General features: G+C 40.0%; 2 protein-coding genes across 3 annotated transcripts; one reads left to right on the forward strand and one right to left on the reverse strand.

The window, feature by feature from the left end:
* Positions 1–13,449: 13,449 nt before the first annotated feature.
* On the reverse strand, positions 13,450–39,955 carry LOC308403562 (DNA repair protein XRCC4-like; the record flags this gene model as incomplete). 2 transcript variants are annotated; one of them, XM_080893103.1, is made up of 8 exons in its annotated part: positions 13,450–15,281; positions 16,705–16,835; positions 18,965–19,062; positions 21,028–21,192; positions 21,662–21,828; positions 33,180–33,367; positions 34,158–34,316; positions 39,802–39,955. In XM_080893103.1, 7 exons carry the CDS (start codon positions 39,953–39,955, stop codon positions 16,708–16,710), a joined length of 1,059 nt encoding a protein of 352 aa, XP_080749229.1. In that variant the 3' UTR covers positions 13,450–15,281; positions 16,705–16,707. The 2 variants fall into 2 exon arrangements, with proteins under 2 accessions (XP_080749229.1, XP_080749230.1); XM_080893104.1 differs by lacking the exon at positions 13,450–15,281 and having other exon boundaries at positions 16,281–16,835.
* On the forward strand, positions 39,859–47,530 carry tmem167a (transmembrane protein 167A). Its single transcript, XM_080893105.1, has 4 exons — positions 39,859–39,966; positions 42,439–42,548; positions 46,900–46,934; positions 47,053–47,530. Exons 1-4 carry the CDS (start codon positions 39,964–39,966, stop codon positions 47,121–47,123), a joined length of 219 nt encoding a protein of 72 aa, XP_080749231.1. The 5' UTR covers positions 39,859–39,963; the 3' UTR covers positions 47,124–47,530.
* Positions 47,531–71,228: the final 23,698 nt, after the last annotated feature.

Genomic DNA, 71,228 nt, shown 5'->3' on the forward strand with positions numbered 1-71,228 from the left:
CACAGGACGAGCCCCCAAACTGGAAGACACTGGTAGCTGCAGCAATAAAATAAAGGCTAAAAGCTCCTTGGACAGAGGTTCTAGTCTGAGTACGTCTGAAGGGTATAAGGTAGCACCAAAATAAAGCTGTGGGAGAATTGGGTAGTGTCATCTGTACCTGCTATTGTTGTAATAATAGTTTTTCTTGCATCTGAACTGCGCAAACACAGAGGTCATCTCACATATGGTTCGCTCAACAGGGGGACAAAGGGCCTCAGGAGTGAGAAGAAATGAACCCGGCCACACTGGATTACAGGGTGTAGGTGAGCTCTTTATTCTAAAGAGCTCATCAGGGGGAGTGTTGGATTATAATATTATTTTATGCCATGTTAGACCCCTAATTAAAGATTGTGAATTATTATGTAGTTTTAGTTTGCATTATTCTCCTGAATTAGAAGGTGATAACTATTGCCTTTGTTAAACTGATTTGCATTACATTAGACTGCTGATTTATTGTGAATGAATGATATTGTTTTATGATGCATTATACTGCTGAGTTATAAGAAATACTGTTCGCAGAAAGTCATCGCCTTATTTGTCTGATTAGAAGAGAACAGAACATACTGGAGTTTTCTGCCCCATCTCAGCAGGAGCAGATAAACAGGGAGCCAAGGTCGTAGCTTAGGCGCCGTGTGAGAGAAAGCATGTGAATGTTCAGGCTTTTATGATTAGGTGGGGGCCACTAGAGGCTATAAGAGTTTGATCAATGCTCCACCATTTTGAGATCTGATGCTGTCTGCGTACGGTGTCCATCTCCCACGCGTGTGATCATTAAAATCATCGTTTGACTCAACCCGGCCGGACCAGTGTTGTTATTGTGGTTTTTCCTCTTGTATCCATCCCCAATATTTGAATCCGTAACACAACACAACATCATTTTCCTGTTTGTCTGTTTTTGTTTTGTTTTTGTTTTGTTTTGTTTTTTCTCTTTATGCTTGATTACAGGCTGCTTTGTCGGCCCTGAAAGCCGAGGCTGACCTGGACTCCTGCTCGCCCCTCTACCATCTTTGCTCACTCCTCTACCATCTTTGATGTGACCCTGACCAAATGCTACAGCAGCTGGACCCACAACAACAACCTACAAATGTCAACAGTGCTGCAGGAAAATGATCTCATGCAGCAGAGATGGAGAGCGTTAAATCCAAGGCCCGTTTCACTACACGGGGGAGATTTCCAGACAGCTTCAGCTGACAGAGCTGTGACGAGACGGCCATTAAGCCCGGATGAAAAGTGAGGCAGAGCAAAAGAATGCTGACCTTAACAACTCTGCATTAAAACTGTGCAGGACAGTGACGGACCAACACGGATGATCGGGCAGCAAAAAGGGCGTGCCAGAGACAGGAGGAGTAACTGAGGTCAGGAGGCACCTCAGAATGGACAAAAGCACAAGAAGAAAATAAGCTGAAGGCACAGGTGTCGGGGCTCGGCCAGGAGCTGACCTCTGAGAAGAGCCGAACAGCAGAGCCGCAGAAGGCCGTGGAGCAAAGCAAGGAAAACATCAACAAACTTCAATCTGACATGTACAGAAAAGACTCTGAGGTTTCTGCCCTCAGTAAGAGCTCAAGGCATCAGAGCAGAAGCTGAGCATGGCTCAGGAGGAGCTGGCTGATAATCGAACCCATCAGTCAGGCTTGGAGTCACAGACACAGGACTTGAAATCAGGCCGGAGCTTGCTGGAGCAGGAGGTCGCCAAACCTGACGAAAAAGCTCCAACAGCAGGAGCAAGCCCTGAAGGAGCTACAGAAGCAAAAGGGTCAAGTTAAGGAGGAGCTGGACAAGGAGAAGATGCAGGACACTGGAGAAAAGGACTGCCTCAATTGGGGCCACAACCAGTATGGACAGAACTTTGAGCAGCAGCACCAATGGATGCAAACAGGCTGAAATGGAGGAGGGCAGGACCCCAGGGCACGCTTCAGGCCGTGGTTTACCCAGAACACCAGAACAGGAAAGTGATGAACACAAACACACACAAACGCACACATCTACATACACTGATTCAGAATGAAGAGAAACACACATATGAACACATATGCACTCGTTGATTGAGTGAGAACTGACACACACACACGCGCTGAGTCAATTCACTGAGAAATGACACACACATGCACACGCTTGTGCAATGAAGAGTGATCCACACACACACACACATGCACACGCTTGTGCAATGAAGAGTGATACACACACATGCACATGCACACGCTTGTGCAATGAAGAGTGATACACACACACGCTGATGCAATGAAGAACGCTTTACTAACAAATGCCGCACACAAACATCCAAATACAGAATCTGTTACAACAGCAAGAACCCATTGATTGTTTATTGGTTAAATGCATTTCATGTCACCCAGAGGGCATTTGTGTAGATTTAGGGGACAAGGTCTAAGGCAGTTTGGTTATGAAAACAATGTCTGTGTGTGATGCCTGTTTATGGCTTAAGGCCTCCACTGAATTGTTTACTGTGCTTCACACAGCCTGATAAGGAGCAGTGGTACAGAGTGAAAATGATGAATTAACGGTGTGAGCCTTATTTCGGAGCGCCACATTTTTGTGATCGAGATTTAATTGAAGGAGGAACACACTGAAAAAAGAAAAAAAAGAAAAAAGGGGCCAGCCCTTGGGTTTACGTAAGCATCTCGCGTGTATTTAACACAATTGCCTCAGGCTTTAAAGATCTGTACGAAATCCAACAACTCAATTTGTTCTCATTGAGATGACACTATACAATCCAATAAGAGTGGTTAGTTGCTGAACTCACGGAATTCACAACACCGCATAAGATTTCAAACTACAGGAAAATCACTGGAGTTATAAGAGGCAGACAACGACACACACACCCCATGCATGCTATTGCTATTTATTGTGGATTAACCTGTCAAGGGCAAGAATAAAAGAATTCTGCCTCAAATACAGGAAATCATAGCTTTTCTGTATTTCCTACATTGTTGGCATGCTGGTTAGTGCTGTTGCTTGACAGTAAGAAGCTCCTGGGTGCAAGTCCACAGTCTGGCTAGTTTGCAGTGGTTTCTCTTTGGGTATTCTGGTTTCCTGCCACAGTGAAAAGTCATGCAGTTATTAGAGCTAGGTTAATTGATGATTCTAAATTATCCATGAATGTAAGTGTAAACGGCTGTTTCTTTCTATCTGATAGACCGGTCAGCTGTCCGGGGTGTACCCTGCCTGGCAACCTATCACTTCAGGGTTGTTTCCCAGCCCTGGTGCAACCAGGATAAAGATAGGAGGATGGTAGTTGTTGTAGACCCCTTCAATTTTTATGGTAACCAGAATCTAGACTTTGTTGAACCGCATGTAATATGAAGACAACATGTAGTATTTAAGTGACCAAGTAGTATTCGGATAAAAGTTATTGAATAGTGTTGAAATAAACTGACAGAATTGAAGGATTAAAATACTCCAGGAGCTCAACTTTCTCCATCTGAACATGTTTCAATCGTGTTTTATGAACACAAAATGCACAGGTTTACTGAATATGAAAAGGTTGTGTTGATTTAACTCAGTTGTTTAAGTTTCTGCCAAAGCAAAACATTTGTGTGCAACCAGTGTCCACTATTGAATTAAGTAAATCCAACATGTTTTTTGTCAGTGCAAAAAGGAGTTACGGTACCTGTATTCCTACACAATATTGTCCCGGGAGGGAGAAAAACTTTCTTGTGAAGTTTTGGTTGATTTTTGGGTTTTGCTTGACACTAGGTTGATTTTATCAGTGAGGTTTGGATTGTTTTCTTTCTCTAAGAGAGAGAAAGATGGTTTTATGCTTGGACATGTTTGCAATGGGCCTCAGTATTTGTTATTATATGAGTATTTTATTGGTTACGTTTGTTTTTGCTTTTGTTACAGTGCACTGAGATAAGAAAATCTGAGAGGTGTGATCCACCGGTGGTGATGTTTTGGTATTTTGTGAGTTCCTGATTTAACAAATCAGCTCTTTAATCCAGGCCTGAGAGATTGAACTTTAAAGCGCTATAAAATATTCTTACTGGAAACAGTTGCAAAGTATTTTTCTCCATGATTATAATGGGCTTGGGAGAAATTCACTTATATGGGACATTGATCACATGAGAAGTCCTGAGCCTAAAAGGATTGCAGCGAGTCAATCCAGTCCAAAAAACAAGGAACTGTTTTCCTTTAAAATGATGACGTCATCTTTTTAAAGGAAAACAGTTCCTTTTATATTATAAATATAATGTGCCAAACCACATGCGGATGGAGAGTTGGAATCGATAAGATGGTGAAATAACACGCAGTAAAATGTTGATCATGTTGATTATGTTTATTCCAGTGTGCAGAGCAAGGTTATTATTATTAACGAAAACAAATGAAATAACGAAAACTAGAAGTGAAAAAACATTTTCATAACAAGTGTCAATGTGTAACAGCTGTTAAAATGAACATGGAGTGCTCTGTGATAACATGAATGCTGTTTAAACATGCTAATTATCACTTTATTTATTGAGAAATTGGATATAAGCATCCTCTAACACCCAGAGATCACAGTCTGTAGAGTCAGTGTCCTTTCCGGAGAATTTTCTCTGAACCACTCAAACATTATCTGCCTTAAAACAAAATTATTAAAACTGCATTTAGGTGCCATCAGTACTGTAGTAATAGCATTCCTTGACATGATCCGAAAGAGAGAACTATATAAGGTGAGTTGATCTAGAGTGCGTTTGCTGAAGCTAGAGAGGTTCATTCATTGTTCAAAATGATGGTGATGTGTGTCTGAAACCAGCTGAAGAGAGAGCTAAGGTGAAAAACCTCTTGTGAAAAGTCAGCCCCTGAGGGACCTTGTAAAAAGCTGTAAAAAAGGTGTATGTTCCATACCTGAGTGGACTGGTATTATCTCAGGGGCATTCAAACAGTTCCCCATAGAACAAATCTCTCCTGCAAAGTAGCAAAAGAAGAACTGAGCGAGTTGTCGAAGGAAAGTTGGCGGTAATGTGTTTCAATTTTAACTGATTTCTCTATCACACATCGACAACCGTCTGTGGAATTCTAAACATGGGAAGTCTGATGTTTAAACAGACCTGTAAAATTAACAGTCTGATAGCATGAAGAGCAAACCAAAGCGAAATTGATATTCTGACAAAGACAAACTGAAATAACTTTGATAACTTTTTATAAACTTTGTTTAAAGAAAAACACTGAACAAAGGGGGGGAAATGCAACTTTATCTAAGCAGAATTAACATCTACTCAGTTGTAGCTGCAGGATTCATTTTACAGCTGAGTCAATGCTAAACTAAAATCTGCAAGTCACATAACATTCAACATTTCTCCTGCATGAGGTGCAGCTTTTCACTGTGTAAAAACCAGCGGGTTAAAGAGGCAATCAAAGAGTGTTTGATCCTGGTGATCTGTAGTGCAGGCTTCTGGGTGACCCACGTATCACATTGCCCGTAAAGGCAGTCGCCATCCGGCCCCATGCCACCTCAGACCGCATAAAAGCAGCTCCAGCCTAAAGAGATCTGTCTTACCTGAACTCAGAAATATGAAGGTTATAGTGACTTCATTTAATGTATATTTAATACTGTTTTCCATTTAAGTGTGTCTGTGTGTCACCAGAAAATGTGATTCCAGAGACATTTATAGAAGGAGGAATCACTACAAAGGCAATTTTGAGGACAAATCCTTTAGTTTTTAACTATGAAAGATGCAGTCGCAAAGCTTGTGAGTTTAATTACGATATAAATAAAAAGGCTCAGTTTGGAAATGGGTGTGAGCTGACCTATTAGTACTGAGTAAAGATCACCATTAGTGTCAGTCCTCATGTCCCATTTAGGGTGGACCCAGGCTCCATCCCATTTTACACTCCTGTCATACATTAATTGGGATTTTTAATGCAGTATGTAACTCCCTTTGTCAAGAGTGATTTCATATGCAAACACACACTATTGCAGTTGATGTGGTCTCTAGGATTGATCTCTTTCAATAGAGTAGCTATTTTTTTTCTGTTTCTGTGGATTTGACAAAAATCGTTCAGTATGTACACGCGTAAGCCGATAACAGAAAATCTGCATTTCTGCATGTTCTCCCTGTGAGTGTGCCTCCCACACAAGTACAGGGAGAACATGCGCTCTGTCTTAGCCCTGTGTTGGACAGGCCTGGGTGTACACATGTCCTGTGATAGCTTGTATTGGCTCCACAGTGTGACCATAACTTGGATAAGAAAATAGATGGATGGACGACTTCAACTGGCACACACAAAGGCAACCACATTATTCAAGAAAGCAAAAAAAAAAAGAATAAAAAATGGCATGAAACTGGTTGTAATTTAGGTGTCAGATAAAAGTTAAACCTGTGACCAGGAGTGGAAAATGACAGAGTGTTGGTTTTTTGGTTGTGAACCCACTATTTAATGCAGAATGTGGGGTAAATGGAGTTGGCTCTGGACAAAAGTGAACCTTGATCCCTTGAAGTCCAGACAACCAAACCTTATCCCCACAGCTTTAGAGGCCATGTGATGTAAGTGGCAGTGCAAACATTGATTACAATGGCATTTCTTCAAATCAAAATAGTGTGAATGTAAAACAAAGTGTAAGAAGTAAGAAGAAAGTAAAGAAATAGGCTTTATTTCTTCTCTTGGATATCATTTGTAATAATATATGATATATAACTTCAAATATACGATATATTTGTAGTTCGATACTTCCCATCCTCTTTCAGCTCCACCTTCACCTTCCTGGTCTTGAACTGGTGCATTCAAGTCCAGGATGGTGAAGGTGGTGAAAGCGCACCAGCTTTCACATGTGTTAACCACCACAATATTCATGCTAAAAGCGGTTTTGTGTAATAAGCTTAACTTTTGCAAAAACTTTGTTGTGGTCACCTATCTTTTCATACTGCTAAACCAGAAGTGTAATAATATATTGTCTGATCCGGCTCAGAAGAAAGAAAATAGTTCCTGTGGTGATGCAGTGTTTAGCTCTGTTGCATCACAGCCTAATGGTTTGGACCTGTTGGCTGGCTGTGGCCTGTCTGCTTGGGGGTTGTATGTTCTCGCTGTGCCTGTATGAGTTGTCCCTGGGTGCTCCAGCTTCCTACCGCAGCCCAAATACATGCATGTTAGGTTAAGTAGTAATTCTAAATATGTTGTTGTAGGTGTGAATATGAGCATGAATAACAGTCGGTCGCGCTGCGTTAGCCCTGTTGGACTAGCAACTACTTGTTGTGTGACAGCTGGGATAGGTTCCAGCTCTGCATGGTCCTGTAACCGAGTAGGTATGTAAAAGGAATAATGTTCCCTGCTAACCACAAGTACTTCTTTCTATGACTTCTTAACATCTTTAAAAAATATAAAGGCAAAAAAATAAATAAAAGAAAGAGCTGCACAGTAACAGTGAGAATGCCCGAATAATGACAGTTGTTTGGAGTAATCTGTTGTCACTCAGCAAGTAGGGTGTCAGTCACGTTGGGACAGCTGACCAGCTGTCAGTCACTCAGAGAGAAAACACAGATTTCCTCTTCTGTGTAACATTTGTTGCCTCTGGGGAAAACCACTGATCTACACTGAGTTTTGTGTTTTTTTGTCTTGGCTCCAGCTTCTAAAAGAATGTCTTTACCTCAAGTCTTTACATAAAGTTCTTGTGGTGATATTTTAAGAAGCCCAGCAGACTGGAACTTTATGAATGGCTGCATCTGGCACGCTTTTTCTTACACTGAATGGATGGCAGTGGAACAAAGACATAAGAAGCGAGTTAAAACCAGAGAGGGGGATGATAATCGAACACAAACCATCCCCGCATCACAGATATTTGCCAATTGCAGTTCACATAATGCAGCAATCTGGAAACCTTTTAATCCCCCAACCCCATTCTTTCCCAGCCTATGCATGACCTCTGGGCACTTGAGATTGCAGTGTTTCAAAAAAATGTTGGTGTCATGCTGGACAACTCAGATCCTAAGTGTTTTAAAACTGTGTGATCCTAAATATTTTCACTAACTGTGTGAACAGTCATTGACTCCTTATGGTAAACTTCCAAGTGGAGTTATGTTTCTTACTCTTACTTTAGCCACTACACAGATGGGCGTGTGAGACAGTCGGTTATTAAGCCAGGCAGAAATTAAGCCTACACAAGAGAAGGCAGTATGGGCAGCTCAGCAATTCTTTGGTCTCTGACCAAGAGGAAGTTAAGATAATAACATAATGCATTCCCTGTCATGAGAGAAAATCAAGTCAACTGTAGAAAGTCATTTTGGTTTCCTTGGTTCCAATTACCGTTTTAAAGAATGGTTTGGTAAAACTGGAAAACAAATCTTTTTTGGCCGCCCATTAAAATGTTTGGGTGGTATAGATGACTTTTAAGATCGCTTGGCAGTCACTGTATACTTCTAAGTAGAATCAGGTCAGGCGAGAACATGAAGAAACTACAAGACAGTGATAGAAAACACTTGCAAACATTATAAAACATTTGAAATGAAACAAATCTTTAAGTTTGCATATGAAATTGTGTTGAAACATCACTGTTGCTGCTTTCTCATCTGATTTTACCTATGCATGAGTAACAGCAAAAAAAGAAAAAGAAAATATATTTAGAGGACCTTATATGGCACCTTTTGAGCAAAGTTTAAATATCTACTGCACAACGTGGGGAAAAGAAAAAAGGCTTCCCCAAAGCACACTCTGCAGCAGGTAGCCATTATCACACTTAATGTTCAACCACAGTCCTCTTCAAACCTGAAGAACATTTGGTTTAATTCAAATAATGAGGCCAATCAGTTCACACCAGCATCTCAAAGAGAAGGCCCTCATTATTCGTGATTATCAAAAAGCTGTTTTAATGACTGTGTTGAAACAAAGCAAGTACTCTTTGCCACTGGCTATACTGCTCTACTGCCGAAAAAACATCACGAATGAGAGACAACTCAACTCTAAATGTTGTATGGAAATTTGTATTTCAATAAAGTTAATTAAGCAATAAAGTAAAATAAAATAAAATAAAAATTTAACATTCATGGGAATAACACAAGCAAACATGTAAGTAACTGCCAGGGTAAAATTGTACTGTGTATTTCTATTATAATGGTGAGAAAATGAGAAGGAGAAGACCAGCACTGCAAAGCATCTTACACGTGTGAAAGATTTGGTGGAACTTCTGCAAATGCAGGGCAAAACTTTCCAAACAACACTGTGTGTTCAGCTGCTGAATGATTTTAAAGTTTAAGCTTAGATTGAATATACCGTTTGTTTTTCATATTTATGCTTTTTTTTAAAGATTTACTTTCTATGTTTATTTTAGATGACACTGAGACATGTCACTATGTACATTTCAGTTATTACCTGGAAAAGTAGGTGTTCAAAAATGCTGGTAGTCTGCGTAAGTCTGTCTTAAGCCATCAAAGGTGCAACTGCCCTCAACACAGTGTTCACATATTTCAATCAAACTCTAGAAAACGGTCGCATGAGATGACAGTGTCGGTGCGTTTAGATCAGGACATCGCCTGATGTGATGTTGCCTTTTCTCACGATGCGTTACTTTCATTCGCAGTCCTGGAAATATTCTATTAAGTCAATGCAAAGGGGTTGCCTGGGAACATGCAGGAGCCCAGACACATGATGCCCCCTCACTATGAACTCACCCGTCAACTTCCTTTTCTTATTCTCACATTGACCCAAATCGGCACAACTGGACACACGCAGACAGCAGGTAAACTGCTTAATGTCGACTGTGTTGGACGTGTGGACCTCCTTCAGAGGGGTGGGGGGCAGGGCTGCAAGTTTAGGGCTGCAGTGCATGTGTGAAAGCAGGCTTTCAAAGAGCATGGCCTCTGCTTTACTTTCATATGCCCCACCCCCACAGAAACATCAGCACTTCCCGCTGTGAGCAAAAACAGCAGCAGGTAATTGAGTCTGACGTGTCTCCCCCAATAAAGCTGACTACACTTTTTATTCAGGAAAAAAGGGGGAAAAAACAGGAGAAATTATTTATTGCACTAGCAATTTAATTCACTGTAAAAAGTATATAGAAATTTATATTACAGCCCCCCCCCCCCCCAAAAAATACACTGTGTAAAATGCAAATAAAAAACAGAATGAAACGTCAGAAACTCATATTTATTCACAATAGAACACAAAAAACAAATCAAGGTCACTTAGAGTTTGATGGCTGCAACATGTCCCAATAAAGTTGGTACAGGACCATGTTTATCAATCTGTAGCATACTGTCTTCTTTAAACAGCAGTCTGTAAACATCTGGCAACTGAGGAAACCAGCTGCTACACTTCTGGGAGAGGAGCGTTATCCCAATATCGTCTAATATAGCATTCTAGCTGCACAACACTCCCGGGTCGTCTTTATTTAAGTTTTTCCATTTTATGATACTCCAAATGTTTCCAGTTGGTGAAAGAGTTCTTCTATTATGAAGTCATGTTGTTAGAGTAGATGCATGCAGCTCTAAAATCTTTGTACATCTTTTAGCATTGATGGTACGTTTCAATAGGCACTAACAGAGATGCAACTTTTTGCACTGAGCGCTGAAAACAAGTTGGATGGTCCCTCTTTAGCCTGGAGACTAAGAGGGCACTGTTTCTGGATTGTGTTCACACATGGCCCCATTTTTTGTTTAATAGAGCATCATCATCTTACATTTGTGTATATCACAGTGAACTGTGTTCACGATTACATCTGGATGTGTTTCTGAGCCCATCCAATGATTTCCATGACAGAATCCTGCCCGTTTTCAAAATTAGTAAATATTTTTCATGAAAAAATAAAATGCCTCAGTTTAAACATGTGATATGTTTTCTGTGATCTATTGTAAATAAAATGTGGGTTTATAGGGTTTACACATTGTTACATTTTTACACAGCATCCTTGCCTTTTCAGAAATGGGGTTGTGCAAGAATCAGCTGGTGCAGCATGTCTGTATCATAAATAAAGTGTAAGCATTATTTTTTTTAGTTTATTCAGGGATAACGTTTTGCAAATTAGATATAATAGTAAGTTTATGCTTATGTAGTGTGAAGTTGTTTCATATATTATAGTGTAGGATGGTGAATAGTGAGAGCCCAGCACAGGCAGATGACGGACAAAGACCACTCTGTCTCCCTGAAGCTTTGTGGCGGGAAACCAGGAAGACTCCTGTCACTTCCCTGGATAATGGGAACTCTACAGGTGCACTCTAAGTGAATAACGATGATAAGCAAGTGACTAAAGACATCATTTCAGACTTGCATGGCCATCGTTTCTATCTCACAAACAGTGTTAACCCTTTTAACACCAGTCCACTGATGTACATAGTGAGAATCTCGTGAAGTTGAAACAATTTAATTCAAAAGTTATTCCTTCAGTAACACAAAACGATGCATTGAACAAGAAGTCGGTTGATCTCAGCAAGCCCTAAAAATAATATAAAAGATAAAAGGTTCCTTAATAATATTTTGTTTTTCAAAATTGAATTGAAGAAATTAGCAAGTTAGCCTGCAGTAAAGCCTGCAGTAATCGTATGGTTGGTTATTCTATGAAAACTGATTGGTTTGTGAATCCATCTAAATTATTTGTTAAATATGAACTTCTGTTACACACTGAAGTTGATGTGTTTATGTGTTTACCACTGTTTAGCAACATCATAGATCAACCTTTTTGCTCTCATAATTAAACTAGTTTTAATGTCCCTGCTATATATGTGAGTTATACATATATACATGTACCACTACTACCACATGTATGACGTGTATTCTAATAGAGTTCTTCATTTTTCATTAGTGATTGTACATCACTTTTTCCATGTTTTTTTTTAATCTTTTCCCTGCCAACTTATTCAAGACCTCCCAGAATATTTTTGTTCTATGAATATATATACATGACCAACGACCAGGAAGTTATGTTTTCAACACTACCGCATGATGTGAAAACACTGATTGCTGGAAAAGTTCGTCACTGGCGGGGATAATGTTAAGCAGAAATTTTCTGTTTTGACTTGCCAGATTAAATTACAAGGAAAAAGCTGATAACATGTAATACTATGCATTTGCTAATGACTGTTGTCATTTTGAAGAAAAGGTTTCATTACTAATCAGTCAGGCGTCATTCTGAGGGTGTTAAATGCTGCCTTTTTTTTTTTAAAGTTTGTGTCATCTGTGTGATTTGAACAAAGTGTCATGATACCAGTCCTCACACCTAACACTGTGACAAATCACTTCTCATCAGACTTAAACACGCCAGGTAAACTTAAGCATATTTTTTTCTATGTAAAGTGTCCAAACCACAATCTTTACTTAACCAAGTAATTTGTGTCAGATGCCTTAATCAAATAAAAGTGCTTTAAGTGTCTAAACTGACCCATTGGTGGTGACTAAACCTAATCAGGTAGTTTTAGATGCCTAAATCTAAGAAAATCGTCTTCAGTACCTCAAACTAACCTGTTGGTGAAATGATGATTTAGACCACAGACACACCAGTGCAGACAACCCACCTGCCTGCTTATCCTCTCTTTAAACAAATAATACAATCATCAGTTTTAACTTTATAATAGCCTTATAGACCAAACCAAACCTATTATGAAACCAGCTAATGATAAATAACAAGCAGCATTTATTATTCTATTTGAATTATATCAATTTATTAAAGAAAGTTATAAAGCGGGAATGTGCAAATAATTTTCCCAAGGGGCAACATGAGAAGCTGGTCCGCGTTTTTGTTTCTCTCCCTTGTCTCCTGGCTCCTCCCCGCCTGGGCATTACTTGGTTCCAGGTTTCGACCTTGGCCAACACGCCTGGTTGCAAATTGACTCACCAGCTGCCCATCATCCTTGATTAACCTGCTACTACTTAAGGCGGCGCCTGGGTGATGTTCTTCGCTGGATCGTTTTACTTCAGTTAGTGTAGTCCCGGCTCTCTTTGTGGTTCCTGTTTTCTCTGAATGTGTTTCCCTGGTTTCCTAACGTGTGTTTGCTGTCTGTGTACAGACCTTCCTGGACCCCTTCCTGTTTTCCTTCGGACCCTGTCGAGAAACTGTGAGTGAGAGTCGACCACAGCGAGTTGTGAGCTTCGGATGAGTGAATCACTGATCGTGTGAAGAGGAGTGTTGGATGTGTTTCCCTTCGCCTGGACTTCCCTGGAGCCCCTCTAACTCTCTTCACTGTATATATGTATATATCTGACCTGGTGTCGACATGTAAATAAACTTCCCTTTCATCGTACGATTCAGTTCTGCACTTGGGTCCTGCCTGTTTGACCGTGACACTGGGACTGTTGTGGAGGGCTCAATTCACAACAACAGTCCCAGTTATTCATGTGGCTCACTGGGAAAATAAACTGTCTAACCCTGTTATAAAGTATTAACCACACAATCAAATAAAACATGCTTATTTGTGTCCTATTCAATGATATATAAGTCAGAAAATACAAAAAGACAATCACGTTGAAATGCAAAATTTTTAATAATGATGTTAACATACATTTTCTTCAGAGGTATTTTACATACATTTTTAACATTTGAAAAATAAATCTCCTTTATGTGTTTAAATTACAGTAAATATTTAAAATCAAATAAAAAAAACCACATATTTAGACATTAAATGTGCACATTTACAGCAGGTTTTACCAAATTAAAAACGAATTATCAGCTTTTATTCCAAAAACAGAACGAGATCTTGCTTTGGAGCATTTTGAATCAAACAACTACCGGTACGCATTGTAATAAAGGAAATCCCTTAAATATTCAGCACTGTCTCCTTTTCAGCGTAAGCTCATTGTCCATCGCACGTTGTCATGCATTCATCTGTAAATTAACCTTTGATACTCTTCTTTGTTTTGCTTTCAGAATACTTTATTGATGAGATGTAAACAGACAGTGTGACATTCCAGTGGGGATTACTAAAACCACCAAGAACATATAGCGGGATAATCCCGGTGGCCACCTGTGGTTTTCAACAGACATAAAGGTATCATCAAAAGCAGCAGCAAGAAGGTCCAGGATTCAGATGTAAAGGGTCAAATAATCCAAAGCTTCATTACTGTCTCATTGAAAACACACGGCGATGAACTAAGAACCTAAAGCTGATAGCAGATGTTAAGGACAATGCGGGCAAGTGAAGAAGCTTAAAGACAACATAACCTCATTAACCTGAAAATCAACCCTCAGGTAGTTTGGGCCACATAATATCTACACCATAGGTGTCAAACTCTGGCCCGCGGGCCAAATTTGGCCCGCAGCCTAATTACATTTGGCCCGCGAAGCCATACCAAATTATTATTAGAGCTGGCCTACTGGTATTATACAGCTAATATATATATTGTTTAGTATTAAGCTTTGCTCGTTCCATATTCAGTTTTTCAGCAAAACTTGTTTGAGTCCATAAGAAGAGATTCATTCTTAAATCTGGAGGAAGATTTTTTTTCAATAAATATTAATGTTAGCCCGCGACCTTGTTCCAGTTTTGAATTTTGGCCCACTGTGTATTTGAGTTTGACACCCCTGATCTACACAATAAAAGGCTGCGTGAAAAAGAGGGAAAAAAAGATTAAGGGCCAAATTATCTTTTGCAAAATGCTAGTTTTGAAAGTTAAAATGAAAGAGACGGTTTCGAGTTTGTTTTCATAATAGAAAGAGGGAGGAAAACATCAGCAGGACATTAAGCATTAAGAAAGCAGTTATAGTTCCCTGGTTGTGACACCCTTTTTTTCTGGGTGTAGCATGTTGACCCCCTTTTTCTTCACTCTCACACTGAGCTGAGATCTGACTACAGCTGGAGTCAAATTCAAGCTAAGGGAAAAGTGAGACTCTTCGTAAATTGCTTCCGTAGTCGTGCTCCAGATTCTCTACCGAGTTCTTCAGCTTATTAGCAGAAACACTTTTAGTTCCTGACATAGTCCCAGACAGTGTTAAGTGGCTGTTATCGCATGGCCACTGACACATCTGGGAAAAATCTTTACAGCAACACAGAATGGAGAGAATTTGGGAAATGATTGTATCAGTAACTGCTTTTCACCCCTTTACTGTAAAGCAACTAGTCTCTTAGGAGATGTGGTAGGTAATTGTCACAGTTAAAGCAATCCAGATGCTGTGATGTGCTCTGGCTTTCTGAATTCACTTTCACAATCTAGGAGAGACCCTTGCATCATAATCTGGAGACACTTCCAGGACACTGCTGCCCGGCTGTCGCTGTTTTGGTCGTGTGTGGCTGGAACTAGCCTGCCACATAGCAAGATAGCAAGCAGAGAAAACCTGCTCATTAAAATGTTCGTGAATAGTCCCGGGCGCCATCTATTTCTTGAAAAGGAGGCTGAGAACAAGAGATGGAGAAAAAGAAGCAAATATTGTTTGAACCAGTAAAACATGCATCACATTTATATTTTATAGCTTTCCGTGTAATATTTAGCTGTACTAGAGAAATACAGTTCGATATAGTGTGATGACGCAGAATGAAATACATTAACTTTATATTCAACCCAACAAGTGAGAGGAGGAGGAGTGAAGCATGAAGCTCAAATGCTAGCCAACACACAAATATAAGCAGTTGTCAGATACTATTAATGTTTGTAGAGTTAAAGAAGTGCTGCTACCACAGAGGCATCATATATTAAATTAACTATATTTTATGATTTATAAAAACACAGAGAAGTTGATGTTATTATGACAACGCAATCCAAAACACCAACAGTAATCAGGTGACATTTTATTTCACTTATCTGCACCTCTTCTCACTGTGGACAAAGTCTGGAGAAGGTTGCTTTTCTCACTGCTGTTTTACATTAGTAGCATACAGGATGTAATATAAATCTGAGCCTCTTTATAGGCAGCAGTCCAACAACCTCAGCTCTTTCTACTGCAGCACATCAGCCAGAGAAACCACAAAAGATATGCTAGATTTCACTTTTTCAAATGTTTAGAGACAATGTTAAAAACCATTAAAAATCATTTTCCACAACTGATGAGTGCAAATAAAATGATGCCTCTTAATTAATCCTATTTATTAGGTGGAGACAGCAGCTACTCTATAGCATGTGTGGCCCAGGGCCACTTCTAAGACCGCTGCTGTCAGTGGCTGGACTCCTTTATACCTCTGTGGATTAATATAACCAGCAATATAAGAATACATATTTCATCTAAAAAATGTTCAGGCCTCAGTAGACAGACAGTTAGATGCTGGGAATTACACATAAGTGTTTTTTTTTTTTTTAAAACAGATGATGACGACAAGACGATGATTTAATCCTCCTTAATTGGGTGAAATGGAAATAACGGGGAATAAAAAAAAATCAGTAGATCGTGGTGGTTCTGTAAAACCACCACGACCCACTGTAGTGGTTTTACAGAACCTACAAATGGGGGGAAAAAACTGCTGAATAAAACTTGAGGCTAAGAGGTTTCAAAGTGCAATAAAACTTTAATCCTGAAATGATTTCCATGCATCGATGTTAAACTTTGATTTGGGGTCACATGAAACAACTTATTTATTAACCGACACAGGACCGGAGACATTGTGTGTCATGTTGGCACCATCTTTACATGGTACTACTTGAAAATCTGCAACATATAACTGCACATTTTCTTAAAATTTAAGATCCAAATTCTTACAATTACACTTTTTTTTCCCTTTTACTACAACTATATGTAAAGAGCGGTTCCACACAAAATTAACTTTAAGCAACTATGATATAAAATATGCTGCTCCATTAACTGCATTATTTCTCTGACAAACCTACAATTTAAAGTTGTTCAGAAGATCGTGGGCTCGAGGTGTGAAGCAACCTACGCTTCCATTTTGGTTGCTCATCTTCATCATCATCAGAAAAAGTCCGGTCAACGGGGATCCCTTCCCAGACCAGATTACGTCCTGCAAAGAGCACAAACTGTTGATACTTCACGTACAGAGAAACATACAGGCTATTAGAGTCTAATTTCATTTCTTTTTAGAATTACATGGGTGGCTACATTGCAAAAGCCTAAATTCTTCAGCTTTATGGCTTACACTCATACTCTGTCAGTGTCACTTTTGGTGCATTTTTGGCAGTTCCAGGGCAAATTACCCCAGATTACCACTGTTAACCCCAGAGGACTCCACACCTTCAGAGGTGTGATCTTTATCGGTAATTAAGATCTGGCATTCCTAACAATCTTGGTCACGCTACAATAGTTTATATACAGAAGGAAAAACACACCTGTTTGCCCTTCAACACTGCTGCTAGCCCATTCAAACGCAAAGATCGACAGATTGAGGCACCACGTAAGAACAAAGACATACTTGGGCTGAACTGATTAAGAGCTAAAACTCAGTACTGTAATGGTAATGTTACTGCAGATTCAGTATTTACAGTTACCTTAATGAAGGAGGTGTGGAGGCTGGTATTAGAGACCCATTATTCCTTTCCCTCACAGGAGTCACATGTGTGCCCCTCAGGTGACATGCTTTTCTTTAACGTCCCTTTATTCTCCCACTGTCTCTATCGCTCTTATCTTCAAGTTATCTCATTGTGAGCGATTCTTCCTATGGTGTCAGATGCTAAAACTCGAGGTCAAAGAGAGCCTCCAGCTCTGCTCAACATGGAAACACAGCCTGAGGCACAGAGGTCAACAGGGGAAATGTTTGATCTGATGCCACGTGTGTGTGGACTCACCTGGAGTAATATCAGTGAGGTGTTTCATTATGTGTATGTTTCATGTTCATGGATCGGCGTAAAGGTGTCTATGAATTAATCGGTTGTTGTGGTTACGAATCTAATGCTAGCAGAGAGTGACACGAGCATACGGCTTTTTTCCACCACTGTGCTTTCGGCCAAGAAAAAAAACGCCCAAAGACTTTGGAAACACACCCATAATGTTAAAATGCTGAGAATAGAGACAGATTCATATGTAGGTAAAAGCCTGGAGATGTCACTGACAAGCTGAAAATACAAGAAAGCATTATAAGACTCTTTTGGGCCGCAAACAACCGACTGTGTGAGCCAAGCCCCACACGGGCTAATCTACCTCCTCCATCCATCTTCACTGAAGCCAAGACGGGACACAGAGCACAGAGCAGAGGGTGCATGTGCATGTGTTTGCGATTGAGAGCACAGAAAATAAGAGCCAAGCAACACAATCTGCTGAACGACATCAATGTGTTTTTCAACTGTATTCTCTCGGGGTGGTTTGAGTTTGGCTGCAACCACAAACAAAACCATTGATACAGTGATCTAGGTTTTCTCAGTAGATTGCAGCACTACAGTACAGGGGGGTATGACTCAGATGTGACGTTACTCCAGCACTGCGAGACGCAGGAAGGTGAAGACCACCTAATGGCCAGCAGTGCTGAAGCAATCTCAACAGACTTGTGTGGGTTTATGACTCAAGTGTTTCCCAGAACCCTTCGACCAGAGGGTATGCGCTCTGCTTATGTGTGCTTTTAAGTTTATGTTCAACCCCTCACCCCCTTGCTTACGTACTCACTTACATTCAACTGTCAACTTTATTGGACAGTAAAATCGGCGAGAGGAAAGCGAAAACTCAAGGGCTTCACTTTGGTCCGCATCATTAGAAAATAAGAGCGTGACCTATTACGTCAGAATACTGGGAAAGGGTGTAAATTTGCCATGTTCAATACTTGCACAACCTGCTCCAAGACATGCTGCATGTGTTTTTGAGCAGCTACTGGAACACAAGGTTGTTTTGAGAAAAGCTGAAACAGCTTGTTTATACTTGTTGGAATACTGAAAAACCATTGCATTGGGCAAGATGGATTTGGGCTATGGATCATTCCCCCATGTTGTTACATACCCCATTAACCTCCCTGTGAGTAGGAAAGGTTGGTGGTTGTCTGGTGACTGTATTACATTTTTATGCATTCTGTGTCAGTAGTTGTGGCGAATAACTGGTCACTCAGAGGTTGAGCGTACAGCAGTCTCATCCTCGGGGAAACCACTTTTGATTGGGACTGTTGTTCCCTCTGACACAAGCAAACACACCCATAAACACAGACACACACACCTGTAATGAGGATAGTTGGCTCCAGAGAGGGTTGGATGCTCTGACTGGTCTCCTCTCCTCTGTCTGGACTGCCTTCACCTTGAGTTGTGAGATTGTCACTGAAAGAATTTACAGAAGACGAAGTGTTTCCTGTAACGCCCACAAACTGAATCCTGAGTCAGACAAGTGGATATGCTTTAGAAACTACAGCAGAGTATCTCATTTTACTCTGCTTTTGAGTACTCGTCTTTCACTGTTAAATATTACTGACCACAAAGGACAGTGTGAGCAGAAACTATGAGTAAAATCTTCCATGCTCTGCACCCTGTAGTGGCCTGTAATGATGAAAGCTATTTAACAAGCCTGACTAAAAACAAGTCAGCCAAAGCCAGAGGTGTGGCAAGCACACATGTGGCTCTGACAGCATTTTGTTGAGTTTCTTAGAAAACAAAACTTGCAATGTGGATGTAAAACAAAAGACAGGAACGTTTTGATTGATTCTATGTTTGGCCAAAATCTAAATACATAATTCCACGTATTTACAACCAGTGTTGGTCAAGTTACTTGAAAAAAGTAATCAGTAACTAATTACTGATTACTCCCCCCAAAAAGTAATCCCGTTACTTTACTGATTACTTATTTTCAAAAGTAATTAATTACTTAGTTACTTAGTTACTTAGTTACTTTTTAAAAACACGATTTACAACCTGAAGAGGTGATAAAGTGATAGATCTTTCAGCCCAATTCTACTTTTTCTACATAATCCATCATACAAAATGTAATCAAATGGAAAAGTCTCTTTTTTTTAACTTGTTTTATCAGTTTTAATCTTTTAACTTTATGCATCAAGCAAAACATTTAATTATATGCAACATTCTCTGACTTGAATAAATTAGTTTAACATTTAAACCTATTTTCTACACATTCCAGCACATAAAATAAAATATTTTTTGTGTTTTCACTCACTCTTTCAAACAGATGCAAGTAAAACACAGCAGAAAATAAATAAAATCAAAGACTCAGCGGTCCTTTTGCTCTATTTTCACCTGTAAAGCAGGAGCAGGGTATGCGGAGGGTTACCCTGGTGTAGGTGTGCTGCGGTCAGTTGAAGAATCCGCGCGAGTGTCTCTGTGAGTTTCCCATCACGTCGTAGCTACTCGGTGCTTGCTCGGAAGTTTAGGGGTTTTTTTCGCTGTAAAAAGTAGTTTTCTTCCCACGCACGATGGACGCTAATGTTTTTGTCACTTTTTATGGAATCAAACTCAAAGTAAGGTCAGTACTTCCACACTTTAAACGCTGCACGCTCATACTCTCTCCCGCACTCGATATATTATCCATTGTTGATCTGCACACAGCTGCTGTCACCAACGTTGCACTTGCTTACGTCACTGTCATGAGACATTCTCGCAAAAAAAAATCACGGTTTTAGTAACGCAGTAACGCAGCGTTCCTACGGGAAAGTAACGGTAATCTAATTACCGATTTTGCAATAGTAATCCCTTACTTTACTCGTTACTTGAAAAAAGTAATCAGATTACAGTAACGCGTTACAAGTAACGCGTTACTGCCCATCTCTGTTTACAACACAGCGCACAGGGAGAGTACCCCTTTCAGGTGAAGGCTGCTCCACTGAAAATCAAAGGGTGAAATCATTTTAAACTGACTGAAAACTTTACTGGACATTACCAGACTAGGACCTACTTGTTACTGGTTAACGTGTAACTACAGAAATTGACTGAATGTACAAAAACCTGTCAATCAATAGAAAATTAACATTTTGTTTTAGAATGAATGATTATTATTTTAAACAATCACCTGATGATACTGGTTTCTGAAATTTAAAAAAGGATGTCTGTTTTTGTCCATCTTAGATTAAAAGTTAAATGAACTGTGGCTTATTCAAAACCAATCGTCAAAATTCTACGAATAGCTTTTTAGTTGCCTCTATTCAAATGTGCATTTTAGGACATTAGTTGATACACAGGTAAAACCCTTCTATGGACATAACATACAACATTCAGTTGTTTCTGTCCTTAAATTGGACTTTTAAGGCAGATAACACTATAACAGCACTCGAAGCAGACCTTTGTACACCCTCCTCGTCGCTCGGATGGTCGTCCGAGTTTCGAAGCCTTTTGACAGCCTCCTGCAGACCTCTGATCTTGGCCTTCTTCTCGTTCAGCACCATGACAAAACGTGAGTACATTTCCCTCTCTAACGCTTCCTTTTTCTGAACCTGATGCTTGAGCCTGGTGAGAAAAACACATTCATATGACAACAATATTCTGCGTGGAGGTTTCATGCTCTTGTCGGCTATCTGATAGTAATTTGCAAAGGTGAATGACGCTAATCCCAAAAGTCCTGTGTGAACCTCATGCTGTACTCTGGAGAGAAATCAACAAGCGAATAAACAACAGCACATTTTATTTTAATTTTACATGCCAGGCATTAATAAAATTGAAGACATGTGAATCACTTGAAGTAATTTCCGAGAAATTACAAACCCAGCTCGCAATAATGGGTGGATCCCACAATATTCTCAGATGGGCGACCAGTGATGATGTCATACTGGGTGATTTTTGTGGATATAAACAAGCTGGCAACTTAAAGAGAAAAAGGAGTGTGCATGCAGACGAAGCAATCAACAATAAATACCAGCCCAGAACATCTTAAGAAAATTATGAGATTCTGTTGAATTATTTCTCTCATTATCCTTACTGTCCGAGTATTCGCTGGTGATCCTGCTTCAATTTACAGTTTTGCTCCAACAATCGCGAGTTTTCTGTCTCCAGATCTGTGCTGCGCTTTAGGGACTGTCCAATCATCTCACAGGTCAGCTCCAGAGGGTCTGGAGATGGCTGGAGCTCCACAGAGCCCAAGTGCACCTGAAACAAGGAGGAAAAGAAGCTCAGCGACAGAAAGTGAAATGAGACAGCAAGACAAAGTTTGGTTTGCAAGGCATTGGAGAAGATAGATTCAGTCTTTCTTCCTCTGCACTGAGAAGTAACTTCCACTTGCCTCCCTTTGAGGGCAACCAACAAACAGGACAGGTTTACAACTACCTCTGAAGTACCTGGGGATCCTCTGCTAGAAGTTAGGAGTGACCTGAGAAAGTCGCATCTGGCATCAAAATCATGACTACGAAAATGATCCATCACTAGCTTCCAGAATCAGTTCACTGTGAAAAATGAGTAAGCTTCACACTTCTATCATTACAATGAGTCTACAGTACAACGTACCACAAATATTACATAAGATTTTCTCTGAAGCAGGAGAGTTTTTTTCAGGTGATGAGGAGTGTCCTTCTGTCTGGGAGAAACAGAAGATGAATTCACTGGTCACCTGCAAAGTATGCGAGGGGAGAGCAAAGTTTCCTCTCTGTTGGTTTTTGTCGGTGAGTCTTTGGAATCGCAGGCAGGCTTCATATGTAATAAAACATTCCTCATTTGGATTGCATCTTGGCTCTTAGTCACAGGCCAGGGCTGAGGCAAAAAGCAGTGAGCAAAGAAATCGAGAAATTCTAACTTTTAGGTGATGTGTCGTTTTTTTAAAGAGGAAAATGTTATCCTAATTAACAATAGAAACCATGTTTAATACGGTTCATATCATATAGCTGTATTATCTTTGCTTGTTACCTTGGAGATGTTTCCATTTACACACCAACACATAAGTACTCCTCATAAAGAACTGAAAAACCAGAAGGTAATGAGGTGTTAAATCTTCACTTAGCTGCGTGAGGTCGCAGACCCACTGCAATAAAGCCACCATCTTCAAAAGCTCTCATAAAATACTTGTCATTTTTGTCCTGGGCTGATTCTGTCCTGGCAGGCTACACACCTGTTTTCTCCTTTTCTGTTGAACCTGAACATGTGTTACTGAGCAGACAGTGGCTTCATATTGCCCCCAGTTTTATATCCTAAGCACTACTGTGCCCTGGTGCCTTTCGTTCAGTTTCAAAACTTTCCGTGTTCTCTTTTCTCTTCTTCCATGGAAGTATTTCACACTCCCATCAGCACCAGCTGTACTCTGTGTTCAGTAGTGGTTGAATGTGGTCTCTTAGGGCCTTGAACACTAACTGTTAATGGCTGTTACAAAACTCTGACAATAACAAAGACATTTTATAGGAACAGGGCAAACTAGGCGTGTTCTACAAAGCATGTTCGGCTAGCTTGAGAAAACCTAAGATCCCAGTCAGAAGAAAGTGCCATCAAGATGGTAGTTATCAGCTTTCTTTGCTAACCTGGAGTTTCTTTGTTAGGCTCCATGTGCACTCACATTAATTATAACGCATTGTTTGACTGGTGCTGCAAATAAGGCGAGCAACCAGGCCTAATGCGGCAGAAAAACATTGATTTATAATAATAATAATAAACGCTTAATAGCACGCAGTGTGATGAGCTTTGACTCTGTCCCATTGTTACATGTTCCAAGAACACGTAGGAATTGCTTTAGTTTGTTGCCAAACCAAAGTGAAATGAATTCTGTTGCTTGATTTAATTCTGGGTGGTAAATTGCTTACAAATGAAACTGATCAGTTTTCCGATCCGTGACCTAGTAGCTGTAATTCCAGCAGTGTAAAAAAAAAACTGCAGCTGTTTATGACTAACCACTAAAACTCTTACATTTTCTGCTTGACCATCTGAACATGAATGCATGCAAACAAGAGTGTACTCAACTTTCCTCGCTGACCCATCTCACTTTGTAGTCAAACCCTCTGGACTACTTTTTAAAGCAGGAAGTACAACATCAAAGCAGAGGCCCTTTCATAAAATGACCAAAACACAGACGTTATACATTAAACATGACAGGAACATCAGTGAGTACACCCCAGTGAAATATCACTTAAATATAAATCGGCTCCAGCGTGTATCGCCTATCAATAACAACAGTAGAATATTTCCTTATTCAAAGACAAACAGAACATCATTTAATGTTATGCAAAATTATGCTTCATATAGTCTAACATAACACTGACATAAAATGGCCCCAAAACACTACATTTTTCTCAGTTTTGGGCCTTGGACTTGGAAGGGTGTTTGTCTCTGTACATCCATATCAAGGCTCCATCAGTGTGCAAAACTTCACAAATATGGAAAAGACTACAGGGAGATTGATGACTACCAAAAAATCCGTGGCAGCAGTAATCAAGCCATGTAAGCCAGCTGAGTGTAGGCATGGAGTTCCATTTACCCCGCCTGCGTCTTATTTGGTAATTTGTTCGGATTGTTATAAGCTTTGCCAGTTTACACTTGGCACACTGCTCTCCTCTGGTGTCTGCATGGTCTGGTAGATGCTGATTTCCAGACCATGTTAACGCACAGCTGTTTTCTGCCTGCGATGGCCTGACGACAGTTCTCCAGGGTGGACCCTCCCTCTTGTGCTGCGATGGCTGGCATAAACTCAAGCACTGTCAAACCATCTGGTTCTGTGACTGCACTATTAAATTAAAGCATTATTAAATGATTAGATTTCAAAATCTTGTTCAACTTTACACTTGTATTCTGTATTACTGGTGACTGTCACACACAAGGAGCTCTTTTAATATCATTTGGCAATACATTTATTATACAGTGATAATTATTTAACTTGCACAAGTTTTGGGAGTGAAACTGTAATGCTTAAGTTCAGCTTCGTCAGCGTCCATGTCGACAGTGCTCAGGCTGATCACAACAAATGGAATCAGGACTCAGAGAAGACCACCCGGATACTATTCCCAAGAACTCATAAAAAAGTGGAGCAACACCGGTGATCCAGTGCAGCCTCTTCTAGCAGGGGGAACTTGTGTGAGCATTAGAATTTATCAACAAGTTGACATAGCTGTGATTCAGTTATTGTGCAAGTTAAAGTCCACTGTTAAGATCAAACAGTGAGATGTGTGTAGATAGAGTAAGAATGGGAATTTTTCTGCAAAATGTGAATGTTAACAGAGGGAAGTGATAAAGAGCCACTGTGACGATGTACCAACTTGTATAGTATGACAAGGTACATGCAGACGTGGTCAAAATTTTACACTAATGGGCATCATGGGAATAAATGTCATGGTAATTTGGGGCTTTTCATGATTTATTGGTTCCTTTTTCAGGGTAGAATGAATGTACAGGATACATTTTCAATGCTTTTGGTAGCCATCAACAAGTTTCTGGCATAATTCTGGCTGGATGTTTGATCACTATTCTTGGCAGAATTAGTAAACTTCAGTTAAATGGGTTTGTTTCCTGGCATTGGCCCAGTCTTTAAGCCTAGTACACACATTTTCAATAAACATACAGTCGGGGCTTTGGTAGGCGATTCCAGAAGCTTACAAGAGTTGATCTTTAACAACTGCACATTCCAAGATCATCAGTTCAAACAATTGTACGTGCATATTATTGATTGTGATGTGGAAAAAGAAGAGTTTGAAAACATCATTCAAAGCCCAGATAACTGACAGCAAGTAAAGACAGAAGGGAAGTTTGAGAAAAGATCAAACTCCTCCTTGACTTGCACTCTAGAGGAAAGGCTCCCGCAATACATCAGCTCCATGATAACAGATAATATAAAGGCTCTGTTGAGTAATCTAATATTTTTATGTTGTGTTATGTTATGCTGAAGAATGTTGTCCCCTAGATTTTCTCTCAATCTATAATAATGCTGAACTTTATCTTCGATGTTTTAGACACGGACTCACAAATCTTCCTAACCAACATGTCAACATTGTATTACCCTAATAAGACACTAGACAGAGACATCTAAAGTGCTGGAAGAACAACCTTTATTTACAGGATTAACTTTAGAAATGGAACTCAGCTGCTGTTTATTTATTCTCCTCCTTTTTTTAAATACCAAAGGTAGTGTTTTTTCACTGTCTTTAGTCAAAGGTTATCTGAGAAGACCCACTGCAGTAAACACATCACCAAATATTTAACATTACTCTATGGAAGTCATAAGAAGTATTGTACACTAAACAGAGGTATAAATATGAAAATGCAGTGAAGCAAGATACAAATATCTACATATCAGTGACAGACAGAAAGAAATATTTCTGTAAGTGATCAACGTTAAAACACAGCAATGGACAAGAAGTGCTTTTTTTTCTTATTTTCTTGAGCTTGGGCTCCTCTCCTGGGAAACAGAGATAAAGTTAAAGGTCAGTCTGCACACTGCTGCCAGCCACTGCAAAGATGTGGGAGGTCAGACTGTTTGTCTGTGATGCACAACCCACTACCACATTTTTGTTGCCGAACTGAAACAACACTAAAATAAGCAAACTGCTCACAGCAGTAGTTTCAGCCTCTAACAATATTCAATATATGTCTTATAACACTTAACTTTCTGGACAGAGAGACACGGATAAATTCACTCAAATTAAATGAGATGCTTCATACAGCTAGTTTTTTCTGACATTGCAAGCGATGAATAATCTATATACTGTGGATGTACAATCTTCTTCTATGTATGCAAATTTGTCCAACATTTCAATGTGGTCCAGTGTGTGTGGTCTAGGTGTTTGTTTATGTTAGTCTGTGTGAGTGTGTGTATGTCTCCAGCTTGCAAACCAGACCATAAGGTCAAATGTTGACATAGGTGTGGAGGACAAAGCCAGAAGAACACAGTCCCACTGGAAATGATACCATAACACACTGTGGCCACAGAGGACTGAAAGCTTTCCATGTCACTCCATCTGGCACACCGCTGGAGATCTAAAAGGTAATATGGCCCTAAGGATAAAAAAATACCTTGGTTTAACAACTGGTGACCAATGATACGAAGAAATGCAATGCAAGGCAAATGCGCTCATGTTTATCTAAATCCTAATAAAAACACCGTGAACATGTCCCTGATAAAAGTTTTTTTTTAATTCTTTATCTGGAAATAACTATTGTGTCTTAGGGACCAGGGAAGTGAGTGGGTGATCACTGAGCACACGATACAAAGAGACAGTGTACAAGAGTGGGCACGGACACTGACGTCTGGGCATCGAAGCAGAGATCCGTTTGTCCCATCGGTTCCCTTATCCGCTCTGCAGAGGCGTAAGGCCAGATAGAGTCCAGGAAGTGGAGGGCGAAAGCAATGAGTCCATCCCGATAAGACACACTTTCACATACGCGGCAAGGACGATGTGGCGCGGAACTAACTGGAGTGCAGATACCGTAGGAAAATACTTAATGGTCACTTTGGGTTGCAGCAGAACAGGAACAGTCGTTCTAAGCACTGATTGTCATTCAAATTGTAGAGGGTACAACTACAAACCTGACTACGATTGCAGAAAGCTGCAGGTGGCACCGGCAGGAGAAACGTGTTGGTGGATCAGACTCTTCTGTGTGGTCGGTGTTCAAATCTGGCTTCCAGCTGTGCCACAATTTCCCAGACTTCAATGGGACTGCAAAAGCTAAAGATGCAACCAATTTGTCCTCATTTTTGCTATTTGGTGTTTGAGTCAGTGCACTTTTTGTTTGTTTTTTTGTGTGTTTGTTTTTAAACTCAAACCACAATAAAAGCATTTGGCCAACTTCGTGGCAATGAAAAATTTGCAATTACAAAAATGAATTTAGGGAATTCTCTGCTCTAGCCAAACAATTCTATTGTTAACGTTGTATACAATAATGCAGCGCTATGACAAACCCATTATGTACACACACATACAAAAAACTATCAGTTATCCAGGGGCTTCCTGTGATTTTCTAAAACCTGTCACTTTCACTTTAGGTCGTATTTCAGCGCCAGCCTCGAAGCACCGGGATTTGGACCGTAATTTTTGACAGCTGACAGAAGATGATTGAAGCCACAAGTGAACGAATGGGACACAGATGTGTCCATGTTTTCTGTTTGTCAAATAAAAGTTATCGAGTATTTCACTGGGGACTCAAGCAGTGCAGCTTGACACCAACCACAAATTTCACTGGAGGAGCCTAAGTTCTGTTATTCTTTAGTATAAATTTATCCATTATGTACTTGAACATGACAGATTAAAATTGTCAGCAAATCATGTACATGATCATTTTTTAAGAGATGGGTACTTGGAATGAAAATCTGAATTCCAAATTAGAAAGACGAGCCTGTAAATGACCAAAAGTGAAAGCTTCATAGATAAAAAAGATAACAATCCGGTTGTTCAGTCTGACGTCACTAGCCGTGTCTGGGTCTAAACTCCGCTGCAGGTCCATATATCAAACGATCACTATGGCATTACTGAGAGTTGAAAAACTGTCTAAAGTCTTTCATCTTTAATAAAATGATCAGCGTTCTGCTCTACCAGGTGTAACAATTGAGTTTAGCATCCAGGCATCCATGAAAACGGAATTTATGACATTTAACGGAGTTAGAAGTTAGCAGGGAGTTAGCTCGCTAGCTTCTATCTAAATACAATATAGCATGTCCTGACTGCGGGGTTTTGGAAACAAATTAAAACGTACAGCTCTGCTATCACTTCCAGCATAAATGAAGACAGAAAACTAAACAGCAGTGACGTTTGTAGGGTTACTGAAGTTGGGCTAGCTGGTATATAATGATGTGCTACGGGACCGCTAGCGACACAGCTATGTTAGCATAATATAAACAAGCTAACTTTTTTCCCACTCGATAAAAGTTACCGTGAGTGTTCTCGGTGGTCAGGAACAAATGTAATCGCATGGCAGGATGCTGTAAAAGGACCAAACTTCAGTCAGGAGAACAACTGATCCATCCACAATACGAGGTTAGTCATTCATATACTGCTGCATGGGCTGGGCTGTAGTTACATCCCAAGGTTTTAAAAACTGAGCTTAAATAAATGATTAGCGGTAATAAAAGCCGACGGAGGTCAACAGTGATCACTGACTGTTTTAGGAGCTTTTTGAGATCAAATAGAAGAAAATATATAACATTAAACATGTTAACAACACAAAAGCCATATTAAACGCAGACTACTTTAGACCCGGAAGTAGGATTCGTCGCGTCATCACTGAACAACCGGATAAGTTAACCATAGTAATTCTTCCATAGTTAATCAGCCATTCATTAGCAATTTTTACACAGCTGTTTGTGTGCTTGACTTAAGTTGTCCTTGGCTTTATGTTCAAAGATTTTTAGCATTTTTTTTATTATTATGTATCTTTTGTCATTGAGAAGCTTACAGCTATATCTGAAGAAGAAGCAGCAGGCCTAAAAAACTATCTAGACTAGATTAGAAGTATTGGAAATTTATGTCCTTAAGAATCATTTTAAAAAATATCCAGTGGAGATCTGACACAGGGCCTGAAAGATGCATTTACCAATTGCCAAAACACCAATATATAAAGAGGAGATCATGAGAGAGGTACAACAGTGAGTGCCCACAGCGATCTGTAAAACATGTTGGAGGCTCTGTCGTGGTTTGGGGCAACATTTCAGCCAGTGCAGTGGTGTCGAGGAACACTGAAAAATACTGTGAGATTTTGATTCACTGCGCAATAACATTTGTAAACCACCTGATTAGCAACAGCTTCATTTTTCCAGCATGAGAATGATCCCAAACACACTGCCACAGTGGAGGACCATCAGTAATTGATTGGCCTCCCCAGAGCCTGGACCTCAAGATTATTGAATCAGTGTGACATCATTTCGGCAGAGAACAGAGAAAAAGGCAGCCAACATCCAAAGAAGAGCTTTGCATTTCCTTCAAGAAGCCTCTCTACTTCAAGATTAGGTTTCAAATTTTCCTTTTTGATAAAGCATGTGGTTAGGGCTGGATCAAGTGACCCTGAATTCTCCCTTAGTCGTGGTGCAGCTTGCTGGGGACTTCCCATGATAGACTGAGCGCTTCTTCTTCACACACCTCTTTTCGTTCACTACGTGTTTATGCACCATTTTGCATTTAACCATTAGTTATTATTAATCTCTGGCTCTCTTCCACAGTGTATATTCTATCCTGTCTCTTGAAATGGAATTGAATTAAAAACTACTACACTACCACTACTACTAGTACATGTAACACACACTCCTATTTGTAAACGTTCACTGCATGTACAAGCTTAGCGTGAGAAAATGTCTTTGCGTGGAGAACTTTTAAATGAAGTTGTTAAAAAAGGTAGTTTCTTATGATATAAAATAGAGGCTATGAAGAGATCAATCTAATAAAAATGGAAACAACTTACTGTAGCACAGAAATGCAGCTGACTCAGGCAGGTATAAAATACACTAAAATTGTAAAAACAAAAATCACACTCTTAGATGACAGTAAATTAACAAGTGACCTATCCAAAATCTTAGGTTTGTGGATTTAACACATTTGCAGAAGACTTAAGTTAGAGTTCAGTGCTGGATTTTTGACAGATGTGTACTTAAACAGACATTAAGGAGGAGATTATGTCTAATTTATGTGTGTAAAACACCTGCTTAGCTGTAGTTTAACATGAAACAGCCGACTGTATTCATCATTACATCGTCTGAGGTCATAATCATAAAATATTAACGTCATGTCAAATCTACCACCTGTTGAGTCTCCACCTTCTTTTCTTCTCTTTCTAAAGGAAACTTGCACCCTCAAATTAGCCGCGAGAAATATGTTAAACTTTTTAACCTCTGACATATAAATAATGGGGGCAGTACGAAGGCAAATTAGGAAAAAATACTATGAATAGAAGGCGTAAGAATAAAATGTGAATTTGCACGTTATATAAAATTTGGTCATGATGGGTTTTCTTCTGCACATCGTGAAGATAACTGCAACCATGGAGAATTGATTTTTTTTTTTTTAAGTATACAGAGGACTGCGCAATTTTAGGCAACTGCCAATCATTTTCTGTGGTCCTGCAAGAATCCTGCATGAATTAATTCCAGTAGCCATTTTCACACCTGGAATCCAGCACTGAATTTTTCTCTACAGACGCAGGTACATGTAGGAACGCAAATGTCTGATGTAGATCATACACAGCAGCTCCCTCACCTCCATCTCTAAACAACGTCCCGAACTGATTTACCCAAAAGATCACGTTTGAAAACAGCTGGTGACTTAATGAAGTGTAATGAGGCATTTTTAATGGAGAGCATAAGGTGTTACAATAATCGAGGCATCTTAAAGTATGTGTAAATTACTGTTAACATCAGTAATGTACTGTAGGATGTTCTCAGTCATCCAGGTCATGGTAAAGAAAAGCGACTTGACTTCTTTAAGTTTCTTGAAGAGGTGAAAGGTTATTGTAGGACCTAGTATCCTTACTACATCCACAATAATAATAAGCAAGACATTGTTAATTATGTTTTGGTTTTTGATTTTAAAACTGAGCTACATGTGTATTTCTGTGTCTGAATGAGCAACCACTTGCTCAACAGCTTTGTCAAGTGTGGTACGCAAAGGCTGATGGCCTCAGAGCCTTTTTTTTTAACCAACAGTATGTCTGTACATGTTTGGACATGGACACATGCATGCAAATGGCCCTGTTGCCCACAATAATAGAGATAAAGAAAGCCAAGAGGATCTGAAGAGAGAAAAGGGGTCTAATCAACTGTCTTTTAAAATGGCTGGATGAGGATGGCCCTCTCCATAAATCTGGGTTTTATGGTTACTACAGTGTTCCTAACCTCCTGGGGTTCTTCATCTGCCAGCACAGCATTACAAGATCCCAAAGTAACCTCCTCAGAGGCAGAATCTCACAGTTTGAAAAAAATAACATCAAAATCAACCGCCATGGCCTGCGCTTCATCGAGCGTGTCATTCCTGCCTGCCTGAGCAAAGCATACAACATGTGTTTCTAAACTTTTTCAGTATTTGTCAGTGACTGTTGCATAAATTTAACATTGCAACAGTGTGAGCCATAATTATCTTTCCTTGTAACAAACCTTTAGTGAGAAGCCTTTTTCTCGTTTTCCAGCTACAGCCATTACACCACTAACTAATAACACTACCTTTGGATGACTGGTAACAAACTGCACTGAGTACTTCCTGTCTGTAGCCTGAAGGCCACCAAGCCTTTCTGATTCTCCTTTAATGTGGGGAAACTATAAACCTTATCTTTTCAACGGTCCCTTGTAAAAACCAAAAAGAAAGAAAAAAAGGAAAATCAAGAAAACTTCCTTTCGATTTTGTTGTGTGTTGTTAGATGTCCTCAGGGAACAGTGACAAGAGGGGAGTCCATGGTGCTGTGGAAGATGGAGTACTGATAATACATCGTGTTTTACTCCATAAGATTGGGGTCTATCGTTGAGCCCCATCACTGAGGCCTGTGCTTCAAAGCTACAGGCAAGGAAAATTACAACTGCTGCACTTTTTACACTTGTGCCACATCCATTCAATGCATGAAACAGCAGCATTTTCTCTTCATTTGTTAAGGACATTTACGCTGAAAACAACCCTGCATTAAAATATTTATCCCCGTGTCAGGAGGACTACATAAAAGACTGACATCTCATCAACCGTCATTCAAAACAAACTCTCTTTTTACTTGCTTTCACAGAACGAAGGGTAGTTTAGTGCAGCACTTGCTCAAGTTAAGCAATTAGTTCCTGCCTCACTATGAAAGATATATTGATTCCAAGATTTCCAGACCATAGTCAATGTAAAAGATGGATATAGCTTTTGTGTCTTTAAAAAGTGAAGCCAACATCGAAAGGTCTTAAACAAACCAGCATGCATGTGATCGGCCACCAGGGGGTGTTTCCTGTGGTTGCAAAAAGTTTTTCAATTCCACAGAAGCTTATATTTAAGGATGAGGGTATGCTCTTTGGTTCTTAGCCAACAAATATCCTGTTCATTCCTCCCATGTCTGTCTTTTCTATTTGCCAAAAATCCGGCTGCTTCATCATTAGTCTCTTAATAGGTGGAGACACAACCTTGAAAAAGCTTTCTGTGAGTTTTAGCATTCATCTTTTAAAACCTATCATTTATGTAAGGCAAGACCCAAGGGCTAATGTAAAGACAGGCTAGGAACCTTCTCTTATGTAACATCCAAAGCATCAGCTGTCTTTTCAAAAACCTATTGTCCATATTGCTTGACATTGCTTGAGTGTTTACTGTAACCATCTGCAAACTAGTCAACTTGCAGTTTACATTATTGTCTTCAATACTGCCAGAAACAGGTTTTGTAAAGGTCACTGCAACCTTGACCACTAAATTCTTATTAGTTTATCGGTGACTCAAGATTCATTTTAATACATACTTTTTACAAAAACCTTATCCTGATTTATCTCTAACCTGGTTACGTACTCATTTTCTATGCTTAGCACTTTGCACCATAAAATGCTAAACATAATGAATGATTATTGTAGCAAACACTGTACAAATCCACACAAAACCTTTGCTTACCGAAATATCATTACAAGTCTTCTCATACAAGAGATAACGGCGATCAGGAGAGAGGCCAAAGGTATACATCTCCTTGTCTTCGCTTCTTCCTCCTCCACTTTTTGTTAGGGCTTGAAGAAGATCCTCAACATATCTCTCTCTTGGGACTCCTATGTCATTGGCTTCCCTTGTCATATCATCCTCTGAAACTGACAAAAAAAAAAAGCATTGCTCAAACATCTTATTGTCTTTTAAAAGGCATTTTTCTCATATTTAAAAATTTTTTTCAAAGCTGTACACCTGACAGAAACTGGATAGAGGGGAAGGAGCAGATTACAGAACAAGAAGTGTAAACATTTATTATGTAGTAACCCATGAATGCACGTGAAAGCGGATTTGAAAGGAAGCATGCAGAGAAACCAAGGGGACTGTCATCAGCTGCTGCACAGCTGCTAACGTTGGCTTGAAAGTCCCAATTAGCACATGAAACAGAGAAATACTGACGAGCTACAAGCCTGCACGTAGCTGTCACAAACTCATCTCCACCTGTCATCTCTCCAGATGGACAGCAATGGAAAACTAGAGAGCAGTTATGTTCCAGATGTCCTTCCAGAGTATGGGCATTCATGTACAGACACACACAGGCACACACAGACACTCACTAGTGGCTTACTATATACAAAGACAAGCCTTGTAGATTTTAATCTGCTTTATACACCTGTAAGCTGCAGCGTAGGAGTGAAGAAGGATGATGAAACGAGGTCACGTCTGTCCCTCTTGTTAAAAGACCAACAGTTATAACACTATGATAATATGATAAGGGGGTCGGCCAGGTGCCTAGACAGCTTGGATTAATGGTTGCCTGATGAATAGCAGCCCTGCTAACCACTCAGACTAGGTAATTAGAAAAAAATGAAAGTCTTTCTATTACACTTAAGCCTAAATTTAAGGTAATTTTCATCTATTCTAAACTATTCTTCTTACATCTCAAATATTTACCTTCTCCAATCCATGCTGAGCTGCCATTTGTAAGAGCTAATGTGAAACCAGCACCCAGGTCTATGGCCCAGTCCACTCGCAGGAAGTACGGAGTATCTGGATCATCACTTAGTCTAATTTGACAAACTGTACCGCTCATGTTTCTCACATATCCGAGACCTGCAGAACACCAAAAACAGAAATTCAGACACTCTAAACAAGAAGAAATTAAAATGCAATTTTCCGGCAACAATTCCTATGAGTGTTTATAACATTTTGTAGGTTTGTTAGTTTTGAGTCCTAAGACCTCCTTCGAAGACAGTGCTCTAATCAATCTGTTTTCGTGGTGTAAGATTGTGTTAATCTTCCCTTTGCATCAATGTGGTTCATTGTTTCACTGCTTGGATTTGGTAATAAAAAAACATTCCTGTGTATGCCTTCAGTGGGGGTCTCTCTGAGTCAGTGGGACCACACGGAGATTAACATGTTTTGGCAGGTTTTTGTGTCTGCCTTGAAACCACCAGGAAAGTAATTACATGCTGTTAAAGATAAATAGAGGAATATTACTGAAACAAACCAGTTGTTTCACTGGTTTTATACAATTAGTACATTATCAAATTTATACAGTAGCGTGCAAATGCATCCAGCCAGCCCTCATTTTTTTACATTTTGCTTCCAAGGACCCAGACTCACATTTTCAAAGTGATCTTGAGCAGTAGTTCTCCAGGCTTTCAGAAGATCTTTCAAAGTTATTTTTTATTTTTGTTTGACATTGGCTGCTTTTTCACTCATTTTCAGTCCAGTCTTTATATGCCAACTCTACACATAATATGCAAGTTAGGAAAGAAGTGATTTTAAATTGCATGTTTGGGCATTTTGGTACTCGTAATCTGTTGCAAAACTCATAATACATCCGCACTTATTTAGATGAATTTACAGAAAATGTCAAAGACGACAGGCATAAAATAATATTTTTTATACCAGAAAAAAAAGTGATTCCCAAAGAGCTATACAGGAAAAAAACTGTATCTGAAAGTCATGTCCATAAAAAATAGGGGGAAAAAATCAGCAAAGAGATGCATCTGACCCTTCACTTGATTCATCTACTATTGAAACGGCCCCAAGTCTCAAGGACAGCTTTCAAGAAGTTATACTTAAGGAAGGGAAACAGTGAGAAAATGCTGAGATATGCCAAATTACACAAGAACTGGACTGAAAATCAGTGGCAAAAGGTCTTTTAAACAATGATGCAAATTTTGGTTCAAATCATCATCAGTTTGTACGAAGGAGATCAGGAAAGAGGTACAGCAGTGAGTGTCAGTATCCATCAGTAAAACACAGTCTAGACTCTTTCACGGTTTGGGTCGTTTCAGCCAGTAGTGTTGGAGATCTTGACAAAATGAATGTAATTATGGATGCAGATAAGTTGGTCGTTGGTCGTACCAGAGTTACTTTTAAGCTTGTTATAGTTGTTTTTGCTTTTTACGCTGTAATTCATACATGTTTGCTAATGTTTCAATAAATCACTACATCCATTTCCCACTTTTTAAGCACAATATGAAATAAGGGATGCTTTTACACAGTTCTGTATTTCTTAATGGGAGCTTAAACTATCCTACTAATGCCAGAAACAGCCTGTTATTAGTTGTGAAAAAGTTGGTCTAACGATTACAATAACTTTAACGTAATTAACTCAAAAAAGGGGGTGGGGGTGTCTTTGATTGCTAGTAAACTTTTACTTGATTATGCATATCTAGGTCAGAACATATGATTACTGCTTCCACATCGAGTGAGAGGTGAGCTGGACAGTTTCCCTGCTTAAATACAGGGCAAAGTGAGTGGAGACGGAGGAAAAAGCAAGACAGCTTAATTGGCAGTTAGCCAAGCTGAACATGTCTGAAAAAATGAAAATGAGTGCCTTTGGACATTGTGCTTTTAGTTATGATGTGACATGTATCCCCCACCACATATGCTGACAGAGCAGGTGGTCAAGGTTATTCAAAATGAGACATGCTCTGCGCAGGGGGTACGCACACACCCTATTCACACACACAAACACATGCATGCACAAAGAACTGTGCAAAAAGATTAAAGTTGACCCTTTGTGCCTTACGAAGGGGTGTGGTTAGGCAAAGGGGCCAACCAAGACTAGGGAGCTGAAGGCATCAACTTTAACCTCATAAAGTGAGCCCGGCTACTCATTAGTTACTGTAACATCTGTTGTTCAGGGACGGTGACCCTGTGGTAATGACAGAAGGACTTCAATTAAATAAACAGCACTGCCTGTGAGGAATGGAGAGATACTCAGAATCATCAAAGCCAATACTGATTTCTCACTGTTAGCATCTGTTCAGTAACACAGCCAGCAGAGGCAATCATCTGAATTGCTTAAATCATCAACTAAAACTACCCTAGAGATTCGACACATAGCTTTTACGTTCTTTTTCTACTCCTTCTGTAATTTTTTGCTCAACCTTTTCATTGTCACTTCTTCTGGATTGCCTCATTCGCAAACAGCAAGACTTAATTCTGTTTAGAGGAAGTACCAGGCCAATGAGTCACAAAGAGGGCCTGTAATTATGCATCTTGTGCCTTAAACAAGGAGTTCATAAGGAGTAAAGAAAAAGCCAAGATAGCTGACTCTCTCCCTTGTGAGCCTTGACAATTAGACCCATCCTCTCACTGTACTTTCACTGGACTTCTCCTCCTGTTTTCTCCAACACAATAGGCTCAAGACGAAAAGGACAACTCTTTGGCAAATCCACTGCTTTTATGACCAGTTATGGATTAAAGCAATGCTGCCCTAAACAACAGTAAGTGGGGCTGGGGCCTTTTGTTCGTTATTCTTTCCAGGTATTGGCTTCAGCCACTGGGCACAGTTACAGAAAATATAATATTTACTATAGTAAATCACGGCCTTAAAGCTAAAACATCTGTCTGAACTGGGCTACACCCTGATCATGTCAGAGGCAGACTTTGTGAAATGTCCCCATAAGCTAGCTGATAGATGCCTCTGCATTAGAACCAGGGTTTTAAAAAGTACTGTAATTTACCAAGATGCTTCGAACATATATTATTGCTGTCTGAAGGGGAAAATGTGATGCAGTGGTAATGGGAAACAACAAAAAAGTAGGACATGTTGCACAACATGACACGCCTTCACTTACATGCAGAAATGTATTCTGAACTTTATTATAGATTATAGATGGAAAACTTTCTTTTCACCACTGGGTAGGAAAACAAGCTGAGATTGGTCACAAAATAATGAGTACCTACAGTACTCCTATTGCCTGATAGGAGGGAAACCTGCAGTCGTAGTCTGACTTGGACAGACTGCAATCACTCTCAGAGAGATTGTTGAAGGTTTGCAAATTATTGCTGTCTAATTTATAAATGCAGACAGACTGCCATAAGTTTGAATGAGTTTTTGTCAGAAAGCACAACTCAAGGGGACTCAACTCAACTGGCTGCCAGCTGGTTGTATTCTGGTTATATTCCTGTAACACAGGAAGGTTACTGAGTGCAAATGTAATAGCTAAATGCAAATTTCTGTCTATATCGACAGCAACAGATTTGTGATTTTTGACAACTTATCGCAGCTAGTTGCTGTATTATCAGAAACACATTGCATGCAATTGCCAACTTGACTCCATTCGACCGCAGACTGATAGCAGACTGCCTCTGTCTTATGGCAGTGACAGTGTCTCATTTTGCAGCTGAAAAATAACTGAACTAATAACTTTATCTTATGAGATAAAACAGATGAGTACATAATTAGCAGTTTTAAAAAGGGGATTGCAATATATGTTATTATAATACTGCATATTGCAAAATGTTAAAAATCGCAATAGTATATCGTGAGTGAAGTATTGGGAAAATATCGTATGGCAGTGTGTCCGGTAAGTACCACTTATATTCAGTACTGTACAATAGTTTTCCTATACCAATAGCCCAAACTCTACTGATCTCTAATTCATTTTGCACTGTGAAAATAACCCTAAACCCCAAAGAATCATAAAGAACAACTATTTCTTCACTAACAAGAATTTAAAAAAAGTCCTGCAACAAAAAGTATGGTCCCAATGGAGCCCTGATCTCTACATCAATCAGCCACTTCAAGATAAAATGAAGAGACAGAAGAAACTAAAAAATCACAGATCCACTAAAGAATAGTAACTAGGGCCATAATGTATGTTAATGCATTTACTTCTCTTTCAAGTGAACATACTCACTTGAAAGAACCTGGACTAAGAACTGTGCTCCTACTGCTGGTTTTGATGACACTAAAACCATGGGAAGAATAATGAAGGCATGACAGATTCTTCATAACAGAAACCACTACTGCAAGCAGACATTATATGTTCAAAGCAAGCCAGCCTCCATTATCACAGAAAACGAGTGCAGTGGAGTTTTTCAAATTTTCTTTTGTTCATTTTCTGCTAACTTAATAATATGGTTACAGAAAAAATAAGTACTATTACAGTAAACCACTTGTTTTATAACAGAAACCTCAACACAAGTGGTTTGCAAAAGAAAGGTACTTTGTATTCTGGTGAAATTAGCCGGATCAGGTCGGAGCAGACATCAAGCACGCTGATGTCAGCTTGCTGTAACACTTCCAGTATCCCGTTTCAAAATAACCAAAAGTCAAAAACATCTTTAAAAAAATAAAGCTTGAGGACTGTTTCACTCTTGCAAATGTAAATATGGCCTGATTTTAGATCTCACAAACAGAAGGCCACACCAAGTCTTGATTTAACTTCAGTAATCAAATGTGCATGTATTGTACTGTAGCCAAAATGGATCACTGTAAACTATATAAAAGAAAATAAATTTGACCACATTAAGAGGAATGTAAGCCTACATGTAAGCCCGGCCCATCTCTTTGTCTTAGGAACACATCTGAAGGCAGACATTGTCTTAGACAGCTAAATAATTAGCAGTCTAAGACAATGAGCAAACAAATTTATTCTTCTAATTTCTAGGAGTGCTGAGGAGGGAAATGTCTGGGGGGAAATTTATGAAACACTGTTTGAATGCAATTAAGATGCTGCCATGGCTGGTTAGAGAGGGAGGGAACATCATTGTGAAAACTTTGAGAGAAAAGTGGACCACAAAAATTTCTCTCTTACATCACCAAGAGAGAAATATGAGCTATATAATGTAATTTTTTGCACATTAAACTTTAAAAACAAAGACAAGCACACCACGAATGATACCAATTAGCAAAGTATAGTTTTAACACATTTGTCTGTAGACAGTCTACACTACTGTCTACAGACTTGAACAACTCTCAAGTATTTTCAAGCTAGTACTCAAGTTTGAGGGTATAATATCTAAATATTGTATAATAATGTTCATTTCTATTTTTCCTTTATATGTTCAGAATAGATTTTATCATTAGCAACGAGCTGGCTCTGCAGGTGCCGACGTCTTAGACTTCAAATAACTTTATGTGTGCATTATTATAGAACAAAGCACAGTGGCATAGGCGCTATGGCAAGGCGCCGAGTCATTAGCGTGTTATAGACGACTCGAATTTTCCTCTAGTTCTTACAAATGAAGTACAAATTCTTCTTCGAAAACTTAGCACTATGTGGACCAACAACTGCGATGTGAAAATGAAGCAATTATTTTATGAAACTGATATCATTGAAGCACTCACTCTTGACAGCTTCGACAGTAGTTTCAACCTTCAACTCTTGTGCTTTGAGCCAATCAGCGACAGCGCAGTGCGTCCTTACGTCACGCAAACCGTGCTTCGCTTTCGTTACGTAAGTTCCAGGGAGGCGGAAGTGTGATGTGGCTTTGATTCCCATTTACAAAAATGGTAAGTTTGTTTTGATAAAGCAGATCTTTTTGATCTTTTGCAGCGACGTTTAAGCGTTATTTATCGCACGTATTGGAGATATGACCTGTATCAGTGATAAACTGTGATGGCAGCTTGTGCTTGTAGAACATACAGTAAATGTTAAACTACCGAGCTAATAGTGGTTAGCTGAGTTAGGCTAAAAGTTTAGCAAATCTAGCCACAATGTCACGTTTCCGTTCATGCTATTAAACTTTTATTTCATCGAGTGCGCGCACTAATGTGTCATTGGGAGTCGTTTGCTAAAAAAGTCAAGTTATCTCTGATTTTTTAAATACGACGAGTGCCAGCATCGTAGTGTTTTGAGGCGTATGCCACGTAGCTAGACAAGGAGCATGGACTACTGCCTGCATGCGTGGGTATTTCGAATTAAAACTCGTAAATGAATATGTAACCAGTGAAATTAATTGTTTCCATAAAGTAGAATTTTAAAGACGAGCGTTTATTAAGAGGGCCTAAATGATGAATAATGATGAAATGATGAACCAACAGAAACAGGGAACGTGGTTAATTATATAACATTTCATTTTTAAAAGTTAAACATTACGTGTACGACACCAGTTAAGTCGTTGTAAAATGATGCTTATTTTCTGTAACAGCATTACAGTTTGAGTTATTGAGGGATATTATAAATTCAGCAATAGAAGCAGTTCATAATCTCGAAGTTATTTTAAGGTATAGACTTTAAATACCCCTGTTTAAATCCTATGTTAGTTCTTAAATGTACTTGTAAACTCATCATGCTCACTACTTGAGCAATGGAGTTGGATTAGACTCTATTGCAGAGTCCCTTGGTTGCTTTGGCGTGCCATAAGATTAAGACAGTTATAAATTAATAACAAAGTCCTTCCTTTAGATTTACCTTTGATTTGATCATAAGTGCACATGCATTGTAAAATGAGGTGCACATGGTAAATATTGCCATTCACATTGCGAAAGACTGGCCAATATGATCAGCAGTTTTTCCATTTAGTTTCTCATCCTGCAGATGAACGCAAATTCCGGTCTTGGTTCTTGCAGCTGCACTACCAATCTGGTCTGTGAGCTAGCTAATACGAAAGGCTTGGACTAGCTGGTTAGCACCAACTGAACAAAAGAGTGAGCTGTTGTTCTCTTGTAACTCAGTGGTAGATAAAGTTCTTTCAAATGGTTGAATACAAAGATCAAAATTACTGGCAATATATAAGGTGAAGATTACTGGATAATTACTGTGTGGGTGTTTAATAAACCAGATTCAATTCCAAAACACCTTGTTTCTTAGATTAGGATGTGGACATGAGTTGCAGTTTGCTGGTGAGTTATGAACAAATACATAAATATTGATCGACCTTGCTTTTTTTTTTCCAGGGAAAAATAATCAGGATTGCTTCCACTAGTTAACCTTTCTAATCTATCTAGGCCAATCTCCAAGGTACATTGTTCTGTAGAAGGCTAAAGGCTCTTTTGCAGTAGCAAATAAAATCACTTAGTATCTGAAACTAAGTTTGATTCATAACTCGACCGTCTTTCAATTCTTACATCGGTGCAACGATCTGTGCAGACATCTGAGTGCCTTTCAATTTGTTGTGACAGTGTGGATTTTTCAACTATGTCTACAAGTGCACCAACTGTAAATGTTCCCTCCAAGCAGACTAAAAAAATGGTAGGATAAGAGCACTCATGTGTCCCTGGTGTCCACAGCTGTCCAAAGTACTGTCTGTGTGGTCTACAAGGTTTCATGTATTGACTGCCAATTCTTCAACATGTTTGACAAAAAGTGTGATCAGCAAGAAGAAGTGGGTTGGCTCACAGGTTGTGTGTGAGAAAAATACAGTCTCTGGGGAGCTAATTTTGTTTTCTCCCCATTTATGTTGGACTGTGGGCTCGGTATATTCACTGACTGTTCGATCTATATATGTGGTAGAACACTGTAGTAGCTATTGTTTTAATGCAACAGTTAATTATTCTCATAAGTGGCATGTCTGTTTCTAGTTTTGTTATTCATCTTTTTAATGTCTAAAACAGTTTTGAAGTGAAAATCTTAAGTGTTGCACCTTTTGATGATAAGGACTAACTGAGTCCATTTGGACTTTGGTCTTCATTTTGGCAAATCAGAGTACTGTATAAGATATTGATTGTGAGGGAGGTCATAATACCTTCTAGGCACATAGTTGATTTTGTAAGTAAGTCTACATATGCACTTTCACTGTGTAATTCTGAATATGAGATTATAAAAAAACAGATTTTAAGTTGAGTTTTTGACAATATAATAACTCTAAAGCGTTCTGCACAGTCAGTCAGCACCAAAGTGAACAACTGGCACAACAGCTATCTTCTCTGCACGTAGCTGAAGATCAGTATTACAGAAAACTGTCACGAGTTCACTTTTTTTAAATTGTTATGACATATTGTATTATGTCTGTACTAAATGTATCATTCTCTTTCATCTTGCAGTCAGCCATTTTCAACTTCCAGTCACTGCTAACTGTGATTCTCCTCCTGATCTGTACCTGTGCCTACATCAGAGCAATGGCCCCCAGCCTGCTGGACAAGAATAAGACTGGGTAAGATGGGCTACTTAAAAATCACCACTGACATGATTAATTGGCTTCCCATCTTTGTCTTTTTGAGCAGTATAAATGATCAAAATGACTAAATCATTCATCTTTTCTAAGTTCATTATCAGCAATAATGGCAAATTGCTTGATCACTCTTCATTTCACTATGTAATAATTCAGAATGGTAATCTGTATGTAAAGTATATTATTGTGGTTCTATAACATTATAGATCATCTTACAAGAAATTAAAGGTAAGGTTAAAACAGTAAATTTCAGTCTAATGCTTTCAGAATAGATGGAGACATTCACATGCATATGACAACAGTTAAATGTGGAGCCTTGGAGCAGTGTAGAAGAGTGAAAATTCAAATCTAATGATTCTGCAAGTTTAATCAGTGCTTGCTGAAATATTTCTACACAGCAGTCACTTACAGTGTTTCTGCTGGTAAAAACAGGAAAATTGTGGCTGGAGACAACAGTTATTGCGACCAAATGCCATGAATTTGCAAACTCATTATCTTTGAAATCAGAGTCAGTCTGCTATCAGCTTGCAATTAAATGAGATCAAGTTGCCTATTTACATGCTGTGTCTGTGATAATACAGCAATGAACAGTGATACATACAGGGAGTGCAGAATTATTAGGCAAGTTGTATTTTTGAGGAATAATGTTATTATTGAACAACAACCATGTTCTCAATGAACCCAAAAAACTCATTAATATCAAAGCTGAATGTTTTTGGAAGTAGTTTTTAGTTTGTTTTTAGTTTTCGCTATTTTAGGAGGATATCTGTGTGTGCAGGTGACTATTACTGTGCATAATTATTAGGCAACTTAACAAAAAACAAATATATACCCATTTCAATTATTTCTTTTTACCAGTGAAACCAATATAACATCTCCACATTCACAAATATACATTTCTGACATTCAAAAACAAAACAAAAACAAATCAGCGACCAATATAGCCACCTTTCTTTGCAAGGACACTCAAAAGCCTGCCATCCATGGATTCTGTCAGTGTTTTGATCTGTTCACCATCAACATTGCGTGCAGCAGCAACCACAGCCTCCCAGACACTGTTCAGAGAGGTGTACTGTTTTCTCTCCTTGTAAATCTCACATTTGATGATGGACCACAGGTTCTCAATGGGGTTCAGATCAGGTGAACAAGGAGGCCATGTCATTAGTTTTTCTTCTTTTATACCCTTTCTTGCCAGCCACGCTGTGGAGTACTTGGACGCGTGTGATGGAGCATTGTCCTGCATGAAAATCATGTTTTTCTTGAAGGATGCAGACTTCTTCCTGTACCACTGCTTGAAGAAGGTGTCTTCCAGAAACTGGCAGTAGGACTGGGAGTTGAGCTTGACTCCATCCTCAACCCGAAAAGGCCCCACAAGCTCATCTTTGATGATACCAGCCCAAACCAGTACTCCACCTCCACCTTGCTGGCGTCTGAGTCGGACTGGAGCTCTCTGCCCTTTACCAATCCAGCCACGGGCCCATCCATCTGGCCCATCAAGACTCACTCTCATTTCATCAGTCCATAAAACCTTAGAAAAACCAGTCTTGAGATATTTCTTGGCCCAGTCTTGACGTTTCAGCTTGTGTGTCTTGTTCAGTGGTGGTCGTCTTTCAGCCTTTCTTACCTTGGCCATGTCTCTGGGTATTGCACACCTTGTGCTTTTGGGCACTCCAGTGATGTTGCAGCTCTGAAATATGACCAAACTGGTGGCAAGTGGCATCTTGGCAGCTGCACGCTTGACTTTTCTCAGTTCATGGGCAGTTATTTTGCGCCTTGGTTTTTCCACACGCTTCTTGCAACCCTGTTGACTATTTTGAATGAAACGCTTGATTGTTCGATGATCACGCTTCAGAAGCTTTGCAATTTTGAGACTGCTGCATCCCTCTGCAAGATATCTCACTATTTTTGACTTTTCTGAGCCTGTCAAGTCCTTCTTTTGACCCATTTTGCCAAAGGAAAGGACGTTGCCTAATAATTATGCACACCTGATCTAGGGTGTTGATGTCATTAGACCACACCCCTTCTCATTACAGAGATGCACATCACCTAATATGCTTAGTTGGTAGTAGGCTTTCGAGCCTATACAGCTTGGAGTAGGACAACATGCATGAAGAGGATGATGTGGACAAAATACTCATTTGCCTAATAATTCTGCACTCCCTGTAGTTGTAAATTGCAAATCTGTGATCTACACACATATAAATTCACATTTTCTTCTTGGATTCAGATTCTAGCCTGAAACCCATTAACAAAAATTCAGAAATTCTTCCACAAATACTGATGTAGTTGCAGCAGGTCTGCAATTAAACTGCAGATTGCCATAGGTGATCAGCAACCATGCTATTATATATAACTGAGGGCGTTTTCACAACTATTGTTCATTTACTCTGATCCGATCAGTTGATGAGTTTGTAAACTTGTAGCTTTTCCCCGTGGTTTTGGTTTACAGAGAAAAGTCCAAGAGAACTCCAGGCGAAGTGCAAACTGTGAAAATATTCAGTCCATTCATTGGCCAGATGTGTCTGGGGCAGGAGAGGAGCAACAAATTAAATATAGGAGGAAGATGCAGTGTGAGAAAACTGAGAATTTACATTGATTTCTTGGCTAGTTGCTAGACCGTACAGACCTGCACATATATAAAACCTCCCCACATTAAGAATACAAAGAATGCATTGCAAACTAATGTTTTTTAGTTCAAACTTGCAGCATACAGCTGGTGGTTGGTCCAGTTTGGGGTCAGATCACGCTCGCACCATAAACAAACCGCTCTGGTGCTTGTTTGGAAATGCACCGAGACCACCTCCTCCTCCTCCGGTGTGGTTGTTTTGAATGGCACCCAAGTGCGGTTACTGTCTTCACAACTGCACAAACAAATCTTACCAAGGGGGAAAATGAACCTGAGCTCAATTTAAACAGACTAAACAGCGCAGGTGTGAAAACACCCTAAGACGACCAATTGAGTCAAGCAGCCCATTGCAAAAAGATGTTTCACAGATGAGTTTGCTCATTGCTACAGACTGCGATTGTTTGGAAACAAGTTGCCTCCTACCAGGTGAGCTTTGCAATAGACTTGGAATCAAAAGGTCGGTGGGGTGACCACTTGGATACCACAACTACTTGCAATCAGTTCCAGATTTTTCCTAGTCGCAAGGGGATTGCTGTCCTCGTCTTACTCTGTCCACACTGAGCAATGGCAATTGTTGATAGACACACACCACCAATGATAAGTGAACATCCTTTAAGGTTCTGACGCCGTCAGTTTTCATAATAGAAATGGTGCACTTCAAGTAATTTACGCCTGTATTTTTGCTCATATTAAAGTCGTTCCTTTATCAAGTAAGGCTTGTCTGTCCAAAACACTTGGTTAATAAGAAGCTGCTTATTAAGTATTTTATTTAGTATTTAGTATTTATTTATTTATTGTCATTGTCAAGAACAATGAAATTGCGTTTGGGGCTTCCATACAACCCAAAAAAAAAAAAAAAAAGAAGAAAATAATAAATACCCCTTAAAACCCAAGTGTACATATTTAACCCAGTGTGACTCCAATGCAATAAGACAATCCTTAGCAATAAGGCCAGTAAAGTAGCAGAAGTAAAGCAGATTTTTATAATTTCAGGATCAACATTATTCTTGGCTGTATAAGTTCTGTAATTCATTTCTAATAAATCTGGCAAATCCCAGAAACAGTTTCACTCACATACACACAGCATTGGAAAAGGGAGGGACATCCTGTTCAGACAAGCGCTTGAGACTGAGAATGTCATATGGGATGATTTAATAGTTTTCCCCCTTGATTGATTTGTTGACTGAGGCATGAGACATTATTTGTGTTGATTTGATGCCACACATTTCGCAGATAATTCTTGTGTGGTAGGGAAAGGCACAAAATCTAAGGGGAATACCATCTCCAAGAAAATATGTGTTTTATAAAGAAAAATAGCAGTACACTCAAAAACAAATCTTAGCTTCAAGTGTACAAAATGTAACTGTTATACAGAGACAACTTTGAGGAAAAAATTGTACAATGGGATGCTGACACCATCTGGTGAGAATGAAAGTTTAAAAAGTTTGCTTTAAATGCAGAGACACACAGAGCTCTCAAAAGAAGTGAAAATGTCTCATTTGCCTCAGTGCTCAATCCATATGAGATGTCCTGCTGTTCGTCTTTTCCCTCTACGTTGTAAATTCCTCACATGGAACTTGACATCCGATGGCTGCTTGGGTTTTGTGGAGTACCTCTGTTGCTGTATGTGCACATATCATCACAGGTCTTTGAGCTTTTAATATCAGAGTTCCTGTTTGTAATGTTTGTAATTCCTTTACTTTTTAGGCTTCTAGGAATTTTTTGGAAGTGTGCCAGAATAGGTAAGCCTATGACTGCCCCATATAGTTTTTTTTTTTACTTTGTCATATTGTTATTCATACATGCATGCAGAAATGTTTCCTGACAAAGCCTAAACACTGCACTATTGCATTTCTCCAGGTGAGCGGAAGAGTCCGTGGGTGGCCTGCTGCTGTGTCATCATGGCTTTTAGTATACTGTTCCTACAGTAGCAATCTAAAGAAACCCACTAATGGAAACATTGGAGAAATGGAGAGACACGAAGACATGGACAGGATGATCCTAGAAGCACAATAAGACCTCCTTTGCTTATCAGTTAGATAATGTAAAAAGAGAGACCTGACATCACGTACTGAGTCACGGAGAGCCCGTGTATGGAGGAGGGGGTTAGCTGATAGCATTTGTGTGAATCCCTCCACAGACTTCCAGGTCTGTACGTTTAAGTGTGTGTGTGGGAGGAACAAGTGTACCGCTTTTCTGTTATCTGCTATTTGTGGGATCAAATGATACAGTTTGTCTAAACATTTCAAACAGATTTTTTCCATCATTTTGTGTCACTATAAGGAGCTGATTAATCTGTTTGAAATTCTTCACAAAGAGGACCCCAATAAATGTTTAATCTGTTAAGGGATTTACATGCTGACTTATATTTGTTACCTTCCTGTTTGTTGAGTTGAAAATGGTGGGTACAGCAAACAAAATGGTATTAAGGTGTCTAGTTGTCCTACATTTTTGCCTCAAAGAGCTACTGATGTTTTTAATGTCAGTTGGTTTGCAGCTATTTATTAAAGTCCCTTTTTTTTGGAAGTGTGGTTTTAAGTTTTTCTTTTTTAACAAAGCTTATGATTCATGTTTTCTGCCACATTGTACAAAGTGTCAGTAATTATGACTTCAAACATGGTAAATACGTGTTGATGATAGATTTGTGTCATTCTTTACTATTTAAGTACTTATTTATAAACATGCAAGAATCTTTTTAGAGCTGTTTAGAGGGTCAAGAGTTTGTGATAACCTCTTAAACTTTGCAGTGAACACCCATCTTGGCAAGGTTTTGTGCAAAAAAAGCTGGAAAGCTTTGGTTTCATTCATACTAAGAAAACCTTAAAAAGTTCTGCTTTAAAAATCTGGAGAAAATTTAGTAGCCTCTGAAACAGATCCAGAATATGTTAGAAAAGTTACAACTATGTGTGATTGCTTATTTAGACAAATTCTGGTAATTTCATCTTTGAACTGTGTACAAGATAAATTGCATGAAACCAAAATTCCACATGTGACCACATCATAAAACTGCCTGCAACAGGCTTAAATTATAAAGTCCTTATGAAAAAGCCTTGACAAGTTTTGTCAGCCACAGAATTTGACCAATTGGTGAAATCCTAAGAAATGCTGGCCTGGTATTGTTTCAGGAAATAGTACAACTGCATTGTGGGTTTCTCATGAAAATATGAAGGGGGGGGTTAAAGTTATTCACACATTTTCTCCCTGTTTATGGGTACAGAGGATGAGACTAAAGAAGAACACTTGTAGTCACACACCCCCTTGATGAGTATCCAGATCCAGACTCCCTGTTAGAGAACATAGATCCTATATTGGTGTGCAACCGTTTTAGCTCTCCTCGGTTGAGATAAAGCATCAAGCCTTCTGGTAAATTTGTGATTATCAGGCCATGACGCAGATAGAGCAGACACAGCGGAGCAGTCCTCCATTTCTATTTGGGGGAACAGAGATACTGGTACGAAGGATATCACTGGGTCAATGAACTGAGCTAATGTCTTGGGTGATGAAAGGAAGACACTATGGAAGAACTGATGCTCCTTGCTTCAGCTGATGATAGGAGCTGTTATCACTGGTTCAATTACATGTAGGAAAGATGGAAGAAATAACTCGTAAACTGGCGGTAGGCAGCTGTATACTGCTCTGGTAGGGTAATTTGGGGACAAAAATCAAACTAAACATATAATTGTTCTTTTCTTTTTGGGTCAAGATCATTATTCCTAATCTCCCATAAGCTATGGAAACATTTGCCAAGCAATGAGCAATGAACATCTGGCAGAAGTGCAGTGAATTGATGCCTAAAAAAACTTTAGGACTTCGCTCACTTAATGCATGCTCTGATTTTTCTGTTTGAATTGGCTGATCAGGATTGATTAAAGGGGATGCCAAATGGCAAAGGGCACAAAAATAGTCCTGTTTCTTATGTCAGAATTCTGCTTTAAATGTCATCTGCTGAGCATCATTGCCTCTGTCCTTAAAAGTTATGTTTATTTCTCGGCTCCACCAGCCGCGGCATGGCAACCAAACAGTCTAAACTAACTGTGCTTAACAATGTGAAGCAAACTCATTTAACTGACTGCTAAATAAAATGTGATGTTATGGTGACATCATAAAGCGTCTCTGTCTGCCATGTGAACAGAAGAAGAAAAAAAAGATCCAAGTATTGATTCCCTCATGATTTGATGTATCGCTGTTCTAATTAGAAAAAATAAAGCTTTTACTATAAAAGGCCAGGATAGTGAATTCAAAGTGAGACTGTAAATGTCAGACATCTTTTTTTAGCATTTAAACAATAACAATTTTTGGGAGCTGATTCTACTTTTCAAAAGGCACCTTGTATCTATTTACAGTGTCAGAACTGAACGGATAAACTTTTAACTCGTGCCCTCAGTATTTAAACAATCCTAGTTACAGACTTGCTATTTCTGTATATCCTATACAAAGTTACAGTTGTGGTCAGAAGTTTACATTCACTCTTCATGGGCATGAATGTCGTGGTAATTTCGGGGTTGTAATGATTTCTTTGAACTGCTCTTTTTTCTAGGGTGCAATGATTGTAATCACACATCTTTCATGACTTTAAAAAACAAGAATTTGGTATACAAGTTTGGATTTACATTAGATTTTCTCTAATTCACACAGGGTCAAAAGTTTAGATACAGACTCACTCACTTAAATCTTTTAATAAATGATGCTGAAGGTTCTATTAAGAGTGTTATTTTGACAAAGCCAAGGCATATTAACTTCACATTGGTGATCATGATTTATTACAACTGGTGCTTTCTGTTTGCCAGCACAAAAGTGATTTGTTTTGACGGTACTAAGAACAATGGGAAAGTCCAAGGAAGTTGATATAAGAAGAAGAACTGTGTATTTTACAAGTTTGGAAGATCTCTTGGCGCCATTTGTTAATGACAGGGTATTTCAAGATCATCAGTTTAAACAATGATGTGTAAGTATAAGTTATTCAGACCTAAACTGTCACCCTCCCATGACAAGAAATGTGTTAGGATGTCCAAAAACAGCCCAGGAACCACCAAGGCTCAAACATGCTGTAAACTGCTGGAACACCAGCGTCACTGTCTACAGTCACTATGGACTGAGAGGGCGCTGACCAACAAAGAACTTTTTACTGGTCAGATGAGATTGAGCTATTTGGCCACAATAACAAAAAGTATGCTCAGAGGAGTAACAGGAAGGCTTTCAGAACACTATACAAGCTTTAAAGCACAGTGGTGGTAGCATCATGCTCTGTGGCTGTTTTGCTGCCACTGATGCTGGTACATTGCAAAAAGTGGATAGAATAGTGAAGAACGAAGACTACCACCAAATTCTTCAACTTCATTTCAAATCAACAGCTAGACAGTTGAAACTTGGACACAATTGGATGTTCCAGTAAGACAGTGACCCAAGACACATATCAAAACTGGTCATAGAATGGATAAAGCAGGCTAACATTAAGCTTCTGGAATGGCCTTCCCAAAGCCCTGAGCTCAGCACTATTGAGAATTTGTGGACTATGCTTAAAAGTGGGGTCTGTGTCAGAAAACCAACCAATTTAAATGAACTGTATCAATGCTTTCATAAACAGTGGTCAAATATCCTACCAGACTTATGCCAGAAGTTTGTTGATAGCATCTGGTTACTGTGCAGTTTACTAAGTGACGTTTATCCAAATATTAGTCTGGGTGTATGTATATATTTGAGCCTGTGTGGATTACAGAAAAACCCCATTCAACCTTTTTGGACCCAATTCTTGCTTTTTAAAGTCATCTAAGATGTATCCTGTACAATCAGTCCACTCCAAAAAAAAAAAAGAACAGTTCAAAGAAATCATTGCAAGCCTAAATTTACCATAACATTCATACCTATGATTATCGTATCTTAACTACACTTGCATATTAACTTTTAAAAATATATTTAACCTTTGTAAACCGGCAAAGTTAGAGGAGTAGCCAGAGACATGTATTGAAAGGCCATTAAATTTAGACATCTATTCCAAAATCCCCCTTCTACCTTTCAATGGAAATGAAGTTAAAATGACTGAAAATAGAACTCACTGATTTCTGGTTTTGCTTGTTTGTTTGATTGGTGAGGTATTTTTTTCATTATAATGTTTCTGGGCAATGTAAAATTCATATTAATATACTATTGTGTTTTCCAGAATTTTCCCTCAAGAGAATTTTGTAATAGTTCACATCATAAGTACTTTTTTGACATCATTAGTCAACAAGGAGAATATTCAAAGCACATTACTCTAATTGTGTTGCCTCTGTCCTCCTTTGATCATATTGGAGAGGTTGCTGTCATTTTGTGGACTTCAAAGGCAATCAGGCCGTTAAAGTCTTTGCCATCTCCTGCTGAGCAAACCAGAAGTGTCCAAACAGACCTTGACCCTTAAAATCTTCAGTGGAGCCTGTTTGAATCAGTTCTGTAAAGGAAGGTAAAGATGAATGGAGAGAAAGAAAGCTGCACAGGAGATGGCCGGAGGGTGAGAATGTCAGCAAGATAATGACAGGGAGTAAAGGAGGGAAACATTCACGAGTAGTGGATTATTCCTTATTGGTGTATCTCTGTGATCAGTCTCCCTTTGGCCCTATATTTTCTTTCTTGATTATATATCTAAAAACCTGAGGCTTCTTGGTTTACTGATACCTACGGGGGTAATTTCTCTCTTGTGGCTGCTTCTAGCTTGAGACACACAACCAAACTTTTAGACATAAAGGATTACAAAGGCTTCATTATTATGATTAAAAATGCTTGACATCACATTCTTTTTATAAACCCTTTGTTCTGTCCTCACTTCTTCATTAGAAAGATCCAAACTGTTTTCTGCCCACGAGAGCACAAATGACAAGTAAACGACTTTGGTAGCTAAAGGACACCAATATCCTCTAAGTAGGGCAAGTCTGGGTCAGTCACCTGCCTGATGACAATTTGTGTGAATGATCCCATTGTGGACGCTGGATGTTTTAATCAGGTATGTACTTGAAACTTTATTTTATGTAGAGTCAATATTTTTAATCACTCTAACGTCTTCCACATGCAGTCATTTTTACCAGCAATGCTATAAGGAAAATTTTTAACTCACTCCTGTGGCCACTGTGGCCAATATGTGTCTCCTTTGAAGGTGGCACAGTTTCTTCATTGGGACATCTCAGCCTGGCTTGTTAACCTGCAGCAGGAGGAGTCTCTGCACGCCAAGGCAGTTCCACAGATCTGGAAAGCCCAACATCTTTGGCTGAGTTAATAATGACATGAAGTAAACATTCACTGAAAAGTGACTTCATAACCAGCCAAATTAAACAACAGGAGTTTGAAGGTTTACAGTGTGGTTTTGACCACTTGTGTCCACATTTTGATTAAAGTGTTCCCATTTGCAGTGATACTGGCTCACTTGCGTGAGTCTTTGCATATTAATATAAAGTGGAAACACTGGAAATTATATGTAGCCATTTGGACCAGTTATTTACACCGTTATATATACATACCTATACATTACTTTTACACTGTATGTGTAAGTACCTAACACAACTTGGTAGTGACCAAGGCTCAATTTTTCTTGTTCAGAAAAAAATGGTTTTGCTCTACATATTCTGGTTATCAACAATGAATCAGTTCACTTCATCAAAGTCACCCTTTTTTGTACTTTGCTATAAGCACAGTAAACGTTTTATGCTAACTGTTCAATTAATATTTTGCCCATAAATCTATGTGCAAATGTGGCAATCTCAAGGCTTTAGTCACTGTATTTTTATGAAGTATGATGCATTTTATTTTGCAGTGAAGGTGTATTCAAAATCACAAAACCATGAAAGCATCTGAAAAATGTCCTGTTCATTCCCACCGTGACTGTTTTTTTTTTTTTTTTTCAACATTCTTGTATTTACATTTTAAACTGAATATTGAGCATATAACTCCAGTTTATAGTACCACCATTTCCCCCGTGGATAATGACCAAACTGTCTGAAAACATGTAAATATGCTATGCTTCAGAAACACGTGAATGTGTAGTGCAAAGTGGTTGAAGAGTTTGAGTTCCTCTATCACTTCTAGGAAAACCAAACAGTTTTTCCACTTTGGCAGATGAGACGGTCACAGAAGTCCAGCAGGCATGTTTCCAGTAATGAGTGGGGATGTGAGCTCTTCCACTTCAACCCTCAAAGCTGCCATAGGAACCGTGTGGAGGATGGAACAACACAGATACTGTAACAGCTTGCACTTGTACAGCTGAGTGAACCCTGGTGATAAAGAAGAATATCAGACATAAGTACAGCAGATCTGAACAAATGTTAGCGCTCTTATGATATACAGGTGTGGGGTCAGCGCATACATCCACATGTAGCTGTTTCATGAGCACTTGATGACGCCTCGCTCCAACCAATATTTATTCCAGCATTGTTTGTAGGAAACAAATCACAAATGGAGGCAATTGTACTTAATTACTTGTGATTACACAGCAAGTCATGCCTGAGTTCACCTGATTATTCATATTTCTCTGGCAGTGCAGAGAATCAGGTTTATACAGCTGTAAAGCTTTGTGACTGTATTTTGCAGGGTTAGTGTTGAAAAATTGGTTCTCTGACAGATGGGCTTATGAACACCTACCAAACTGCATAAAACTACCATTGGTTAAATTCCCATTAGAGTAGATGTCATAAGGACCACATCTGGCCATCTGTCACAAACACACAGTTTCACGAGGTGAAAATAATACTAGCTGTGCTGCCTGTAGTAAACAAGATTTTCAAGACACACAAGACACATAATAAATCCTGGTGTGCAGAACTCAGAAATAAGTTGATTCTTGTATATTTACTGAGTTTTAAATATTAGGGGTTGCACAGTGCTATGTGGAAAGCAGCTGAATATCTTGTGCACGGTACAATTAAGATTCTCCTACATCCACAAGAAGACTCTGTAAACATCTTTGATTTATCACGACTCTCCCACATAACCATAACTCACTTTATTGGTCTATAATCCTCTTTGCAGGGACATTTCCCTCAGCCTTCAACTGGTCTGACTTTAAGTGACTCTTAGTGTTTCATCTGTTTTATTGGTTTTCTTTAAAAAGGAGGCTGTACAATATTATATTTGTTGTTGGACTGTAGTCCTGTACTAATGTTGGCATTATGCATAGTGTATCCACACTCATTGAAACCACAAGGCCCTTCCTGGCAAAGTAACATGTATCACAGAAGTGTAACTCATAGAACTGTGGTGAGACACAGCTGGTCAACGTAAACATTGACAAAAAAACATTTTAAAAAACCCAAAAACTGTCAGATGCCCATCTTAGAGTGACACTCATGGGTGTAGCCACAAATTGAGAAATAATAACATGAATAATCTCCAGCTGTATCAGAAATTGTACCCCGTGGAGTACGGCTGTGGGAATTTAGAACACAAGCATCTTCATAAGACTGATGAAAAGTCTAACAGATAAGAACTGTTTCTAATTAGTATACAAGCCTATGATTTGATTTATTTACTGGCCTGCAACACTTTGGCACTCCAGCTGAATTTACAGTAAAATCAACAAAACACTGGCGTAGAGGGCTGCAATCACACAATTTTCACACTCAGTTAACCAAAGGATTTGGTGTTGCGCAATGAAAACAACAGTTATGCTATGCTCAGAGTATTGTTTTCTTCTAAAGAACTGAGAAATAGTAAAAAGCTAGAGGGACAGTATAGACATGCTCATTGCCAGGTTGGGTTTTCTACCGTAGACTGTATTGAAAAGCATTTCAAGGGCAGTCATGTTAGTTTTTTGGGGGGGTTTTCTTTGGAGTCTTTTGAAGTTTGGGAGTTTTTAGTTAGCAAGATTAGCAGGTTTAGTTAGCAAGTTGTAACCACGAAATGTACAGTTGCAATGCACAGACACACATTTGTGCCATTTGGTGCTAAAAAAAACAGTCTGCACCACACAGTAGAACATGTTATTTTTCACATAATACCATGAAAAGGCTCAAACAGCTCAAACAGGTCCAATTAGCAGAGGGAAGGCCAAGCAGGCAGTAAATGGCTAAAGCTGTCATCACGTCTGTCAGTCAAAGGTTTGGAGAGAAATTATCTGAATATCAGGAGCGGGACCACGCCTCTAAAACATTATCATTGTTATTATTAGTGGTAATAGTTGCCTAACAAACATAAGATCCCTGTTTTGATGTTGAAAGGAAACACAAATCCCTCTGGGGTTGTGTCAGGAAGAGTATCCGGCATAAAAATCAGATAAATCAAACATGCTGATAACTTTGTGTGTTTGATTTGGCAGACCCCTTGTGGATAAAAATAAATAAATAAATAAATAAAGCTTTTATTAGTATAACAGTAGTAGTAGCAGAAGTATTCCATAAAAATTTCAGTTGCTGTAACAAAAGTAAATTTCATTCTCATGAAACTAGTCTGTCTGACCTCTTTCCCTGGTGCAAGTTGGAAGAATCAGCATGTCATGCGCGTCATGTTTAAATGAACCTTCAATACACAGAACAGAAATCTTGTCGTGGGAAGCTCAAAACCATGCGTACGAAGAGTTTCCAAATATCACTTGCACTCTGATAGCTTTATTTCCTCAAACTGTTTGTTAAGAAAACGTATCCATGAAACAAATCTTTTTCTCTGGGACTTTTTAACACAAGCTTGTCAGATCACAGAAGTAAAAGGGTGAGTAATAATCCAAAGTGTAAACTGTGTTCCCTTTTTATTTATCTATTTTCATAACAGGATCATTTAGCACATACATTGCAGGATGACCTCGCCTTATTCCCCAAACAAACTCAGTGCCCGGATAGCTTAAGCATCAAATCAGTCACGCATACTGGGGTCATGGCACTGATTTTTAAATATTACTTTGAGTTGAAACCAAGCAGGAAAGGCCACCACTTCTGAAACGTGCCCGTGCTGAGGTAGATGGCAAAGAAAATGGAGCATCTGATACACAAAGTGATTCACAAAGAAAACAATGGGATCCTCGATTCATCCGCTTCTTAAGAAGCACTTAATAGTGCTAAAAATACCTTTAGCCACAGATGCAACAAGGATAACTGAATGAATGAAGATAACTGAACCCTATCAGTTTCAGAAACATGTTTTATACATTATTACTGTTCAGACTGACACTTAAAAAACTGTTTATTAAATCAGGAAGTCTGACTTGACAAGTTAACCCTGCTGACGTCTACAATCATTCTTAGATTAAAGCTGTAAAGAAAAGTAGCGAATACTACTTAATACTACCTAATAACCCTACTATTTATACTTACAGAGTTCAACCATGGAAGGGCTATCCTGACCCCCACCAGTAACAACCTACAACTGGGCAACAGGCAGCCTTCTATGCCAACCATGGCAAATTAGCCAAAACAAACTAGAGAAGATAACAGTCAAAACAGGTGAGAGACTTTTACACCCTCAAATCAACTTTGTACTGAAGTTAACACTCATACATGCGATTGATTGCACAAAATATGGACCAAAGTACCTAAACATGGAAACCCGTGGCCTGAAGATGTTGATTCCATAATAGGTCAATTCATAGATTAAGAGTGTTTCCCAATACTTTTGTCCATATAGTGTACATTTACACTTTCTTTTTAACCCCGTGGTGATCAGTTACATTCATGCGACTAACAATATCTCTTCATCTTACAGGATGAGCAGCAGATCAAGCCCCTGGAGGTCAGAATCACACGCAAATCATTAAAATATTCACGAAATAACAGAATAGTTAAGTTAAATAGTTAGTTGTCATGTGCAGGTTTATGCTTTTTAATGTGCAAAGATTTTCTTAAAGTACGGAGCCCAACTAAATGTGCGTGGAAAACATATCCACTGTTCTCTAAAACAGGATACAGTTTATTCTGAATCACTAACAAATACCTCTTTGTTACAGAGAACTATGGAGATCTTATATTCCAAAATGTCCTTTGTCTATGAGATTATTTTGTTCCATATTGTTTGGAAATGTTTTTCTCTTTTATTCCAGTTGCTGCTGAGTCTCCTCATCGTCATTATTTTTCTCTGTCCATGGGTGTGACTGGTATGTGATGCAATGACGAAAGTGCTGTGCGAAGAGCAAAATTTGCAGTAAGATGGTTGATCACAACAAGCCGCAGTGGCCTTTAAGATATATAATATTTTGCAAGACTGCACATGTCAAACATATGCTCAGTGTTTTGTCTTTTCCAGTCAGATAACAAAGATTCCCTCATTTTTGTGATCATTGAGAGATCAGTTCATATCCAGGAACATTTTTCTTTTTAAACTTGCGTGTTCTCTCAAATAGAAATAGACAGGACAAAAAGACAAGCTTTCTCATGTGGGAACGGAGACTGGGAGAGCTACACAGGCTCCTCTGTCCCCTCCTGTTCTCAGACATGAGTCAGGCTGAGAGAGGGTTGTCTCATAGTAACAGGCCTCCCTGCACTTAGCTTTGACTCCACAACAGCAACAACAAGCGGATAAATATGAGTCTTTATTTTACTCATACATGTTTAAAGACCAGAAACGTCTTTTCTGGGTTAATCTGTGGTTAACAATCAATTTCTTTCAAGTGTATGCTCTCCTCTTAGTCATCTTAGCTGAAGAAAGGTGATCAAAACAAACTGATAACAGATGTTTGAACTGGGCCCGCTTGATTCACCAACTCAGTTTCTAAGAATGACTTGAAAAGCAACATATATCATGGTGTTATCTCTCTGTTATAGAGGCAGTGCTCAACAGTGCCACTGATATTTATCCATTGACTGTTTTTACATTTAATTCTCAAAGTACATGGTGAAAAATGTCACTTATGCTTTACAGATCGCACAGGTGTTTAACCCAAACACGTGCAGAGGGGTGATAGCTCGCTCACTGTGAAATATTTTCTTTTTCCTTTTTTTGTTTGGAGAAGTCATGAGAATGTTTGGACTGACATTCACGAGTCTGTTTATAGGTCATTTCCTTTCAGAGAACCAGGTCCTCTTCATCTTAAGGCACCGGTCTTCAAAAGTCCGGCTGTATACCCTGCCAACCTTTTTTCACAGTGTTACCTCACTTTATCAGACTCAACTCATCATTCTCAGCCACTTAGGACCACTGCTAGTACAATTATTATGTATTAAGAATGATACACATGGCTCTTTATCATCAAGTACAGCAGCTGTGGTCAAACTAAGGATTTGGCAACACTGATGAGTACCTAAAGATATGACTTGAGGGAAGACGTTGTGGTTGTACAGCAGGATTACAGACTTTTGTAGACTTTGGAGTGTCCTTTTCTTGCACACTCATCGCCCCATGCGGCCCCTTGTTTTGTGACCCGAAGTCTTCATCAAGGGCTGGTAACAAGGTCCATATGTGGTCACTTCCTCCCTCTGCTCCCCGAATGTGAGAAGTCTGTATTAACGAGGGACCAGGCTCCATTGAGTAACTCCTAAAAGGAAGAAGAAAAGCACAAGCAGAGAAGTTAAGGTGTCCAATAACTTTCTCTGACGCTGAGATGCACACGAAGCAGCTGATCTGGAACTTTTTTGCTCCCCGTCAGAGACTGTGCAAGCAATCACTGGCGTCTGTTGAGGCTGAACACAACCAGGGATGTAAAGCTGAAAGAAACAAGTTATCCACATCTCTGTAACAATTGAAATTTTAATGGCTTTTAAAAGCGATAACAGTTTGAGACTGCACCTACACCAAGTGAAGTCTTGAACCTCTTTAGTTTCTGTGAAATATTAGTGTCTCAAATGACAGATCTCAACCTGAAATCATAGGACTTTGCATAACTGTAGATCAATATACTCATGGCAGTTGTTAACCTTGCCGGCTTTCAAAATCATATAGGGCTGCACTCAAGCTTCTAGTGAAGTCTTTTTTTTTTTTTGCTATGCAGAAATGCTCTTTGCAAAAGATGTGACACAAAGGCCCCCGATGCACATTGATTGTGTCATGTGGATCCAGCGGTGAGAAATGAATTTGTCATAGGGATGAATGTGCTGCTACTAAATTAAAGGTGAACGCTTTCCTTCGAAAGCATTCGCCAGATTTTAACAGCTTTTTTGAATTGCTCGCCATCTGTTTATTACTTACTGCATGAGACCTCATATGATTTTGCAATACAGGCCAGACGGGAGAGATATATGAAAAATATGGAAAAGGAGGCAAGAAAAAAACAGCCAGTTGAGACCAACTTATCCAAGAGCCTTGACTTTGTGTTGCTTTGCATTGTGAATGATGTGAGCAGCAATCTGACAGTGATATCAATCCATTATTTGTTACTTACAGGACTGAAAAATAATGGTGTACAACACACATCATGCATTTGTTTGTATTTTTTCCCATCGAGACCATTTGGATCTAATTAAAAACAACATGAAAACCGTTCTTTTCATCTGGGAGACTTGGATGCAAGAGAATGATTTACTGCTAATAATAAAATCAGAGGAGAGTATCCCACTGAAAGGGATAAGCCAATGATCATTCATACAGAACATTAATTACAAATCAGATCAATAGTGATGTTCACTTTCCCATGAATGCAGACAAAGGACGCTGTGAGTTATTGACATATGTTAGAGGATTAACAACACATTCTTCAAAAGCATTGTTTGTTTATTACAGTGTGAAACGTTTTCCGGTCATTCTCTGCATGTAGCAGACAAAACACTTCCACAATCCCCAAATGTGCCATATTTTGTGGTCTCTGGTGCGTCACTGTGGCAATCTGTCCCCACGTGTTTTGTCACATGACAGTAACACAACGACACCCATATGCAAGGCCAATGGTGGACGGCAAAGGGGATTCCCTTAATACTAGACCATGCTTTGAAACTTTGAAACACTTAAAAAGGATACAATTATTCTACACAGTTCGGTAATTACCAAAAGAGGACAACTGATGGCTATTAAAGTAATAATCATGAGAATAAAAGTTAAAATTCAAGTTTTCCTCACTAGACATCACATATTCTGCAGTCTGTTGAAGAAATTATTAGGAATTCCTTATTTTGCTAAAGTGCAGTGCATATGACATCTGTTGACAACGCTCATTTGTCCCATAGGCAGTATAAAAGATGGGCGTAGCCTCTGTGATTTCACCCACTGGTGAACAAAGCTCCGTTATGAAGCCTTGAGTTGAGTTTTTGCCATAGCCATCTTGGTGTTTTGAAACTGGTGAGGGGTGGATCTGACTGAGAAAACAAGGACACCACATACTCACATTGCCTATTGACTTGTGATTGACAAATTGTTAGACAATGAGCATATTCTGGATAAACTCTTAGAATGATCATCCATCTGTCCATTTATTCAATTCAATTCAATTCAACTCAGTTTTATTTATATAGCGCCAAATCACAACAACTGTCAACTGTGATTTATCAGTCCAGGCTGGGTCACTGGGGCAGCAGTATAAGCAGAGAGGCCCTGTCTCTTTCTACCAACTCATCTGGGGGAATACTGAGGCATAATCTCTCCAGCATGTCCTATAAGTGGGCGTTCCCAGAACACCTCACCCAGGAGGCATCCTAATCAAATGTCAGATGAGCAATGTCACTCCACCCTTTTCCTGCTGAGAACACTAGCTTTGGACAAACCCTGGTGCTCATTTTCGCTGCAGACTGCTCAGGTGCAAGCTGGAGTTCACTAACTGATGAAGCCAAGAAAACTACGTCATCCACAAAAAGCAGAGACAAGATCCTGAGTCCATCAAGGTGGAAGCCTTCCACCACTTGTCTCCGCCTTGAAATCAGTGACAAACCTGTGGCAGCTAAATACCTCATAAACACAGGTCAGACACCCCATACTCCCAAAGCACCTCAAACAGGATCCCCTAAAGAACACAGTCAAATACCTTCTTCAAGTCCATAAAGCACATGTAGACTGGTTGATAAATGGCAAATGAACTGGTTTTTATGTAGTGCTTTTCTACTTTTCTTGAGCATTCAAAGCGATTTATACAACACGCCTCATTAACCCATTTGTACACATTCATGCATTCTTGAGTTTAAACATTGAAAACAGTGCTTGTATGAATGTGTGTGATAATGAGAGTTAGTACCTTCAAACTCTGCTTTCTATCTAACATTCACACATATTTACACTCTGATGGACGCATCAGAGAGCAACTTGGGGTTTGGTATCTTGCTTAAGGATACACTGGCATGCAAAGTGGAGCAGTCAGAGATCGAACCACCAGCCTACTGATTAGTAAATGACCTGATCTACTTCCTGAACTAGAGTCACCCCAAACTCTCACACTTTGGGCAAACATCCATACACACGAACAAGATAAAGAGCTGGTCCAGTGTTCCATGACCAGGATGAAAACCTCACACCTCATTATTCCTCCTGAATATTAGGTACAAATAATAGATTTGTGAAAGATCAAAACTTATTAAAAGAACTTCAAGTACTCAATATGACAGTTATGACCTGAAACTAGTGTCTAAACTGATTAAGTCATCAGGGGACACATTTAATGAGGTCACAGAGCAAGAAAATCAAGAACCAGATTACTATACAACTGGAAGTCTTTGTGCAGCCAGAGTAGTAGCCCACTGCTGGCCATAAAAAAGAATGCAGGTTCATGGCACTTTCATTTGTGAAACATGAAAGCTGGAAGTCTATCCTTTATACCAGGTATGGGCAATTAATTTTTCCAAAGGCCTAAATGAGAACCTGAGGCTGCTGTCGAGGTTCTGCACTAATAAGCTGAACTCAGTTCTGCTCAATATTCTTTTAATTTCTTCAAAAGCTAGTTAGTATGGACATCCACAACAGTCCCAGTTTCTTGTGTGGCCCCTTGGGAACATTAATTGCCCACGTCTGTTTTATCCTGCCTGTTCTTTCTTCTGACCGGCTGTGTGCAGCCCTGATTTTTGTGGGTTGGCCTATACTTATGAGCAGCTGCCTAAACTAAAAGGTTGGTATAAACCCAATAAAGATGTGCTTAACAGTGGTGTCTGATATTTAACTGTGCGTCCATCCATGATACAGAGAAGATTGACTCATAGAAGTAGGGTCTGGTATTTAAAACATTTTACATTTGCAGTCATCAGGAAATTAAGCTTAGCTAAATTGCCTCAGCTTCCTACAGAACACACTGTGGTTCCCCTTTTAAAATGAAGGTCAGTAAAATGGTGACCATAACACACAAAGAATGAATTATGGGAGTAAATGAATGAATTTAAGGAATAAGTAAGACACAGATTTTTTTTTTTCCTAAGACCTGAACTTGCAGAAGCGCTAACTGTACAAAAGGCAGAGCCAAGGCCTCAACGATGAGGTCTGTGAGTCCTACTCGAGTACAAAAGGCATAATGAGGAACACATGGTGTATGCACTAAGAGCCAAGTGAGAACTTAGGTGAGTAATACACAGAGACTTCTTATTCTACTGGTCTGTTAAGAGAGCTTTGCACACAAAGAGAGCATAAAACATGATGCTGAGTATAATTACGTTTGTTTCATTTCCCTCAGTATTCTGTCTGTTTCCTCCATCTAGTGGCCAAAGCATATAAAGTTCTCCAGTAGCTTTAACTACTTTGTAAAATAACCTGTTGCCCAACTTGGAGATTTTTTCATCTGTTTTGAAGAGCAAGATAACATGTTATTGTTTTTTTTGTTTTTTTGCATTGATATTTTTGTATATGCACAAAAACTTATCTGTAATAGAGCAGTGTGCCAGTTTTTTCACTGTCATAATTTAATTACTCCTCATTATAATTGCTATATTCATTCTGAGATCCAGTATCAATGCAAGTATATCTAAGAGGAAAGTCACGTGAAGACTGTTGGGCTCAAAGCACACTGGATTTTTCACATTACTGCACTCTGACTAGACCAAAATAAAGCCTCTGTGTGCTTCACCGCAAAGATTTGCTCGGCCATAATAAGATAAATATAATAAAATTAACATTTGATCGTGAAATTATTATTATTATTATTTTAAAGACTTTAACTTTGTCAGACTGCTCATGTGATCACTGCTCTCTATCCAACACAAGAGGGCAATGTTTTCCCTTTGCCTAAAGGGAGGGGACAATCAGGTGAATATTTCTCAAGGTCAAAATTACACATCATGGAGCGTTTGGGCAGGTAACTGGGTCATCTAAAGGTTCAGCAAAACGCTAAAAAACCATTTCATTATGTAGCAACACTTTAGTAAAGAGTCCATAATATAGCAAAGCTGTCCTAAAAAGACAGCTTAGCTTACATTAATAGCACTACAGCTCATCAGTTTCCCCAGTTATGTCAAACATCAGCTCATCAAATCATCTGATAGTCTGCTTACTAAAAAATCCACTGTTTATGATTTGCTTTCGTAATTCTAATCACATCAGCTGAGACTGAGGGTGCTTCTGGCAGTGCAAGGAGATGTGTGATTAACAAGCCCCTCAGTGACAAGCATTACATACACATAAGCAAAGCAGACACTATACCAAAATGACAGAGAAAAAAGGCCGCCTGTCTAAAGCGGGAGCTGCAGTGGTTGCACCATTTGCTCACATGCAACCAGATGCATGCACACACACAGACACACACACTCAAAAACCATCTCTGAACTCATCCACAGGAAATGGATCTGAGCAGTGGAGGAGCTGAGTTTGCCGCACAGGCACACACGCGCATACACACACACACAGAACGCCTGCACCCCCATTGGTTGACGTCTCTCCACCCCACCGCAGGAGTCTCTGAGGGGTCTGCTGCAGTACTCTGCTCCAGGGGCCTGGAAACGCTGGAGTGAGCCATTTTTTCCCCCTCTCTACTTCTATTTTTGGGCTGGATATCGAAGGTCCACAGCCTCCCTCATTTTCCACTGTTTTCCAGAATACTGGTTCCCAGTGTGCACTGTTCGTATGGCATTCAGTTCCTTCTCTGCAGATAAAAACAGCAGGCCTCTAGCTCAGAGAGGCAATATGATACCACTGAGACAACAAGAATCTGTGCAATAAGCTAGTGAGGAAGGACGCATAAATCGTGCCTCTGCTGCAGGGCCCAGGGGCAGCAACCCAGTGCTCAGCCAGCCATGTAGACTCAGGCCACAGCTAAAAGAATTTGGGAAGGACCCTTCCTGCAGCCCACACCCTCCCCCACCCTAACAAAAAGAAAGGATTTAACCAGTCCTCAGTCAAACGAAAAAGAAACAAGTTTTATTATTTCAAGTCAAAGCCAAATGTCTTATTTTACATTTTCTGCTGTCTGTTGTGGGAAAGTGACCCTCAGTAATATGCTGTTTATGTGTAATTAATATAACTATATAACTAGTACAATGTAGCGAATACTTTATTTAATGCAGAGTAGCATACAGAAATGTCAAAAGCATCCTTGTTTAACCCTAGATCACATATTACAATGGCCATTTTGAGCTTCCAAGTGTTACACCGATGAAGGAAAACCCCATAAAACATAAACAACAACAGTAATCATAAAAGGGTTGTTTATTCTGATAATAATAACTGCAAGTATAGCTGCAGTTCACGACTAGAGCTCAGCTGTTGCACTGATCTGTTCATAATGGGACTGAAGAGTTAACTTATACTGGCAAATGTCACAGGCTCTTAGAAAGTGCTTGGCAGAGTCATGAGTGTATAGTGTGTAAACACGGGAAATCCTAATTGAAATGGCACAGTTAAAGGAAAATAAAAGGGCCAGCATCTCACGGGTTTGCAGCCACTACCTGCAGGGGGAATCAATCTCATCAAGCAAAGATCTCCAACCTCAGTCTGAGAGTAAAACACAAGAGTATCTGCCCACATTCATAAAATAGAGGGAGGTCCCTAATTCCACAATAGCCTATAGGGCTTCAGATTCATGTAAGAACCTGTCAGAGGGAAGAAGCATGTTTATGAATGAACAAACTGCTTCTCTGCCCGAGTTCATTGTGGTGTCTGTTTGGCATGGGGATGGATAAGAAGTCCTGCACTTTAAAACTGCTGTGTGTGGTTTTTTTATGCATTTAGTTGTCACAGTTGCAAACATTAGGGAAAAAAACTAAACTTAATAAACTTGTGAAAAAACAAAGGTAGAAATGTTTGGGGGGAAATTCAGAGTTTGTAATCTGTTTGCAGGATCCACAATGTTTTACAGCTGTTTGGTGTGACAGCTGATTGACAGCGTGTGATTTTGATGTTGTTGTTGTTTTTTGTTTTTTAAAGCAGTGGTTTCTGTTATCTCCGCGGCCTCAGAAATGGGTATCCGGCTTATTGATGGTGGGGAATGCCAGCGGGCATTAGAACAGCAAGCGGCCATCTGCCAGCCTAGCGAACTAGCAACCCCACCAGCTGCAGTCGCAAAACGCCCTACAAAGCAGGACATGCATGCAGCTTCTGACGTCTGCGGCCACACTGCGCTACAAAGCCCAGAAAAACCAGGAGCGGAAACAATGAGAATCAAGCTTATAGACGCCGCATAGGTCCACCGCTGGCAAGTTTTTTTTGAGGGAAGAGGCTGCTGTTAAGTGCACATCAGTTCATTTCGGATGGCCGGTTTGCGCGAATATTTTTCCACAGTGAAAAAATCTACATAAAAAGACTCATGCAGGGGCACTTTAATACCCCGACATGGCGACGGCAAGAAAAGGGAGAGAGCTTTTTACTATTTTGGAAACTAGCGCGGACACAGAAAGTACAGCGGCGTGCGACAGCCAAGACTCTCCGCTTAACCTTTCGGCCGATGTGAAGTGGTTTGAGATTCCGTACAGAAAGCCAGACTCGGACGAGGAAGACGAACTGCGGGAGGAAGAGGAAGAGGAGGACGGCGGCGGCGAGGGGGAGAATGGATTCACGAGCACAGCAGCAGCCGCGGCGGCGGAGACTGCAGACGCGGCCAGCTTCATCGCAGGAGGAGGCTGCAACATAATTTTAGTCACAGGCAGCAATGGGCTCAAGCACGACGAGGAGGAGTATGCAGAGGACTGCTATTATTCTACCTCCACTAACTGCTCTGACACCACCTCGAACGATTCGGATATTGATTTCTCCGATTTGGAGGAGGAGGAGGAGCGCAGGAGTTTTTTCAGCTTTGAAGATGATTTGGATGAAGACTGCACTTCTCCCGACTTCTGGGGCGAGCCTGACCAGGTAATTTCAATCGAGCCCTTCTCCGCTGTCAGTGGCCCTCAGCACTCGCTGGGGGACGATGCTGACACCCGTGACTATTTCCGGATACTCTTCCCAGATTCTCTTTTTGAACACATGGTAGAACAAACAAACAATTACGCCCTCTATCGGCAAAGGAGGAGCGGAAAATCAGACCCCCACTGGCACCCAACTGATGTTAGGGAGATGAAAGCTTATGTGGGGCTGAATATTCTTATGGGCATCAATCAGCTTCCAGACACCGGCATGTACTGGGCCAGTGATATTTTCATCGGCAATGCGGGCTTTAAAAAGACAATGACGGCGAGGCGCTTTGAGAAACTCACCCAGTATCTCCAGCTGTGCGACCGTGAGTCAGAGCCCGTGCGTGGGGAGCGTGGATATGATGGCCTCTTCAAAATCAGGCCTCTCCTTGATGTGGTGGAGAACACCATGTGGGACGCGTACGTGCCCAATCGTTGTTTGACCATAGACAAGTGTGCCATTGTCACCAAGGGACGTTTCTCCCCCACCCAGTACATGTCCTCCAAGCCCCTCAGGAAGGGGCTGACAGTGTGGATGCTGTGTGACTCTCGCTCAGGCTACTGTCATCGAGCCAAGATCTACGTAGGCCGGCCCAGTGAAGACGAGGCAGCAGCCTGCCTCGGTTACAGAGTGGTAACCTCTTTAGTGCGCGGCCTGGAGGGTCAGTACCACCATCTCTTCATGGACAGCTTCTTCACCTCTGTGCCCCTCCTCCAGAGGCTGCTGAGAGACGGACAGTATGCCTGTGGGCCCACTCAGCCCGGGCGCAAAGGTTACCCAGAGGTCCTCCGCCCACGAAACGTCGGAAAGCTGTCCCAGGGCGAGTTCTACCAATGCCAGCGTGGCAACCTGGTTGCTACTGTGACAAGGGACGCCAAGGTGGTCAGCTGCCTGTCCACCAACTCCGCTCCAGGAATTGTGGGCATCAGTCCAGGCCGGCAGCAGCACGAGGCAGACAGAGATGGTGAGAATGACAGCATAGACAGCTCAGGTTTGTCTTTTGGCGTGCCCCGACCTCTGCCCTTGCTCTTGTACCAGGAGAACATGAGGGGCGTGGACCTGTGTGACCAGCTGAGGGAGTGCTACCAGGTTGGCAGGCCGTGCAAGAAGTGGTGGCGCTACTTCCTGTGGTTCTATGTCAACCTGTGCATCGTCAATGCATACATCATCCTGAGGGAGAGCCGGGGGGGCGCGCCACCAGCGGGCTTCAACGGCAAGCAGTTCACCCAACGTCACTTCCGTGTTCGCCTGGCACAGCAGCTGATTGGAGACTACCAAGGGGCGAGGGGCATGGAGCGGGCAGCACGCAAGAGACACGCAGATTCACCCATAGAGTATGGACATCGCCTAGAGCGCATGTCGGAGCGCTCGCGCCGCTGCAGGAACTGCACCAACAAGGGACTGCGACATGAAAGCGTGTTCGGCTGCAAGATATGCAATGTCCACCTATGCAGGGGAGGGTGCTTCTCTGAGTTTCATAAATAGAAATGAACTGTTTTTGTTTTGTTTTTATATCCTTTGTGTAATCAAACAACTTGTGTCAAGGGATTTTTTTAGAACAGTAAAAACTATTTGTAATTCCAAAGGTTACCACTACAAGTGCACAATATAGTCACACTTTATGTAGAGCTAGTTTTAGTTTTAGGAGTATTATTGCACGTATAATAGAGAAAAATAATAAGAGAAACTGTAGATTATTTGAATTAGTATAGAATGTTTTGGCAACTTGCCTTCTGTAACACTGACAGAATTGCCTTGTGTCACTTTTTTATACATTTAAAATATGTTAAGGATTTTATATTTAAAAAAAAAGAAGAAGAAGAAGAAATCAAACTTTTCTGCACTTACAGAAAGAAAGATCAGAAAATGTTTACAGTGGGAAGTTTATCTTTCTCCTTTTCCAAAATAAAAACTTCATTTTAATGCACTTAACAAACGCAGTTCTTTGTTCCCGTGGCCCTGAAAGCATTATTCATATTCTAAGGAGAAACAATGAAATGTGAGCTTTAATGAACATGCGCTCCTTTAAAAACAGGTTCAGCTTTGGTTGCCCCCTCTTCCTTCACTCATGAAAATCTGTGTGTGTCTCTGGCCGTTCAAGGGGACGCAGCTTGGAGCAATTAGAGAGTAGAAAAAGCCCCTCAGTAGTCTCCAGCCAATGGACCCAGTGATGCCATTTCTTTCTCCAACCACACTAGAGACACAGAGCCATCTGTGGCCCTATTACACTCAGTCCAAACCCAAAGAGTGGTACTTGTCACTGACACGAATGGAAAATGGAAGAAAGGCAGCAGAGACGCACATTTCTACAGAAGCTTTGCTGATGGATCGATTAGAGTTTGAATCGTGTAAAGCAGCTTGTGCACAATTAGTGAAATGAGTGTGCGCAGAATCAAATCTGCTCCCGAAGAAGCGGGACCGGTTAGATTGAGAAATATTCAGATTTAATATGTATTTACGTAAGATTTTCTGCACACTTTGCTGTCTGCTGGCAAGCTAAAAGCCTGTACGTAGGCAGAAATAGGCCGCTTGAGCAGGTCAGACTCCCCGTCTCCCGTGTCTCTCCTTCTGAAGTCTCTCTCCTTCCTTTCTCTCTCTCTCTCTCTCTCCCTCTCCCTCTCCCCAGGCGCTGCTGTGCCATCCTACACATTCATGCACCCTCCCTTCCTCTTCACTCCTCTCTCTCTCTCTCTCTCTCTCTCTCTCTCTCTCTCGCACTCCCTCAGCCGTTCCCCAGCTGGGAGAGGGTTAGTCAACTGGACGCCCATCCCGCTGATCTGCGGGAGCCCCATGGGGAGTTGCCATGGCAACCGTGGCCGATGAAGACAGGGAGTCGCCGGCAGGCTCACATGGTTGTCATGGTACTCACTCTGGCTACGGAGGTGGGAGGTGCCACAGGCCACACCTCCCTCTACCCTGTCTCCAAAACCCAGGAAAGGCTGCGGCGTGTGTTGAGTGTCTGCCTGTGTGTGTGTGTGTGTGTGTGTGTGTGTGTGTGTGTGTGTGTGTGTGTGTGTGTGTGTGTGTGTGTGTGTGTGTGTGTGTGTGGAGAGAGCTGGCTGGCTGCCAAGCCTGCACTGTACATGGAGCCAGACTGGTTACCAGGCAGGCTCTGCTACAGAGCAGCCAAGACCATGAGTGCAGCCAAAAAACTGAACCAAACTGCTGCCCTGTAGAGACGCCTTCATGCAGGTGTTCCCGGAATTAGAGGAATCTGTCACACACTCATTCCCAACCATACTGACAGCTTGTATGCTGGTATACTGAAGAACATGGCCTACACTGTCGCTGCTTTTTGCAGATATCTCCATGCAGGCGGGGGAGGCAGAATTAGCTTGATTTGTCTGTGTTTGACCACACTCCAGATTTCTATTGTATTCAACCGTAAACCATTTAGATCCTGTAATTTCCTCCTTCTTTCCAGCTTGCATTGACATACGTCAACCGCTGCCAGTCTTCCTGTGCCCACATAGTCATTGTACTGTCAAAGTATCACAGTTACTTACAATAATTGATATACTAAAAGCCATTTGTGACATATATCATTTTATGTTTCCACTCAAATGTTAATAGTCTTCCTAACACACTCAAGTCACACACGCTGACAAGTCAGCTGCAACAGATGTGGGTTGAAATATGATTTTTAATTTTCCAATTACATAAATAGCAGTGCGGTGGGCAGGCAGGCCAGAACATTAGAATCAGTGCAGGTCACGCTCATGTTTTTGTATTATTAATGCTGAGATCTTTTCTGTCATTTTTTTCCCTCTGTTTTGTGGGCTGACTGTGAAATCGTGAAGCCCTGTTTGTGCTGAGTCAGAACCAGACACTGCTCTCTCTCTCCCACTACCTCTCTTTCTCTCCCTGTGGGTAGGTGGGTGTGCTGTATGTGGTCCCGCAATAGTCAAATGTTTCTAGGATGAATCTCAACCATAAAATGCTCAGCTCTCAACATGTTGTTCCTTCCTAGGCAAGGAAAGATGTCTGAGTCTCTGTCAGGAACATGGGCCTGGTTTCACTTAAGAACCGCTGGTTGGGTAACACATGTTCTGTTAGAATCATGAATGTGCCTTTGTTAAATACTTTCCTCTGTTGCAAAACGAGTCCACGGACAACGACGAGCTTGAGAAAGCCCTACCATCTGATTCTCAGCTCCTTCTGAGTCACTGTGTCTCGCCGCCGCTGCGCTGTGTAAATGTTCTACACAAGACGGAGGGAGATTTTGAGATAAGGAATTATGTAATTATGCAGTTTCTCATATATAAGTTTGTTTTAAAGAACTAGTTTAGACCAGATCAAAATTCTGATTATTTCATACAACTACGTCAGGAAGAATCTTACTCTACTGTACAAGAACTGTGGTTAGGTACTTAACCTACAATGTGTGTCCATTTAATGGTACTTTGTACTTCACAATTATGCACAGAGATATGTGAAGTTTGTTCTTTTTGATTGGATGGGTGTAGAGGTCTGTTGCCTATTTAACAAAGACTGTATGTTGATAATACAACAGATGATTAGTATTTAAAGCAGCAGTTACCAAATTTTTTTTGAATTGTGACTCTTTTTAAAATCAAGATCTGACTGAGGTGCAGAATTTAACAGAAGTATTGCATTAACTGTCCAGGAATTACAGGCTTTTTTGTTTTGTTTTGGGGGGTTTGCATCGTTTTCCATTTTCAGAGGCTCAAAGGTTATTGAACAATTGCCTGACATTTGGATTTATGGCCAGTTAGTGCTTTAAGTTAAATTAAACTGCCATAGTAAATTTGATCATTTTCAATATGAGGTCTAAGAAATGTCAATGAAAGTAAAGGTGGCCATTATTAGGCTGAAAATAAACCCATCAGAGTGACAACAAAAACTTTAGGAGGGGACAAATCCACAGAAAACACCTAAGTGGATGATCACAGATTTTTTTTCATTGGCCCTTTCCT

The sequence above is a fragment of the Rhamphochromis sp. 'chilingali' genome (assembly GCF_963969265.1).
Source record: "Rhamphochromis sp. 'chilingali' genome assembly, chromosome: 10".
NCBI classification, from domain to species: Eukaryota; Metazoa; Chordata; class Actinopteri; order Cichliformes; family Cichlidae; genus Rhamphochromis; species Rhamphochromis sp. 'chilingali'.

Coding starts and splice junctions, on each gene's coding strand:
- tmem167a (XM_080893105.1), top strand. Junction 42,549..46,899: donor CTGGACAAGAATAAGACTGG/GTAAGATGGGCT, acceptor TTTACTTTTTAG/GCTTCTAGGAATTTTTTGGA. Junction 46,935..47,052: donor TTGGAAGTGTGCCAGAATAG/GTAAGCCTATGA, acceptor GCATTTCTCCAG/GTGAGCGGAAGAGTCCGTGG.